Genomic DNA, 71207 nt, shown 5'->3' on the forward strand with positions numbered 1-71207 from the left:
CATTATGAGGCATTTGGGAGCCAAACATTGGCTTCTGGGATAGTGTTCAAATTGTCTCAGTAACATATCTGTCTCTAAACAAAAACATGTGGTGTTCGGACTTCTGGTTTAGCATCGACTATTTTTTTTTTTTCCTCCTCCTTGATTTCCGCACTTAAATTTCTAAATTTTCGAAAACAACCCTTCAATTGCTTACCTTCATATATGGTCCTTGTTCTATTTGATTATTATTTGTTTTATTTAAAATGATTTATAAAATTTATTTATTTATTAATTTCATCTATATTCAATTTTTTTATTAGTTAAATTTGGTTGTCATTTTTTAATTACTATTTGTTTTGAATCATTTTCTTGATTAGATTTATTTTTTAGTTTCATCTATTGATATTTGATTTCATTCTACTTTTATGTGAAATTTGATTTTTATTTTTTTAATTTCTATTTGCTTTATTTTAGAAAATATTTATACAGTGAAATTTTTATTTTTAATTTTATATTTAAATATAAAATTAGTTTGGAATTGAGCTTCTTGGATGAACCTTGATTCAAGATTTCATAAATTATGAATTTAAAAATTTAACTTAAATTTAAAAAATTTGTTCGAGAATAGAAAAGAGAAAAACACGGATCGTAACAGGGTTGATTTATATTGTAAAGAGAGAGGGGTTAATTGGTTTATTCATGAAAATAGTCACGTATCAACCATCCCGTTACCATTTAATTGTTTTCTGGGAAGAGGTTCCCATTTAATTTATTATCTCCTAATTAAGCTATTTTAAAAATTAACAACATCTACTTCGGAAGAAAATAAAAATTATCAGAAAGAAAGGAAACCATATATTTTTTTTAAACAGCATCGTAGTTAAGCCCAATGGCATTCTGACAATGCCTTTAAAAAGAGTCTAGCGATACACAGTGCTCGATATCTAACAACAACCATGATAATTGTTTTTTTTTTTTTTTTTAATTTAACTTTTAATGGCTTCCATGTCTCACTTTCTATTTGGATTATGATTGATAATATGGGAAGCAATTAAATAATTAATTAATTCAAGCCACCAACTGCGGAAAAGGAGGATAAAATAGATGATGATTTGCTTGGTCTAAAATCTGACTTTGCCATAACTAGCACGCGTAAATAGACTATAAATTCAAAGGTGTGTGACGAACATATGCTTGCAAATGGAAGAAACTTGATGTGGATCACTCAACCAGAATTTTGAAAAAAATATGATGATTACAAACCGTGAATCAGTGATTTGATTCCTTGGTCCTACGTTCATGTAACGTTTGACAATCCGCAATACGTTTTGATGTGGATCGCCTCTATAAATATATATTATTAATTTTTTTTTTAGCCAGTCTAGAGCAGATTGATTATTTTCAAGGGACCAGCTAGCTAGGGTTTTCACTAAAAATAGAAAATAGCAGACTGATACAACCTTCCACCAATGCACAATAATATCAATGATTTCACTCGAACTCAGTCTTTTCAGATGCAAATGACTGTTTTTTTCTCTCCCTTCTCTCTTTAAAAGAAAAGAAACAGAGAAAGGCTTAAAATTTCCTTCCTCTTTCACATGCCATGGAATACATTCACTTACAGAGGGTGTCACCCCCTAGCTTCATTATGGTGCTTCAAGTTCAAGGTCTTTTAATTACCCTCGAAGATCCATTATTATCGGGTGTGAGACAGGAACTGCAAGGAAAAGTTGTGTCCCAATTATATATCTGTAAGGAAAACCAGAAAATGGTGTTTTTGTTAGAAATTTGTTTTGAAAATATTAGTAATGATAGAAAGTGATTTATTTTAGGGTTAAATTTTAATTTATTAAAAATTATTCTTCAACAAATTTTTTAGTATGAAACAATAATATAACAAAAATAAATTATGGATGAATGAAAAATTAATCTCAAATGAAATCCAAAATATTTTATTTTAAATTGAAAAAAATACGATCTTTTGTTATACCAGTGAGAAGTTAAAAAATCATAAATAAAATTAAGGAAAGTATATTTGAACTTAAACCACACATGTGTTTGCTCAGCACAAGCACTGGCATGACCCCGGGCCACCGGCTTCAACTTACAATGTTTTTTGTATAAGTAAAATATTTAATTATATATTTAATATGCTTGTTAAAATTATTTTTTTATATTTATTTCTAGTTTTAATATATTTTTAGTATACATGCTATGATTTTATTTTGATGTCTAATACAAAATTACCTTGATTATAATCCAAAACAAAATATATTTGCACTAAGTGAAGTCTCAATTAGACGAGAGAATGAATCATTAGTGGTAGAAGTGGAGCTGGTAGCATTTGACAGGGGAGATAAAAGTTTTATTTATTTAAAATAAAAATACCATATTATTTTATATTTAAATACTAAATAAAAAAATATTAAAATTTTTATAGGAACCGGCACCTGCTTGCCTCCCCTGGTTCCGCCCCATATTAGTGGCACAGTTCATCTACTTCATTTATTAGATTATCTCGTGCTTGGATTTGAAAAGTCAAGTTGTATTGATTTAGTAATGACTAGACATACTTCACAAGGCCCGTTCTTTTTATGCAAAATTACCATAATATTGGCTGTATAGCGAGTCCAGTGGGGAATACCTGCTTCATTCCAATCGTAGAGCATTTTCATGGTGTTTCTCAAATCATTTGCACTTTATTCTTGGTATAAAAACAGGGTTGATTTATCATTTATTTAAAGGTCCTAAATAGAATCCAATGCTTTTGCCTGTCTTAAACATGCAGAAATTTTGATGCTTTCTTGGCAGAAAAAGAAACACTTAAAATAGACTGAAATCTCAATAAATCATGCACTATCTGTAAGCTTTACGAGCTTGAAAAAGCCACGATTTCTAGTCTTAGCATCCCATGATTCTGATTCGTCCGCTTCTCAGAATGGCACCAGAAGAGAACCCAAAAGTATGCACTATAAATTATTAAAGATGTAAAAATAAAGCTAATTCTACCTCCCACTAAGAACAACACATGGATTCAAGGTTTCAAAGACACCCGTAATCTTTTAGTATTCTAGTGTGAGATTTTATTACTCATCCTGTGCATATGATGGCCTATCAACAATAATTGTCACTGGACATTGCTCTTTACCTTCATTATTCGAGGAATCTAACATCCATGATCCCAGAAATGCTTCAATGTCGAGGATTGGCACAAACTTAGGAAGTAGAATTATGCGAGGGACCTATTCGTTTGTTCCCTTCGGTTATTTCAGATTTTCTCTGGCAGATTCAATTATTTTGCGGCACTGTGGAGAAAATTTGAGGAAAAAGAAAACTGACGTCTCCAAAATTTTGCAGAAAATCTCATAACGGTACACGAGTAATGCTTTTTGTCACAACGTATCCATGCCGACTTGCGAAGAAGGCAACGATTCCATTGCGAATATCTGGTAGTCAGCATGTGTTAAAAGGAGTGACTCTTGCCAAGTCAAAAAACCTAGATCTGGATGTTCTTGTTAATAATTTAGAACATTACACATTAAAAATTGCAAGGCAGTTCTGATCACATGACTCTGTGTGTGTGTGTGTGTGTGTAGTATTTTTGCTAATATTCTTTTGATTGCCCCCTTGTGATTTTTCTTTTTTTGGACGGCACAAATGCAGCAACTCTGCAATAAATGCCCTGGTCATCAATGATCCTCGACGTAAATTATTTTTTGAAACTCAAGTGAAAAGTGACAGAAAGTGGAATTATTTTATAGCTACTTTACAAGAACAAATTATATTAGATGGATAAATGAATTTTTTATAAACGATCAGTTTGCTGAAGAAGTTCATCATAAAAAGGGTTAAAGACAGGATGCTAACTCGATAAATATTAGCTTGTTAGAATGCTAAGCGATATAATCTGAGCCTGACTTGCTTCGAGATCAATTATTTTTAAGTTTAGGATATATAAGTACGTGGGAATATAATAAGATATCAGGTTTAATATTATTGAGTTTAACTACATGTTGAGTCTAATTATTTGTAGATTTGTAAGATAGCAGACCCAATATTTTTAGATTTAACTATATATTAAATCTAAGTGCATTTAAGTTTGATAAGATATCAACCATCACCATTAATTTTATAAACTCTGAAAAAGAAAAAAAAAAAAGTAAATGTGTGGTCATCTTTTAGCTGAACGAACACTCAAGATTCTCATTCCTAGCGTAGTAAATTTTGAAACATCAATGTAAAAACATTTTGGAGCACAGTGATTTTAGAAAAGAGGAAAATCATTGTAACTGCTGGAGCAATATAAAAGCATCGATTTCTGAATTCGCTGCGAGTATCAGCTCTATATATTGGTAAAATTATTTCATTAAGACCAATTCATGTGTTCAACTAAATTATCAGCATCGATATTAAAATAAATAAATAAACCAAGAATAGAATCCCCCCTCAACTTCTCGAGTTGCCGACCTATAAGGATGTGAACGATTCTTCAAATATGATTATTATGGGTTGTCAGACTCACCACTACACACTTTCCTCAAGAAACAAAACGATTCCCCGTTAAGATCAAGTAAAAACCTTGTACACCGTAGGATTATTCCCTACTGTATATGCCTATATGGCATGGCATCCAAAATCTCTACGTCAATCGATAAACCAGCCCGGCTTCCACAAGATTAAATGGTAAAATTATGGCGCATATAATTCCGTCAGATATAACATCCAGAACTAAGTGACAAAAAAAGATTCCCCATGGCATTTGTCCTTCACTGCACTTTCTCGATCAAAAACCCAATATAAGAACACTTGCCTTAATCTCTGATTATAGCAATGGCTAGCTCAAATTCGATTACTGAGCCCTCCCCTGAGTTCCAGCTGCCTACTAGACGCTCAATCATGGCGGAAGCAGAGGCTGCAAGTCCTGCCCCAGAATGGTTGTCTACCCGTAGTGCTGCGCTGTCTAACTTCCAGAAGGTGGTCTCAATACATTATTATGGAAAATTTGACAATTTTTTTACCATTATAGCAATGGTTAATTAATTACCTTCTACTAACAAAGGCATTTATTTCCCTCTTTTTTTTTAAAGCAGATTGTTGCGGAGTTGCTGGGTACGTACATTCTTGTATTTGTGGGCTGTGGAGCTGCTCTCACTGACAAAGTTCAAAGACTAAATATGTTAGGAATAGCAATTGGGTGGGAGGCGGCTCTGATGGCAGCTATTTATGCTCTTAAAAAATCAGAAAAATATTTTAGGGAAAACAAACGCCCTCTTAATAATATTTTGCGTAGAATTTTCCTGAACCGCGTGTTATGTCTATGCAGGAACCGATGCACATTTTGGCTCAGGTCCTCGGATCAACACTTGCAAGTCTAACTCTTAGGCTGCTGTTCCATGAGCAAGGAAATATTCAACCCATCGTGAATCAGTACTCAGATCCAACTAGTGATCTTGAAGCAATTGTGTGGGAATTTATAATTACATTTATCTTGATGTTCACCATTTGCGGCGTCGCTACCGATCCTCAAGCAGTATGGTCTGAGTTACACTTGTTGCTTGCTTCAAAAATCTTTCATATTAATGAAGAAAAAATGGGACTAAAAAATAGATGTGATATATTCCTTTTGTTTTTGTTGTGTTTTTATTTTTCTCCTCACCCTTTCACTTTGTTTTACGTTCCAACAGAACAAAGACCTTTCTGGAGTTGCAATAATGTTCAACGCCATGATTGCTGGGTAAACAAACTCTTCCTGGTCTAGCCACTTCTGCAACTCAATTCTGTTCGTTTTCAGGTGATCTGATGCATTCATTTTAATAAATTCTCCAGGCCAATCACTGGAGCTTCGATGAACCCTGCAAGAAGTTTAGGCCCTGCTCTTGTCTCTGGTGTTTACAAGAATCTCTGGGTCTATATTGTATCCCCAATTCTCGGAGCAATGGCTGCAGCCGCAGTGTACTCTGTACTTCGGGTACCCGAGCCTGCTAAACCAGAGGATACAAATAAATCCACATACAATAATCTTAACTTGCATGCTGAACCATAGACAGATATTCCCAATGGGTTCATGCAAGACTGTTGTAACATTATCTAGCCAATCACCTGGTCATGCCTGAAAACGTCAAACTATTCTGAAGGCAAGAATTCAGGAAATGAATAGTGCCCACTGGATTGTAATTGTTCCCAGTGAATTGTAGTTGTTTACGCCAGATGAAAGATAAAGGAATAATGAATTTGAATGATTTGTGACGTTAGTTTCCACCGAAATGCATGATTGAAGACGTGGAACACAAAGGCAGAATTTTATATATATATATATATATATATATATATATATATATATATATATATATATATATATCAAGATACTAACATGTAACCCCTTAAATTTCCTAGTTCAACTTCTTCACTCTATCAAATAATGTAAAACTAGCTTCTACCATCCTCCTTTCCCCCCAGCCAATAGGCAGAAGAGTATAACATCTCACTCTAGCTATGTTTTGACCCTAGCAACGATTTCAACACAAAAAGCTAAGCTGGCCAGCATTTCACAACAGAAAACAATCGAAGCCCAGGAATGAGCATCTTTCAAAGGAAATGGAAAGTAAAGATAACAAGCTTGAATTACAGAAAATCATCTTCCTAGTCAAGTAAGAAAGCACAAACCTGGGTTTATTAGAGAACTACATGCCCCTACCAGCACTCTCATCCTTCGTTTATAAATACTATACAGCATATCTACGTATATGGAACAGCAAAGTACAGAAAAAGGGGATAGCAGATGGGATGCCTGAAACATTTTGGTGTATCATACAGATTGGATGTCCAACTACTAATCATATTAGAATGGTGAGAACATACATGGATAAAGATATACAAGGGACTCTGGTTTATCAACTCATTGACTCATAAGAAATTGAGCATCATTGGGTCTCCACCTCCCCGCTCTCACCATGAATATATGTTTTACCTGTTAACAAGGGAAAGGTTCAGAGTCAAGAACAATCAAAACAACTTATGTCAGCAGATCACCATGAGATCCAGTCATCGCTATATTCACTTGTTAATCCTCGATAGATTTACTATCTACAGATTTTTCAGTAAATCCTCTATGAGATAAGGTGTAAATTTAGTGTGATTGACATTCTCTGGTTAATTTCTTCATGCCATGAATATTAAATCGTTAGGCAAAAGAAGCAGTCACAGTATTTGGGTAATGGTGAACTATCAGCTGTGATAAGATAAAAAAAAACTGGACTTTTTTTGTTCTTTCCAAATACTTAATGAAGTGCTTACCCGGTTTGGGGTAGCCGCCTCCAATTGAGTATCTGGTGAGATTGTGGATGCCTCGGCAAGTAAGAAGAAGTTGCCCCAATCCCATTTTCATCACCAACAAACTGCTCTGAGTAACTAGGAGTTGGAGGGGACCAAACTGGAACTATACCTCCATCCCTCTCTCTCCTACTACTGCTCGAAGATTCTGCTGTTGAGTCTTCAACATTTGCCAGACCTCTCAAAACGTTAAATGGTGGCAAACTGTTGTCATTATGAGCACTTTGCACAAACCCTTGGCTCAAAGTGTCTCTTCTTGGTTGTTGATTTACATTTACATCTCTTGGTACCTCTGCTCTGCCATCTCCTGTGGAATTGCGAACATCTGATGAAGTTTCTTCGTCTTCAATTCTCAGAAAAGAAGATGTCATGCTTGGGACCATCTGATCCTCATAGCGGCGATTTGTAGCAGGAGGGTTGTTTCTCACAGGCTCATGGTTTTCCTCCATAGTTATGTCTTGAGGGAAGGCAATTGGAACTGATTCAGAAGAGTCTCCAAGCCCTTCCTCAGTTCCATTCTCAATTGCAGCTCTTGAAGCAGCTTCTTGCTGCCACATTTCTGAAAGTGCTTCTTCCAACCTGACCTTTGCTGCATCTATCCCTACAATAGGGAGAGGATAATTTGATCCCAGCTCAATACCAGCAGCTTGAAGTACAGATCCAGGTGCATTCCATGGGTGGTGTATCCATTCAGTTGGTAGCCTAGCAAGTTCAGGAAGCCACCGGCGTGCGTATTCTCCATTTGGGTCAAATTTGTAACCCTCAAACTGTGAACAATCAATGAGTAACTAAGACATTTTTCGAACAAGTCCAAATTAAGAAAAGATGAGTAGGAGATATGCATAAATTAAACTGTAATACCATAGTTGCATCAATTAGTTATGCAATACAGAAAGGCAGCTTATAAAAATTACAATGTCTCATCCGCACCTGTGGATTATCTATGCGATCAAACTCCCGGCCATCTGGGAGAGTGCCGGTTATGTATTGCCAACCAAGAGCATCACTCTCTAAATCTGCATCCAATAGGGTATCCCAAAAATACTTCATTCCCCATCTCCACGGAAGTTGTAGAACCTTCACAAAGAAACTAGCAACAACCACTCGTATACGATCATGCAGCCAACCAGTGGCCCACAATTCTCTCATCCCAGCATCAACTAATGGATAACCTGTTCTGCCTTGTCTCCATGCCTTAAAATAGCCTTCGTCCACGACCCAAGGGAAGAACTTAAGGTGCCCAAGAAGAGGCCTTTCATGACTGTAAGGATGGTTGAAACTCAAGTATCTTGAATATTCCCTAAGACCAATTGACTTGAGAAACAAGTTTACACTCTCTTCGCCAGCCTTGTTCCCTTCATTTGCCCACAGAACCTGCTTTATGCGAACAAGATGGAAGACTTTTCTCACACTCACCTCCCCAAAATGCAAGTGCGGAGAGAGAAATGAGGTCGTAGCGCTATCAGCCTTCCTACGATTCTTAGAGTACTCAATTAATGGTCCATTAATGAAAGTTGTCAGAGCCCTATCAGCATTGCTCCATCCAGGTGACCATGCTCTGGCAAGAAGTGCATTGCTTCCTTTCTCCGATTCATCTTCAAATACCAGCATCTCTGAAGGGCATCTAGATGCATCACCTGAAAGAAAGCAATAAATAGGTGAAAGCAGATTGGAGAGGACAAAAATTACCTGCCAGAACATAGGAAAATATAGAATAATCCTGTAGAAGAAGAGCATGCTGCGGATAATATATGCACAGAAGATAGAAAATAGAACATAGAGTTGAAGATGTTGAATAGGACTGCTGTTAATGTTCTGATATCAAATTCTCATTATGATTGCAGAAGGGAAGCATGGTGGCAAGTCCTGTGTAGAAAAGCCTACCTTGTGAGCAGCTAGAAATCCAGTTTTAGAGCGCTCTGGCAGTTAGATAATACATACATAATGTTTCTCATGAGGACTGTATGATTAAATAAGATATAGCACGAGTGCTTGCATTTTCTTGTTTTATTAATGTTTCCGATGTTTGACAAGGCATTCTCTCAAATCACAAACATAAAAATGGGGCACCATCAAAAAGAAAGGTTTGAAAGAAGACATACCCGAAATAATCCTCTTAGGCGGGAGAAGTGGAGCCTCTGGATCAAAAGGCATGCTGAGGCATCTATCCCAGAAAGTAGCAAAGGTTGTGAAGGGACGGCCTTGGGCATCATTAACATCCCATGGTTCATAAAGTAAATCTGCATTAAAAGATCTTACAGCAATACCTTGAGCAGTCAAAACCTCCTTCGCCTGATGATCCCTAACCAGCGACAGGGGATCTGAAAAACAATAATTGAGAGTAAAAGCTGAATTGGCAACAAATGTTGAAATGAAAGACAGTGAATTGCCACTTGATGCACTGGGAATTTCCAACTTCTGTTGGAATGAAAAATAGATAAGGAAATGATGAATTGCCATCGTATGTTGGGATGAAAGGCTCGTAGATTGCAATTAATGCAGTGGATGCACGTGTCACAAACTCAAGAAAGACTCGAATCAACAAAACTAGATTAGCAAAGGCCCTTCCTACTAAATTAATTTGAAGGGAGTTCAAATAGAAACTGACCAATCTAAATATACAAAGGGAACCATATACAAACTGCTGAAAAGAAAATGGGTAGAGTAGAATCACATGGTTATGGGATGCCCCATAGCATTCATGACAATTTATATCACCACAGAAGCAATTACTCAATAATCAATTAGTCAATGAAAACAAATGTATAATCAAAACTTCAATAAATCCGTCGCAAGAGACTATTCCAATCCACACGAACTTCAAGCAATAATCATGGAATTATTTATCGATCACAACACAATAATCCAAATCCCAATAATACCAGAAAATTCTACAACGGGAAAGTGAACAAAAAAGGAACGAAAACATCGAAACCCAAAAAGGATTTGCTAACAGAATATTATATTATGAAGATTCAATCAAACCACACGATCCCCAAACCCCATGGAACAAAAGTAATAATTTAAAACAAAGTCTAACGAAAAGATAGATAGAGACCAACCATATAAGTGGTTGAAGAAGAGCTGAGTAGCCCCAGTAGATTTGATAACCTCAAGAAGAGTAGAAACACTATCAGTTGATCTCTTAGTAACAAGAGAAGTACCAAGACTCCTTAAAGAAGAGTCAAGATGAGCCAAACTTTGTTTAAGCCACCACCTTGAGACCCTACCAGGATAATAATGGCCTTCCTCTTCAGGTGCCCACACAAACACTGCAACAACCGCACCTGCTCTTACACCAGCTGCAAGTGCTGGGTTATCTTCTACCCTTAGATCTCTCCTGAACCAAACTATACTACAGCCACCACCTGACATCTCTCTCTAAGAGGAAGAGAAAAGAGAAAAATAGTCACTTTCTCTTTCTCTTTGCTATATCAGTTACTGTATGCCATATCGACTTTTCCTGTTTTGCTGCCTTCTTTAGAAGCTCACCTACAATTTGCTGTTAATGATATTATCCTTTCTGCTTCTGGGTTATACTTTTTCGATGCTATGAGAGGAGAGAGAAACTATTATCTCTTGTTATCTTTTTATCATTGCTAAATATAGCTCCAAATTTAGTGGGTGATAATAATTTTATGTTATTATTTTCATTTTTCTTTGACTTTTAATAATAATTATGTGCTTATGAAATGAATCTGTCCCTTTTATAACATTATTATTATACATATAAAGTAAATGATATTTTACTGTATAAATGGTACAGTTGAATTTTTTTTTTATTTTTTATTGTAACGGGGTACTGTGTCTATTGTTTGTATCTGTATAGTTTTCAGAAATCTACAGTTTTTCCGTTTCTTTTTTAGAAAACACGTTTTTTTTATTTTTATTTTATTTTATATTTTTATTATATTTATTTTTTTTCATATTTTTTTATTTAAAAAAATATATTATTTTTTATACCATTCTTTTTATTCTTATTTTTATTCTTTTGTAATTTATTATTTTGATTTTTTTATTTACACTTTTCTTAGAAAAATTATTATACAAATTCTAAGAAAATTGTATTTTAATGTAACAATCGTAACATTATTTTATTTTTTTATTACGTTAAAAATAAGTTTGAGATTTTTATATATTTTTATTAACATATATAATTTTCATTATATTCTATTATATATAAGTATTGATTTTTTTTATTTATAGTTATATTTTTTATTCATTGTCAACAAATATATTAATAACACATTTTTAATTTATTTGTATTAAAAAAATAAATTATTTAACCTGCAACTAGAAGAATTGAATAGATCATGTGAAAGTTGCTGCGTTCGTCTAGCTTGATTTTCTAGGGTTAATTTTTAGATAATTGGTCCAACCGATGGAGTCAATCATTTGTGTAATTTTTTAATATCACGAGTTTTTGGTCTTGTTGCTTGCAGGCCGTCGCCCCTTGTAGGGAGAGAGAGGCCGGGGGGGTGGGTGAACAGGATTGGTTGATTGGAGTGGGGACTCTGAACAAATTGACAGGCAATTTGCAACCACAACTTTTGTTTTCTTGATTTTTATTTCCTTCTCTCTATATCCCATTCGAGAAAACAAAGCCCGCCCACATCTCTAGTCCCTTCTCTAACCCTCCCTCTCACTGTCGGGTGGAGAAGTGGTAAAATGAGAGATGGCTCGAGTTTTCATAAATAAATAGTGTGTAGATTAGGAGCTCCCTTGCGGTGAAAAGACATGGACACCGATCATTTTCGAGCCCTGCTATTGGTGTTTTGTTTTCTCTAACATGCTGTATGGGGATTGCACTGGAAGCCTAGATGTTGGAGGGGGACAGCAAGCATGGCGAGAGATGGGTATGCTCTGAGTGCTGACTAGTTGGATTTGGCCTTTTCTCTTGAAGTGGACCTTCGCTCCGTTCTTTATGGTTCTTCATAAGGCTCAGATTCCATGTTCGTCACTGTTAGAACTGATTCATGATATGGCTCTCTCTTGGTCGAATTCTACCACTAATTAGTGCCTTTTGGAAGTGTAGTTACTGTTACTTTTTAAAGTGTTTTTCATTCATAAAAACATGCCAATAATATTTTTTTATTTTTTAAAAATTATTTTTGAAATCAATACATCAAAATGATTTGAAAATATTAAAAACATATTAATTCAAAGCAAAAAAAAATAAAAAAATTTCAAAAATTTTTTAGAAACACTTTTGAAAAAGCACTCCCAAGCATCCTCTTAGAATGACGTGATTTTCAATTTGACGGGATGTACTTACTTCACATCATTTTTATATTTAAAGCCTCGAACTTGATGGCAAAATATTTAGCAATAATTTTTTTTAAGGATAATTAAGTTATTTTTAATGTGATTCGAAAACATGAAAAGTATTGTTTTGACCCAATCAATATCAAAATGATAAATTAACATGGAGAAACACCATTTTTGCTCTCAATGACCAACTCATTATTGTAATTCACCGAAAGTGAAAAGAAAAAAGTAAAATAGGCGATGAATTTGAATTTCATATAAAAAATGTATTTTAATCTTTTATTTTTTTTTATAGGTGATTGATTTTTTTGTTGTTAAAAAAATTAATTTTGATATCAAACTTTATTTTTCTTATTTTTTAGTTTTTTTTAGAAGAGAGAAAATACAATTGGATTCCAGTGTAAAGAAAAAATATCGCATTTGACATTTCTTCTGATCACCAGAATCACTGAAATTGATGTCAATAGATTCCATTCAGTAAAAGAATTCTTATATTGTTTGTTTTGAGCCTCAATATTATCAAGAAAAACAAATTCAAGTCAATAACATGAAAATCTATTTCGTTTGATTTTGCGATTTGAGTTATTTTTTGGTTTATTAGGTTGTTAAATTGGCTTTTACATGCTCTAAGACTAGTTTTAGGGTTTTTTGGTTTTTAATGGATTGAAAAATAGGTTTTTTGGGTTAAAATCTTGATTTTTGAAAAATGGGTTAGAAAAGATTGAAAAATGGGAAATCTACTTGTTTTTTTTTAAAAAAAAATTTTTTTTATTAAACTATATGATAACAAAAATAAATGATCGTGAGATTAAGCACCAATCCAATACCGAGATGTTTTTTTAGATGATAATGACTTTATAGAAAGAAAAATAGAATAAATTATGAAACTCAAATCCCAATCAATTCAATATTAAAACATGAAATTAAAAAAAAAAAAGTTAAACTCATCAAACTCGCAAATAGATCAATGGACTTTATAATGTCTAATAACATGGTTTTTTCCAAAACTAATTTCATTAACTATATGATAAAAAAAACATAGACGATAACATAATTAGGTTTAATTAAAAACAAAAAAAAAACCAAACAAAATTGCCTCGTCAAACTCACAAATTGAGGCAATTCAAGTTACCCTAACAAACTCACAAACAAAGTCATTACTCCATAAAGCTTAATAACTTAGTTTTTTATTTTGAAACTATTTTTTATTTAACTAAATATTAAAAAAAATAAACAATCATAAAAATTGATCATTAACTCGATACTGAGACATTTATTTGACACTGTAATAATCTTATAAAAAAACTAAACAAAATAAAATAAATTATAAAGTTCAAGTCTCAATCAATCCAAAATTAAAAGATAAAATTAAAAGAACAAACCTAAAAAAAATCAATTAAAAAAAATTATAAGTGAATAGAAAAGATTTTAAAAATCAAAGGAATAAAGTGAAAGAAGAAGAAAAAATGACAAATCTAAAAAAAAATAATCCTAGAACTTAATCAACAAGTGATGAAATTAAAAGGAAAAAAAAAACCTTACACATGTAAAACATGCGTCGGGGCATGAGGACGGCTTCCCACATTTAGGCGGTGTGTGAACCTTCCTTCATGGTCAGATTGATGTTTTCTTTGATGTTGTTTGAATAGTCGAGGAATCCATTTTCATACAAGGCAACGCGTTTGGCAGAGCTAGGTTTGGTGTGGCTTTCATAACTCATTTTTCTCCTCTTTTTTTTTTTTTCTCTCACTTTTCTCTCTTTTCTAACCTTGGTTTTCATGACTGGCTTATTCATTTCTCCCCTCCTGGCTCATTGTTTTCCTAGTCTTCCATTCTAGTTCATTGACTCTCAATCTTTAGAAAAACAACAATATCTTCAATTCTGGGTTTTTTTTTTTCAATCACAAAGGACAATCGTTTTTTTTTCCCCCTTCACACGCGCACGTTCATCACCGAGTTAGCTTTCCAAGAACATGCTCAGAAACAAGGTTGCTTTGAGATTTCCAAACCGTCCAACAAGTCACCATACAATCACATGATAAAATTGTCGGATATTGAAAATCACGCCATCGTTTTACCAAAGGTTCAACGAAGGACAGTATTTGTTGGAAGGGTAATGAAAATGTAACATCTAATAATTATCTCATGTCTGCTATTACTGGTCCACAATTAACCACGCAATTCGCCTGCATTATGGTTAGGATCATTTTAGTGTATTTAACATGTTTTTTAATAAAAAAACATTTAACTATAAACTTAAAATATGATGTATATTAAATATATTTTTAATATTAATACGGTTATATATTAAATAATATTTATTTTTAAGTTATATTGGATCAATCTGGGTTAATCTGTCAGATTTGTTACTTAAATTATAAGATAATGATAAACTTATAGAAAGTAAATCAAAATAAATTATTAATGTTAAATCTTGATTATCCAAATAATAAAGAACACAATTAAAAAATATATATTATATTAAAAAAAACAACAAAAAAACTACATGAGTTAACTAAGACTAACATACAAAACCAACGACTTAGATTATAAGATCGAGATAACTTCATAAAACACAAATAATAATAATAATAAATATGAACCCAAATTTCCAACAAATCTATTATTAAAAGATAAAATAAAAAAATAATTAATAAAAGGATTAAAAAACACTTAAGTCAACTTGAATTAACCTGTTAAATCTATGAAATAGACATGAGACCAAAATTATTTTATAAAAAAATAAAAAAAAATTATAAAGCTCTATTTTCCACAAACCTTATGTTAAAAGTTGGTAAAAAAAAAAAAAACTAAATTCATGAAATTAAAATAATTTCATAAAAAAAAAATTGAAAAAATATTATGAAACTTACTTCTTAACCAAACTAACATTGAATGAAATAAAATATATTCAAATAAATGTTATAAAAAACAAATACCGTTTGTGAGCAGTTGTCTCTTCTCTTTTTACATTTTTTTTAGTTGTTAATATTAATATTAATTAATGTTAGTAATAAACCTCTTTTTAATATATCCTGCAGACAAAATCTGGCAGGCATCCTGCGGTTTCTTTTGAAGATAAGATAAATGTCCCCAGCACAATAGTGTTACCGTACGTAATGGCACATCGACACTAGAATTCCCAAATGTTCCGTTTTGATTTAATTGGATTGTGATGATCAATGATTTAAGCATATATTATACCCATACGAAGTGCAGTGCTCGAGCTCCAAGATTGACAAGCTCATGAAATTACCCGAAAACAATATTATGGGTGTTAACAGACCGATCGGTTTCAGATGTCAAGAAGAAAGCGGTTTTGTTTCACTGCACTTCGGAAAATAATTTGGTCGGTGAAAGAAGCTACTGGTGGTCAGCTCAGCGGAGAAGTACGAGTCCACTCGGATCCAATGGTTTTACATGTGGATGAGCAATTCAACAGGCAATTCCTATTTCGTGCATAAAATCTGATACAAGAATTCTTTGGTCAATTCCATTTACAGACGGGGACCCTCTCATGTTCCCTTTTTTTTTTTTGGTCAGAGATTTATAGATCAAAGATTGGTCTCCTTTAATTGATCAAGAAACCAAACTATCAAGGGGGCTTCCCTTGCTTCGAGACGGGCAGCTCAGTTGCTTTTTTCACTTTTAGCGCAAATGAAGGAGGAATGTTGGAGACCTGAAGCCAACGCAGGGGCGTGGAAGACAGTGGAATGGCACTCAAATTCACCAAAACTTTGGAGATGGAGGGTGTCCAGTGATGACTTTTGGCATCTCCTTAAAGAAAAGATTGCAGCTGAAGTTGTATTTTTAGAGGATAAGTATAACATCAGCCAAGTTGGTGCAGCACATGGCACATGGCACGTGGGGTCGTGGTTCGTCGTATTTGTTTGCAGGGCACCTGCCCTTGCCAATGCCATGGTGCTCTATATTCTCTATCGGTCCCCTCTTCCAAGTTCCAACTCGTTCGAAGCCACCACCAATGATCTAGTGTTCAAAAAAAGTGGTAAATTATGTAGTGGCTGAGTCCCCTAATCATCCCATTCCTTTCTCCACCCTTTGCTATAAAAGAGTGCTGGCATTCTGTTGCTAGGCAAGTCAACACATGATATGTGCACGTTCAGGCAACGCACGTTCATGAATCGGTTCCATTAAAAACAACTAAAACCCGCTGGGAAAGCGACGTAGCCCTAGGTTCATTGTATGTTTTGCTCCTCCACCCAACAAATTTACATCAAGTTTTTAAGGGTATTGAGGTTTTCATATAATTCATTTATCATTACTAAGAGTGTGTTTGGTATTGCGGTAGCTGTTGTGGTTGTGGTTTAAAAAAAGTTGTTTTATAAAAAGTACTTTTAGTTGAGGTTGGTTTGAAAAAAAGGTGTTTGGTTAAAAACTGTGGTTGAAATTGAGGTTGAATAAAAAATAGTTTAATATGTTTGGTTAATAGTGCTTTTAAAATTGAGGTTATCAAATAATTTCAAAAATATATATTAATACTGATGGTTTTTAATTTAAATCTTATGGATTTAATTATTGCTATTACTTCATAAAATAAATACTATTTTATATAAAATTAGATAAATATTATTAGGAATAAAATTGATTTGATATTACAGTGCAAGTGAATTTAATTCACTCTAAACTAATTTTTTTTTAAAATATATATATAAAAACAAAACACACTAAAAAAAAAAAAAAAAAAAAAAAGAAAAAAAAAAAAAAACACTGTTCACGTGAACAGTGCAACTCATTTGCACTGTTCGCCGTGAACAGTGCAAATAAATTGCACCGAGGCGTGCACAGTGCAAGTGAATTGCACTGTGCACGTAAATTAATTTTGAGAAGCAGCGAGGAGCTGCTTCTTAAAAATTCGCGTGTATTACGCGAATTTTCATGGGCCCCACCAGTTTTATTGCGTTTTTAACATTACCAAACGTATTGTTTGCTGTGGTTGCTTCAAACGCAGAAGCAACCACGCAAACAAACGGACTCTAAATAGAATGGGACAAATAAGTACTTTTTATATTTTAATTGCATGGTAAAACAACTCATATACCCTTGGAAGAAAGAAAATCAAACTTGACATCAAGGAATATTTTTATATTTTTACAATTGCTTTTTGGCTATTATAATTGAAACCGATGGGAACTTTAGTATTTACATAAATATAAAATAATAAATAGTTAAAATGCACAATAAAACCATGAAAATACCTTTAGAATAAAAAAATTTAAGCATGAGGTCAAGGGGTGTTTTTGGCTTTTCACAATGTTTTTTTTTTTTTTAAATTACAAAATCAGCTCAAGAACAATTTTATATTTGGTTAAATAGAAAAATAAAAGGTGAGCACATGTGTACGACACTCGATAACTCATGGAATGAAGTATTTATAGCCTTTAGAGAATACAAATTGTTTAAAAGTATTAGTGCCTAGATAATAAGAATTATAAACTCTTTACATTAGTGGTTTAAAAGGTATTTATAGTCACTAAACTTTTTCGTTTTATTGAAGTGGAAAGATTGTGTTTTAGGTACTATCAAATGATAAAGTCCATAATTTTAAGAAAGTGGTTGCAGCTCACTAAATCTCTACCTACTTGGACTCTGCTAACAACTACATCCAAGGTATTGGGTCTAGAAATAAGTAAAATTCATGTTATCTAGACCTCATATTCTATCAAGCCTAGAAATATTGGGCATAGATGTAAGTTCCATCTAGCTCTTAATGAATTATCACCTTACTTTTGAACTTTCTAAACAAGGAACTAGACTTGAAACTTATTTTTTAGGATGCCAAAAAATATTTACCCACCAAATGGTCAAGCACTTAGGAAGAAAGAATGACCACGCTTGGTGACTAAGTGTATAAATTTTAAAGACTACTTCACTCTTCTTGATAACCATTTTATTTATTTGGTTATTATTATTATTTTTTTAAAAAGAATCATATCTCAACACATTAAAATCTTATACTCATTCATACACATATCTGGTCAGTAAATTAACTCGATAAACTTATGAATCGAGTAACCTAAACTGGTACATTAAACTTATAGATCGAGTTATGAACTCCAGTACGATTATAATTTTGTTTTCCAAAACTATTTTTTTATTTAGCTACATGAGATGCTATAAAATATTAAGCAACAAATAACGATCAAAATATTTAACATTGAACAAGGGCAATTTATCTTGTTGTGTTTAATAAATTTTTCTATCAAAATAAATTTGTAATAGAAAAAAACATAAAATTTGTAATAGAAACCGACCCACACATAAAATTTATTGAATAAAAACAAAAAAAATACAAGGTTGCACATCAATATTAAAAAAAAAATTATATATAAAATTAAGAGAAAATCACATATGAATCATACCTTACCTCTTTAAAAACTAAATACACTCAATATCATTAAAAAATCATCACAAACTAATTAAAACTTAAACCCAGTATTTATTTGAAAAAAATATCAAATAATGCATTATTTTAAAAAAAACAATTTTATTTTTAAAGCCGAGGTTTTGTTGGGCCTAGCCGAGCACCTGGCCCAATCAAGCAACAACCTGCGCACGAGCCAATATTTTTTTTTAGTTTAATGAGGCGGATGTAAAAAAAAACATGTTTTTGTTTATCCCTAAAATTAGACCACTATAGTGATCGAAAAAAAAAGGTTGTTTGTTTTTTTATTTAAAAACTCATTTCCAATCTATTTTTTGTCCAAAACACATAGAAAACACCTTAAAGACTTTATTAAACCAATCAATGGCCTCGAAAAACATTAAAAAAAACACCATCAAACCTGAAATCCACCCAAAACAAAAAACTTTCCAAGCTCAAACCTAATTTTTCAGGTGTTTTCAAGATAAAAAAAAAACATATAATCTTAACTTTCTTTATCATATGAAACTATTTGACACAAAACAAAATGATGCTTTTGGTTATTGGATTCCTCACAAACAAACACTCTCTCTCTCTAAATCGGAATATGACGACCTCTTCTCTCTCCTCCAATCAAAAAATGATTGAAAATAAGTAAAATGAAGTTTAGTATCAAAATTAAATTTTGTAATTCAAGAGACCAGTCACCTAATAGTTACAAAATATAGAGAACTCAAATAAATTCTTGACGAAGTTTTTAATCCACCACCCATGTTACCTGCTTTCTTTTTAACTTCAATCCCTTTTTTTTTCAATTCCAACACTTCGACCCTTGCAAAAAAAAAAAAAGGCTCTAATCTGATCTCAAAATAACTTAATTGTGCAAACAAAAATATTTCAATGATTAAATTGAGAATTTATAAAAACATGCGCTATTATAATTTATAATAAAATATGAGAGGGTAAACAATATTTTATGAACAATAAAAACACTATAATTTTAACTTTATGTATAATTTTGATTCAACAAAAATTGGACAGTTTTGTTCTGCCCTCAAAGAATTAGTTGCTAGATTCTATGACAAATTAGATGCACAGGGCGAGAGATAAATTACTGCTACACTTGATTGTTAAAAACTAACAAGAAATATATTTTTTTTGTGCGATTACCATGTTTAAAACTATTCTATTTCACTGAGAATGTTTTTAAAAAATTTAATTCATATATAGTTTATTCATAAAATAATGGCTAATATTGTCATATAAAATTATGGCAAAACTAGATAATTTTGTAAATAGCATCTTAATAATTTTATTCGAAGAAGATTATTAAAATAATAATTAAAAGGAAAAAATAAAAGGTGATTGCCCAAAAACCTCTTAAAAAAAGTCAAATGTTATTGGGCCTAGAAGATAGGTTTACGGGTCAGATCTAAAAGCAAGAAATCTAGGTGCGCGTAGGCTTAAAAATCAAGCATGCACATCTGGTTATTTTTTTTTAAATGAAAAAAATATGGTAAGACTACCCATTTTTTTAAATACAATAAATAACATATCATCTACTTGGTTAAACAAAGTGTTGACCACAGATTGTTTTTTAGCCATCAAATGTGGTTGAAATGTCGAAGTTCAAGTTTTTAAACTCTAAAAACACATATTCTAACATGTTTTTACACACAAAAGAAAGTCTCATAAGCATCATAAAAATATCAATAAACTTATTATTTGCTATAAAATATAATGCAATTATTTTTAAAGTAAAAAATCAAACTGAATCCAAACAAACTTCCAAAAGAGTTTGTTATAAAACATCAATCTACTTTTTTCAACATGTTTAAAAGAAAAAAATCACTTCCATTAAATTCTCTTTTCTCTAAAATGAACCAGAATATTTTTTTATGGGTGGAATGTGGTCATCCAAACCCTTTTGCTCCCCTTCTCATTTCTCAAAGATTTTTTCTTTTCTCCCTCAACATTCAAGGATTGAAGAGTGAAAAGAGAGTTTAGGATAAAAATATAAAATCTAATATAATAGGGACCAAATAATATGACAATTAAAAACATCAAAGACCAAAACCAAATTTTTTGTGTATCTTTTTAACTTCGGAATGAAAAAGGCAATTTTTTTTTTGTCATTGTCAACTATAAATTAAAATTTTATTTCATAAAATTAATCTTCAATTTAATATCAAAATACTTTTAGAGACTGGACATGCGATAACATCCAGGAAAAAAAATTAACATATAAAATAATTCCACCATTAATTGTGAGGATGAAATAACAAAGATATAAAGTTTGGTATTTGAAAATGGAACTGTAAAGTAACAATGTTATCTACAATGATTTGCGTGGAAAGAACAATGAAGCATAGTAAAAATCATGTCATGTTTAAATTTAATTATTACGCTTTGTAATTTGGAAAAGGCATAGTCAAGAACAACGATTTGTAATTTGGAACTCAATACTTTTGTAAAGACATTATTGATGTTTATGGATATAATTTTTTCAAGTTTCAGTATTGTATTCAATTCAACTTCTATTTTACATAACTTATAAATTCAATCTATTTTTGTAAAAAAAATTGAATTTAAAGGGGTTTGGATGTATTGAATTGGGTTAAGTTTTTGTTGCTATTATATATATCAACGAGTTAAGCTTGTATTACTAATTTTATGGGTATATATTTAGAGACAAATCTATAATATAGATTACAAGCCCCATAACATCTTAATATTAAATTTAATTTTCAAACCTATTACACTATTATTAAATTTTAGTTACCTTCACTCTTGTAAAAGACAAATTTTTTTTATATTATGTTAAAAGATACAAAACCCACTAATAAAAACTACTTTGACGTCAAGCATTTTTAAATAAAAATAAATAAATATTCAATTCATAAATTATCAAATATAAAAACAAGATAGTTATAAGATATAAAAGTTTAGTAAGGTTGATTGGATTTTAAAAATCTCAACCCGTCACCTGACATGTAATATTTATTTTTTAGGTTTATTAATGGACTATCATCTATAATATTTATATTATTCAATTAATTTTAACAAAAAATGTTAGATGAAATGATATAAATATTACAGATAAGATAAACTGGTTTTTTTTTAACGCTTCTAAAAGGCAGGTGGCAGGTGGCAGGTGGCAGGTTGGATCTGTTTTAACTCCAGAAAAGGAGATGAAAGGTAACTGGATCTCGTCCTGACAGCGAAGAGCCACCGACAACTAACAAAGAGAGACTAACAAACGACACCCTGTCGTTTCGCTGGGCTAGGCCATTCATTATAAACTTGGTCATGACGTAGTGACACTGTTTTAGGCAGTTGGCCCAACAAAAGACCCAATGTCTCACTAATCCAAGATGCAACTTGCTTTCTGGCTCAATTGGCCCTTTGTTTGGAAAGAAACTAGTTCTGTATACGCGCATTACCGCGGTTGATTTACAAAACCTTTTTTTATTTAATTTTATGATAATAAAAATTTATATTTTAAATAATTCCAACGATTTTGGGGAATATTCATTTTACTCGTAATAGATATCCATAAAAACATCTTCTTTTCGTTGACATTTTCATCTATAGTCATCATTTTTATGTCGTTGCCACCAACTACACACACGCACACACACTCAGAGATCATGTGATGCGTTCCTAGTTGGTCATCCATCACAATGTCTGTAGCATCCATAGATTATACTCGAAATTGGCCATGACATAAGAAACTTCGAGGAGTATCCAACAAATGGGGTAGAGTTAGGTGATGAAAATTTACTATAATCCTTCAAATTCGATACAAGGGAGGAGGAGGAGAAACCTAAACCATTTTCTGTTTTATTTTCCCTACATTTTTATAGTATAAACTAAAAAACAAGGTAATAAACCGTGCATCACTTTATAAAATACTATTTATTTTAATTATATTTTTTTCTTTGACTTTTTTCTTCTTCCAAATCTATATTTTTTTCCTTCTAATATTTATGATTTGCTGATAGCTTGATCTTGTAATTTATATTACAAGTTTGATGAGTTAACTCAGTTAATTCGAGTTTTTTTTTTTTGTATTTTTTAGAATAATTTCATTATTTAATATTGGGTTGATTGAAAATTATATTTTATGATTTATTTTGGTTTATTTTTTATGAGATTATTCCAGTCTCATGACTTAATTTGTGGGTTTAATGAACTAATACAATTAACTATAGTTTTTTTTTTTATTAATTTTTTTTAATTGTATCATTCAGCATGGAATTGATTAAAACTTGTATTTCATGATTTATTTTAGTTTGTTTTTTATAAGATTATCTGGGTTTTATAACTCAAATCGTGTATTTTTCAGGTAAACCCGAGTAGAAACAATCATAAATCAAGCTTAAGAACGAGTTATAAAATCCACTGGATCATTGCCATTTGTAAGTGTGGTATGTAAGTGGCTTCATTATAAAGACATGTAATAAAATAATTAATTTATGATAATTGGAGTCAATTCTTGATGGAAAAGAAATCAAGTCTTAACTGCTCAACAAGGAAATTGAGATTTTATTATTACTTTAATCCCTGTATTTCCGGGGACCTTTGCTAATTCAAATCTACCTCACCCATTTCTTCATTGATGTTTTCGTTTGATCTCCATTGAATGTTCTTATATGCACTGACTTTTAATTGACATGAATCGTGGCTTTCATTCCTTTTCCCCTCTTACGAGGAAGATTTTCAACGTCCTTGACAATCTTCCCGAGGTTTTTTTTTTCGGAAGACCTCCCTGCGCGCTACCTGATTATAGACCGTGTGTGTGATAATGTGATAGTAGTTGCTTTTAAAATAATTTTTTGTATCGAAATGCATGCTAATAATATTTTTTTATTTTTTAAAAATCATTTTTGATATCAGCATATTAAAACAATTCAAAAAATACAAATCACACTCAATTTTAACAAAAAAATAAAAAATAAAAAATTAATAGGAACGTGGTTTGCACCGCGTTCCCAAACATGAGAAAGATGCTCATAGACTCATGAGCCCACCTCGTCTACTTGAATAGAAGAATGTTTGGAATTCTAGTTGCAAGCAAGTGGTGTTTAAAGGATTTTTAGTTTAGAATTATATTAAAATAATATTATTTTATATTATTATTTTAAAAAATATTTTTAATATTAACACATTAAAATATCTAAAATTATATAAAAAATTAACTATTTTTTTTAATTTTTAAAAATTACAAGGCAACGTGTTCGGACTTGGAATTGTTAGTAATAATTATGGTGAATCTAATCCAGAATTTACGCTACTTTAAAAAAGAGGCACATATAAATTTCTCCGCTTGCACTGCCACTGGCTACGTGAGAAATCTTAAGCTAGGTTTCACCAACGGAGAACTCTCAATCATATAAATTAATGTGAGAATTTATCTTCTCAATTTCCAGCCAAAAGCAAAAGCAAATGCAATTATTGCAAAACCTCTACATATGATTTCAAACGCAGATCTTAATTTTCTCATTCGAAACGCTCTATTCAACTCCTAGCATTTCTTAATCACTTCTTCGCCCCCGAGTAAAATTAAGAATGGTGTTTTTTTCCCTTTTTTTTTCCTTGATAAGTAACAAGTGCATGCTTGTTTTTGCGGTAAAAATTATATTTTAAAAAATTTTAATTTTTTTATTTGAAATTAATTTTTTTTTTTATATTTGAATCATTTTAATATTAAAATGAATTTTAAAAAAATAAAAAAATATTTTAAAAATTATTCGCTATCACAATACTAAAACATTCTATATGAAAATTTCCTCATGGTTGTATATAAAGAGTGAAGTTGGACATATAGAGCTCAAGTTCCTGATTATCAACTGGTTCTGCTTCTTGTTGGCCTATATGATTTCTTATCTCTGCTCCTGAGGAAACACAAATATCCAAATACTTCATATTTACCAATCTAACCAACCTAATTATTTTAATATTCACTATGGGAAGATACTGCATATATAGAAATAATTAAAATAAAAAAATATTACGAAGTAAATAAACGTCAATATTCAGTCATAAATCAAGGCGGGGAAAATAGATAAAAAAAAGCTCCTTTCTTTTCATTTCTTTTTTAAATTGCTGGCAAATGGAAACACGGGTGGCTCGCAAATTTTCAACTTTCAATTATTGTTTTTTATTATTATTTTTTATGATTTTTTTATTTCATACTTTAATATTTAAAATTTTAAGAATTGACATTCATTGTTTTTTCATATTTGATGCTTTCAATCAAATGATCTAGAATATAAGTTTTATAAGCTAACAAAGATTAATAATAAATTTTTTCATGGACTTATTTTTTTTTCCATCATAATTCAACTATGGTTTTAAAAAATTAGATTTCATATATATATATATATATATTTTTTGTTATTTTATCTTCACCTCACAATTTGATCTATGGATTTGGCGAATTAATTTGGGTGGATGAAAAGCTTTTTTAATATATATATAATTTTATTCCTCAATTGAAAATTTCATTTCAAAACTTTTTCAAATTTGCTATTTCTAATCAAATAACTTGGGTTCACATTTTTTGGGTTAATTTGGGTTCACATTTTTATTTTATTTCATGTTATAAAAGAACATTACAAAAGTCTTTTTGTACATGCACAATTGTACGCATGAGTACATGCAAATGCATGCGTGTTGTGCTACTGGTGCTTCTACATGGTACATGTAAAAGATGGGATGGCTAGAATATCAGAAAAAACATGGTGATACAAATCCAAACATCTCATCAGACAGTATAATTAACTAGGAAATATCATGCATAATAGGACCTTCAAAAAGAAGCTCGGGCCAGGAAGTTACTCCACCATAGCTAGAAGTAATGCTGCTAGCATCACCTGGATTGCTTATGGAAGTCTCGGTTGCAGCTTGAGGAGCAAGCGTAGGAGAAGGAAGCACCCATGAAGAATCAGATGGGTTTCTATCTCCCTGGCTGAGAATTGTAGTTAAAAATGGAGCTTGACCCATCTCAGTATTCAAAGATGGTTGATAACTGAAAGGGACTTGTGGGGCAGACAATTGAGACAATAAACTTGGATGGTGGAGTGGTTGAGAGGTAGCATTTCCAAAGTGATATGAGCCTTGATTCTCAAGTTCTGATGAATTTAGCACTGGGTTTTCTTTTATGGGTGGAATTGAATTCAACAGATTGAGAACTTCCAGGTCTGTAATGCCGTTTTGGTCATAAGAGTTGGCGGAGGGGATTAATGAAGCTGCTGACTGGAGAAGACACTGTAAATACTGAAGCTTAGCTAATTGTAGAGCTTCTGCTTGCAACCCCATGGCATGTTCATCTAATGGATGATGCTCCATTGGTTCTCTCAGGTTAGCGAGGGCCATGAGCTGAGGCAAGCTAGCAAAGAAGTCAGTTATTGGTTGGTGGGTCATTGGATCAAAACCCATTTGAATCAGCTTCTTCTTCAAATGGGTGTTCCAGAAATTCTTAATTTCATTGTCCGTCCGGCCTGGTAGATGGGTAGCAATAGCTGACCATCTGGTATGCAACAACAAATTAGTCATGCTAGTGTTTCTGGTAATTAATCCAAGTAGTTAAAGGAGTTTTAAAAATATAGCTGTTAATTCAAAGCAGCAGAAGGTAATGCGTAGAATTACTTGTTTCCATGAATTGAATGAAGATGTAGAATCGTTTGCTCTTCATCTTGAGAAAATTTGCCTCTCTTTATATCAGGTCTCAAGTAATTTGTCCACCTTAACCTACAGCTCTTGCCACATCTATTAAGACCTGCAAAGAGAAAAACAACTGAACACCTTTTTCTGTATTTTTATTTTGTGACAGAGAGGTATTGTAATTCGGACCTGCAAGCTTTGGGAGAGCTCTCCAACTTCCCTGACCATGTTTTTTGATGTGATCAACAAGCTTTTCGTCTTCTTCAGGAGTCCATGGTCCTTTTTTGAGGCCATTCTCATCGCAACAGGGAGACCTCCCCATCTTCTTATTGAACTTCTCTTTTCTCTACTTTGGTTGCTTCTCTCTACTCTCACCAAAACCAAGGCTTGCTATATATACACAATCTTTGCTCTTGCTTCTTGTCATTAACCATTCAAATAAAAAATGTTCCAGACTTTTTCTTAGGTACTGAGAGTGAGACACATACCACATATGGACACATAATTGAATGCCCCCGTTGAACCAATGGGACACCAGCATTATCCATCGATGGTAAATCCTAATTTGCCTTTTTTTTTTTTTTTAACAATCAGAGCGTTATCGTGTAGAATCCTGGCTTACTTACTATTAAATTCGGACCCTCAATTTTCCTACCAATAAAGACCTCTATGCGTTATAGGAAAAAAAAGAAAAAAAAGAGAGAAACTTTTCCGGTCAATTTTCGTGCATCAAAATTCTTCCCTATATATATATATATAACCGCTTTTGAAATTCAAACCCTCAGTGATAATGGGAAAACCATCCACATCAGAATCATTTCTGAGTAAATACAGAATGGTGTGCAGCACAAGCTTCACGTGATCCATGGAGGAATCTGTTATTAGATTGCAGCAGTAGAAGCAGATCAAAATGTCGCATGCCTCCAAAATGTCTTTCATGCAAGTAGTCAAAACACTTTCTTTTGATAGATCATCCGTTCAATGGCATACGAAACCCCTGATCTGCAGAATTCCTGCACAAAAATATTCTTCAAAGATTTGGTGATCAAATTTCCATTAAGAAATGCAAATAGCAAGACTAGAATCCTCTTCAAGTATTTTAAATATTTTATAATCATGTAACAGTTCTTGGTACTGGCTATTTCTCAACTGGTACAACCAATTATCAACAAAATCATGAAATTCATGCAAAGTCATGTATGTAAGGCAAGGTGAATTCAGCACTTCAGCTCAAACTTTCTTTAAAAAAATGCCGAAAACATTTGATTCTTACTCTTCCATTGTTTACCATACGCTTACGCTTCTTATGTTGGTTCAACTTGCTAACAATGACATCACACAAACAACTCAGGGTTGGTGTGTGTGTCGGATAGAGTGAGAAGCCAGGGAGGGAATTAAGGAAAAAGACTAGTAAATTCGAGGTTAATTAACTTGATTACTTATCTACTTCTAGCAAGCAAAGAATGGCAATGAAGATGACAGAACACATAAAAAACACGAGGTGCTTGGTAAAACATGATCTGGCTGATAGCTAAATGAGATCTCAATTTCGAAATAATATTTTTCTACTGCCACAAAATCAATATCTGCCTTCAATCCTGAACATGGACACTGTTCTTGTTTCTCAAACATTCAAGCCAATTTTAAGAAATTTGACACTAATGTTAGCAAACAAACCGCTCATAATTACATTCCAATTATTGAAAGCCATACGCATATAAACTAAGAATAGCGTTAGCAATCATGATTGCTTAAGCAAAAATTACACCTACATTTGCAGGAAACCTGCTTGGTTGACTATCAATTACAGAGATAGATAATGTGACTGCTGCTTCGACAAATTTTCCCCCAACTTTATTTGAAAAAAGAAAAAAAGTTCAGCCATTTCCCAGAAAATGCACTATGAATTTTTTACCACTTACCTGGGCCCAAAAGATGTGTACCAGGCCACAATATTGACTCCAGATATATTAATATTTGCCATGCAAGGGTGACTTAAATTAACAACAGTTCATACTTCATATAAACAAAAAACAATTAGAAATTTAGAACTGTTAAGTGCTAGTTAATTGCATAGCAATCTACAACAATTGGGATGACATTGGGCCTCACTTACGGTCACCTAACCAAGAGTGGGTTTGGCAGGCTGTGCTGCTTTACAAGTGGAAAGTGGGTGCAAGGATATATCTCTCCTTTTTAATCCAACGGAGCCCAAGTCCAAAAACTTATTTATTTTCTGGTAGTTATTTTTTAAAAAATATTTTTAAAATTTATTTGTTATGCATATAAAAAATAATTTTAAAAAATAATTTTTAGAATTTCCTAAAGCATTAGGAACGAGAAAATACAAGGTAAAAAAGAAAAGTGTCTCAAGCATACATCGAATTTCATTTTATTTCCATATTAAAAAGAAAATACATAGTCAAAGAAAATATCAGTCCGAAAATTAAAAAGAAGAGAAATTGAAAGGAGGGAGTACTGATCGACCACAAGGAAATTGGATAGTTTGGATTAGACTGTCACAACTCACAAGTTTAATTCGGGAAGAGAATTCGAGCAACAGATAGAGAAGGAGAAGAAAATCGATCTGGGGAAATTAAGATGATAGTTAGAGACAGATGTAAAGAATTTAAATGTAATCGAGTAAGGCAAACGTTAAGGTTAAAAGAATTGCTTCTAATTAGCAGTTTTGAGGTACCTAACTGATTCACTTCCAGGTTTCGCCTTCTAAAGAACATTTACTTTCTTGAGATTTGGAGTTTTGAACCTACATTTGCGCTTTGCCGCCTTGTCTATTTCCTTGTTTCAAATGCAAAACAAATCAGTGAAAAGTACCGCTGCTTAATTGTATCAAAACTATATTTTTGGCATTTGGGGAATATGGTTGCTCCGACGTCGTCATGAGCCCCGCTGATCGCCATGCCTGGACCGGGTCCCACTCCAGTCCGCTTCCGAATCCCAACCGGATAAGATCCAGTAATGCAAGATTGAATTAAGCCCATGTTATCATGCTCAAGCTAAGTTCATTTTTTCGTAAAGTGTTTTTTTAGAAAATTTAGGAATTTTTTTATTTTTTTACTTCAATTATTTTTTTAAAAAAATTATTTTGATGTAATGATGTTAAAAATAAATTTTAAAAATTAAAAAATATATATTTTAATATATTTCTAAATAAAAAATACTTTTAAAAACAACATCCATTACAATATTAAACAAGCTCTAAATTTTCCAAACACAATTCGTTTTTATTTTGCAAAATTATTTTTAGAAATTTTATTTTTTTAAAAATAATTTTTTTAATATTTTAATATTTTTTTGATATGTTAATATTAATTATAATTAAATTTTAAAATATAAAATATAAAATTATTTTGATATGTAATTCTAAACCAAAAAAATATTTTAAAACCCAACTGTTACAATAATAACAAACAAACGATATCATAATCAACTGCCCACATTAAATGAATTTCCATTGAAGTTAACGTGGCATTTATAACGCAACAAACTTCTTCAAGTTCTTCCTGAATCTAAATTCGTGGCCATTATTATTACTTTCTCTCTATCTTATTCTCCATGGCTAATGACGCAGCTCTAAGGACCTCATTGGTGTGGTTGGCTGTGGTTATGGTGGTAGTAGGGATATGGACACTTTCTTTCAAGAAAGTGCTTGTAACTTATGTATTGGGTGTGCTCGGGATTGCTGGAGTGCTTCTACCTGATTGGGATTATTTTGATAGAGATTACTCCAGGTGGTTTTCTTTTGTTAGTGAACAAGATAGGCTGGCTCTTGCTCAAAGATCTGGCTTCAGGTTGGTTAGTTAATTTCTTGCTTAATTTCCTAGCTGATTTATTTATTAGTTCTTAATTTTAGCTTCTTCAAGGTCAAATTATTGTTGTGTTTGGATTTTTTAGTTTTGAAAAAAGTTGTTACTAATTAGCGTCCCTGAATGTTGGTAGTAATTAAAAAAGACATTTATGCATGTTTTTATCTTCCTGTCTATGATTCCAAATCTTAGCCACTTGAATATGGTTGAGCAATCCATGTATCATGATGGCTTGGACACTGGCTACAAAGATGACGTTAGGACTTGCATAATACACCGGCTCGGGATAAGGCGTTGTTGCACAGTTTAAAAAATGACAACAAAAAAAAAAAGAGTTTTTGTTGAATGATATTCGTAATGGGATTTGATTTCTGTGCAGGCTTTGGATTTCTCCTCTCAGATTGGTTGTTTACACCGCCGTTTATGGTTATGCTTTGTACAGGTGGTGGTTGTTCATATCAGAGTGAAGGGCTTTGGATAAGCTCACACAATTAGGGGTTTGAGGGCTAGTTTCAAATGAAAATTTGTACAAGCGACAATTTTGTGTTTTGCAGAATCGACATATGATCATGTGTTTTTGGCTGCTGAAGTTCATCATTGATCATATGTAATTCAGGAATTCATTCCTCTATTGAAGATTAATATTTGTCACTATGGAATTTGTTAGTGAGCATATATCGTTGACCAAAGTAATGTAGCTATCTTTACCAAGGCCCTGAAACCCTCGTTGTAACTTCATTCGTAACTGTAATGGAAGTAGAGCTTTGGGGGCTGTAAATGAGCTCATGTAGCAGGCAGATTTCCGTAGAATCCTTTGTAGAATATATGAAGTTTATTCTCGCAAAATGGAATGTGCTACAACAGGACATGAATTCTATTACCAAGGTTGTAGAAACATTTTCGGAATATTGGTAGGGTTTTTATATATTTATTATCATGATCAATCTTTTTTGTTAATTTGATTTATTTATCGTGTTTGTCTGTTTTTTTATTATATGATTAAAAGAAACATATTTATTGTATCTATTTATATCTATAACCTGAATCGTTATTTTTTATTCTTTTACTCCGTGAAAACATGCTAGTAGAGCTTGATTTTATTTTTTTCAGTTAAAAGCCTGCGCCATAACGCACGCACGCACGCCACCAATCTGAGTATAAATTGGGCTTTTAAAGACTAGGTTTATGAGCGCTAATGAGCTCCCTTTGCTTAAGTTTGCTTGGAACCAAAAATCTAGAACATAATTAAGAAAGAGTTTGAAAATGCAGGTTAATTTGTATTTTTAAAATTTTTAAAATTTAATTTTTTTTATTTTTTAGATTGTTTTGGTACGCTGATTTTAAAAATATATATTTTTTTAAATCATTTTAATGTATTTTAAAAAATATATATATTTTTTAAAAAACAACTATGAATACCCTCTCATGTACCCTAAATTAACAGTGATTTGGCAGCAGAGCCTTTTAAACCTCATCTGTAAGAAAACTCTTTGTGGCAAAGCTTGGGCTTTGGTTTTGTTTCGTGATTGATTTTTAGTTTTCACGAGGTCCCTGATTGATGTAGAATTGGTAAAGTAATGTGTGAATTTAAATTTCTCAGCGAGTTCTCTTGAGTTTCTCGGATTGCTAAATGACACGAGTACCAATGGCAGATTGGTACTCATGTTATTCCTCTTCCTTAAACCTATCATTCGGCTGTTACACTCCTCTCATTCTGTCTTTTTTCGTGTTAAATTTGATTCATCGATAGGACCAATGCATTTGATTTCATGCTCAGGCTGTTTGGAATCACCAAGATATTTTATATTTTATATTTTAATTTTTTTTTTCATGTTGATAAGACATTATATGCTTAGGTGATTGGATTTAAATTAACTTTTGTTGGTAAAAATATACTAATAAAGCAAGAACATGTAAAGATGTGGTCCGCATGGTAATTAAGAGGGACAAGAAACCCATCCTGCTCTTTTGAGAGTTATTGATCATCAGTGCTTTGTCTGTAAAGTAAAATGGGCATTAATCAAATATTATATGCAATTTTAAAACACTAAAAATCAAAGAGATATATTGATGAAAATTAGATGCTCCTACCGGTTTTAAAAGAAAACTATTTAGCTAAAAGCTGGCATGATTTTATAATTTTAAGAAGCATCTTCAAATTAACTTTTGTATACCAAAGTAGGTTTTTTTTCCTCTTAAATAGGCCGTCTACAATTTAATTTGTGCATTTACAAAAAACTATTTTTCTTTGAGGATGCCTTCTTTTGACTTTCCATTAGCTCTTAAAAATTTGAAATTTGAAAAGAAAACTATTCAGCAAAAATGCAGGCTAGAGAGGGAGATAGTTACGTGGGATAAGTCAGTTGTGAGACATTGTTTTGATTTTGTTTTGTATTTGAAATTATATTTAAATGTATCTTAAAAATACACTAGATAAAATATCAAATTAATATATTTTTTTTATAATTTTAATATATTAATATTAAAAAAAATGAGAATCTTTTTCCAAGGGCCAATGTGCGATACTTATAGATAATAATTCTTCTTCAATAAATACAAATGTGCAATATTATTGCTTGCTTTGAGGTTTTTTTTTTTTTTAGCATAGTTAAAAGAAATTAGGAAAGTAACATGATGAAGAAAATATTTGGAGATATAACATAATTTCACAAGTTGCAAATGGTATCTTCGACTCACGTGTCGCAGTTTTCATATGCAACTTTTATTTCATAATTGTCATATGCGACATGTAAGCCATAGATGGCTTCTGCGATTTTATTTGAAATTAATACCTAAAGCCCCTTTTCCCCTTCTTTTGTCCTCTTTATATCTTGCCATAGTAACCCACCCCTTCCTTCTGCCTGTCGTTAGGATTTTGAACTAAGGATTAGGTTAAATAGATATAATTTAAGTTGATAGTTGGGTTATTTTGTAAAATAATCAATGATGATTTGGATTGTTGTTTATTGTGAATTAACAAAATTATTTTGTTAAAGTTGGTGTTAATTTAGTTTAAATTATGGATTATACTGAATCACATATAGAATAAGAAAATTAGCTATGAAATACATGAATTTGATTGATAATTTTGTTATGGTGGTGAAATTTGATGAATATAGGTGTTTGCTGATTAATTTGATAAATTTAGGTTTTAGTCAATTATGTTAACCTTATGGTTTTGTTGATAAATTATATACTTTGATTAACCCCTGGATATTAATAAATTAGAATTGTGTTTTGTTGTTTTGTTTGATAAAATGCCTAGTAATTTAGGAATATTATCCTTTCATAGTGGTATCATTATCAATATTAACAATGATATCACTTATAATGGAGGAAGTCATGGGTTCCTAGTTGTTACATTAGATATGTCACTTCACGAGCTATCTAGAATGTTATATGATCGACTTGGCTAAAATATATTTGAAATATAAGTTGAAACTACTTGGAGGATGTTTCAAAGTAGGGTCAATCAAGCTCGTTATGTCGGTGTACCAATTTGTAGTTATGAAAGTGTGAATTCAATTATTATGTTTCCAGGGATTGATAATATTAATATGTCGGAGCTTTACTTGAATTGTAGATCTAAAGAAGAAAAATCTTCTAGTATAGAGTTGACCCGGGTTCAAAGTAACTCTTAGAGAACCACAAAGGCATCACGAGTAACTGATCTATCTATGTTAGGCGATAACGTAAGTGGACAAATATCAAAGCAAGAAATTGTTAATATAGAATCTTAGTTGGGTATGACATCTATTTTATATTGCTATAGAGAATCCAAACCAAGTGATGATGAAGATGATTATCATATTGATAGAGTTGATATTGAAGAGGAAGATAGAGAAGGTAAGGAAGAATATGATGTTGTTAGTTGAGCCTGTTAATCAATACATGACTCCTCTTAAAAAGAATTAATACCATATAAATAATTTATTGCAGTACAAGGTCCATCATTCAATCAAAACTTACATTCAGTTACAATGCGTTCAGGAATTAGTTTATAGATGGTAGTTGCATGAGGGGTATTATCAAAGGTTTAATTTATAGGAAATTTCAAAATTAAAAAAGCTACACACATGTAAAAAAACCCTTTTATTTTGCAATGCTATTGTCAAATTAACTAAGATCTCATTGTTAAGGTGATGTTGACAATTATGAAAAGAGGTATAAGTATGAGTGTTCCAACAATTCAAGGCACTGTAGAGAAGGATCATGAGGATGAAGTCGTTTATTGGAAGGCATGGATGGCTAAACAAAAAATATTAAAGTGGTTAATGGTTACATACAAAAAGTCATTTCAAAACCTATTTAGAATGTTGATGGCCATCAAAGATTTAAATCCAAGAGCAATTGTCACTTGGGATTATAAAATTGTTGATAACATTAAGGTAACATTTGGGAGAGCATTTTAGGCATTTAGTGCTTCAATTGATGGATTTCAACATCGTCATCCTCTAATTAGTATTGGAGGTACTCACCTTTATAATAAGTACAAGGCAAAGTTGTTAGTTGTAATTGCTTATAATGTGAATAATAAAGTTTATCTGTTATGTTTTGTTATTGTCGAAAAAGAGACGAACAATAATTAAAGTTAAATTTTAAATTTGCTTCGTCGATATGTGATAGATGGTCGCACTGTGTTATGTATTATATTAGATAGACATACGACGATTAACATATTATATATGTTTGGAGGTTTTATTTTTATTGGTATCACTGGCAATGCAGTACCATTATTCTTTCTGACACTACTTGAGGATTTTTTGCTCATATATAATTACAGATAGGGGGCTATGCTTGTATATCTATACTAAAAACTATGTAAAGCATGTATAAAAAAATAATAATAATTTTTTGGGTGTTTACTATTTTTTCAAGTATGATTATTTTAAATTATTTGATTGTTAGAATTAATGACATTTTAAATACTGACTTATAATTGTCAATGTTGATTAGTATAGATTTGATAATTATTAGATATAGTTACATGTTATTGTATATTATAAAAAATATGAATAAATGTATAGTTATTTAATTTTAATAAAATGTTATGTTAATCATTAGTCTATTTTTGTTATTTATGATTGAATATGTTATGTGCTATTTATATAAATTGTATTTTTATGCTAGAAAATTGGTTGTTTGAATTATGTAAATTATTATTTTTTTTGGATAAAAAGTTAATTTTTTCTAGAGTGAGTCTCTTAATCAAGTCACGGATAATATTTATGAATCAAGTGTCACAATTAGCATTTTTGACTCGAGTTACATATATAAAAAAAATATGATTATCAAGTCACAAATCTTGTGTTACTAGATAAAGTAAGTCAGTTCTCTAAATATTTTTTTTGTCTGTAATATTTTATCAAAAAAATAATTATTTTGCTAAGTTTTTTTGTTTTTTTTTTTAAAAAAACCGACACTGCTCGACTGCGTGGAGACATAATTACACGTATGCAAACAAAACTTGCATACGGCCCAAAATCAGCTAATAACCAGGCATTTTGATCACCCTAGCTAGTCCTCAACTTAGCGAGGCCGTTTTCGACTTTTGGAAAAGAAAAGGAAGAATCTCTTTCCTTCTTCCAAAAACACAACAGACCCAATTTTCTCCCTCTGCTCTGTTGCTGGCTTGCTGCTACTGTTGAGACTTGAGAGGCAGGGAGATATCAGACATGAGGCTATTTACTCACAACATGCTATCCTCCAATATCAAGGGAGTTGCGAACGGCTTCCCTCTACGAATCGAGGTAGATCAAGTGGTCGAAAAGCAAGTGGACTTCAATCCCGATTTCCTCAGAAACATGTTCCCGAAGCTCGAGTGGAAAGCCCTTGTCGATGCCGCGCGAACCATGGGCTACACCGAGCTTCCTGAGGAGGCCGATTCGTCGATGCTGGAGTCTGAGGAATTTTTAAGGAAGTTGCACCACGCGCTTTTGGAGATTCACCTCGAAGAAGGGGCTTTGGTTTGTCCTGAGACTGGGAGAAAGTTTCCGGTCAATAAAGGGATTCCTAATATGCTTCTTCACGAAGATGAGGTTTGAGATGCCTGTTTGTTTTCTCAGATTAGGGTTTTCGTTTGGGGGATTTGGGGTTTTTCTTATTTGAGTGTTTTGAGTTGGTGAAATGTGTGGAAAGAAAAAAAATAAAATAAAAGGTTTTTGCTTCAAAGATTATTGTCTCTGTATTATCACCAATATGATATAAATTGAATCCGAGAGGTGAATTTCTGTTCGTCACTGTCATGGAACCAAATGTCTTAAAACAAAAAAGAGCCTAAACGTAATGATTTGCATTAAGCAGTATTAAAATGCTATCGTTTATTGTTCACATGACATTCTAGTCTTTTACACTGGAAAGAGTTCAGCGACTGCCTGGATTGCTCAGTTAACAAACATCTATGCATATTACAAGGGGGGAAATTACACCGAACCCGAGAATTTATGAATCAAGAAATATAGTACTCTGTTTAGCAGCACATACGCATATGTGAAACTAATCTGCCCGCTCCTTTTTTCAATAAATTACGTGGTGCAAATAATTGTTCTGCGCTTCTGTGAGGCGAGTTCAATTGTAAAAAAATTTCTATCTAACAAAGACCGAGAGGTCTGTCAGCTTGCTTTCAACCCATCCTTGCGGGGTGATGTGTCACCTGGGGGGCGAGGCACGCCAAATACCCAATCAAGAACATTAAGGTACTTGGACCGGAACACTTCCCTTTCCTGCTCATAGCAATGCATTATTATAGCTGTTGAGATGCTGAAAATCACCACATCAGCTCTCTTCAAATTCATAGACTCTGGCAAATATCCTGCATCTCGCGCGCAGATAAAGAAGCTTTCAACTGCCCTTGCGAAACAGTAAAGAGATATTTCAATCCGCCTGCTTTTCTTTTCAATAGCTAGGGCCAGGCCAGTTGGCAACTGTGCAGGATCACAAGCGAGATTTCAGAACAGAAGAAAACGTCTGTAAATCTCCCTAATTAATTAAATATTTCAAGAAGTCCTGTACCGTCCCTATTGCCACCATCGGAATGTTACACCACCTGAAAATTCTGAAGAGCAGACACGTCCACATCCTGATGACCACAGAAAGAAAAATAGTTACAAAAGCTGGTTTTTCCCGACAAATTTCAGTCAGAAACAGATTACTGGGATAAACGTCATTGAACACCAACAATAGCACCCCGGCAATGTTAATATCAAATCTGGATTCCCCCCCTTCTATTTAGCTGCCAGACTTCATTTTGTTTCTTGCATGATGCACAAACATGTATGATATTTGTTCTCATGTCTCCCCGTGTTGCCAGAATGTGTGCTAAAATAATAGCAGTAACATTCAAATAAAGTTCAGATCACGAAACAAAAGCTTGAACTGTGTCACAAAGACCCCAAAAAGTCAGCTCAAGGCAGCTTGGTTGCATGGTCTAATTTTCAATCATGCATGCTACCTACACCTTATATATATCGCTATACTGCCATCTACACCTCTAAAAGTCCAACCATTGGTACTTTTCATTGGAGGTGTGGCAGCCACCACGCTACCAAACAATCACTAAATGGCTAAGTGCCCAAGTGATTTTAACGCAGCATGACCTGCAAGTTACTTGATAGGCAAATAATAACTGAAGGTGCGCTGTTTTCTTAAAGCTAAAATAGAACGCCATACCAAAAAAATAAAAAAGACAACAAGATCGACAATATACCACAGCAATGTATAATACAATTGAGGAATGAATACTAACCAGGCAGATGAACAATACACAGATAGAAACAAGCTTGATCTTGCAGTACCAAGAAGACCCTTCCCAAATATGTTGCAAGGCCTGCACAAGGACAAAGAGAAACATGTGAAATAACAGTCTAGCCGCGTGAGCCTCTCTAAACGTTGGTGAATTGGCCTATTTGTTGTTGTTGTTGCCGGTGTACGGTGGGTACAAGGAAAACCCCCATGTGGTGAGCTATGCAAAATTAATACACTGTTAAAATTCCACTGTTTATTTCAATAGGAGCTCATACCATGAAAAGATTAGGAAGGTGCACCTGTTGTTTGAAAACAGACCAAATGTGTTTTGACACAGCCAGGCAGGTTCCAGTATGGATTTGCTGGTAATGATGGAACATGCCATCTGTTTGTGCAGAGTTGTGGGAGGTCAAATGGGGACTTGCAAATGAATGGCCAATGGGGTACCGTGATCTCATGTTAGAGCCTAAAGGTGGACTCAAAGTCATTGATTGACTTGATCAAGAAGGAAAGGAATGAGGTACATATCAACAGCAATCTCATCCATCAAATTCGAGCACTAACTAACAAAGAGCAATCGTGCTGATAGGCTTGTCAATCATGGTAATGTGAACACTCAAAGGGTTAGTCCAGTTTCACAATCCTCCTAGTGACCTTTGCAGCTTTCTTCCTGCAGTTGTGTGTCTTAGCTACAAGCAGGTTTTTATGTCTTGGTCTTTGTTTTGAGCTGTTAGGCACCTTTTGCAATCCAAGAGAGAGAGAAGGGAGACAGGGAGACAGAGAGAGAGATTGACAAGAAAAGGATGACTAAGAAAGAAATCAAAATGCTAGGTGGTCACATCGACCATATAGATATTCAAGGCTAAGGAATCATAGCTGAAGAGGTGACTCAAGGCAGAAAAAGTAAATGGTAAGAAATATATTATTGCTCAAATTCTCTTGTTTTGATGTTTCCAAGCCGGCTGGATACAAATCACAGTTAATATTTGTTGTTGAACTGGCAATCATTTAAGAGCACTGTAAGAATCTATACATAACAATTCCACTTACCTGTTTATGAAACCAGCCTAGGAGTTTTAGTGCCCACTGTGTGGACTAAATTAAACAGTAAAATTCAGACATCCATTAGCAGAACATGTGGTGACAGTCCAAGAGTAACTTAAATGCCACATCCAGTTCTCTAACTAGAAACTTTGAATAGTAACCACCATAATAAATAAAATTAACTACTACTGGTATTAATTAATTCAGCCACGCAATAATGAGTCATAACACATCTTCATGTCAGTACCCTCTCTTACATAAAAATAGGACCCACCATCAAAATTATTCATAGATCCCACCTTTATGTAAGAGGAAGGAGCACACCTCCCGTTATACTGAACAATTCCTTTCGTGACCAACATGTAATACTTGACTACTCATTACCTTTTCAGGAGGCCCTGACGATGAACTATAAGTGCAGGGATCAAATATACAGGAAGATAAACCGGTAAAGCTCTTTTATATGCTTGAAGAAAAAAAGAAACAACATGCGCACTGCACGACTGATTTCCATGTATAATCTGCACAAATTTCAAAGATCAAGCACAGTCCACCAAAAGTACATAATAATGTAGTGTGCAAAATATTAATGACGTGAATCGAAAATGATAGGGTCATCTACAAAAAGCAACTACATAGCAAACCGTGATTTTTTTAGCATCAAATTTCTTTGCAAATACCACCAATGATGATAACATACCGTGCAGGGGATTTTCATTTCTGGATCTAGCTTAATATCAACACCTGTGGAGTTGTAATATTTCTCTATAGCCTCCAAATTTGTGAAAGGCAAGCCGCTTGCAATATCTTTCACACCTTGCAAGATAGAAAGATCCTTTCCACCGTGTTTATTGAGAAAGGACTTGTATGATGGAGGCAAACTATCTTGCTTCAATATATAAGCAGACCTGGAAAACGGATAATTTTACTTAAGCTATCTTCACACCTTGCAAAATAAAAAAGTTGTTGAAGCATAATTGCACAAGTAAAAGTTTGGCTATCATACTAATGCATATTAATATTAACCATCTGGTGATGACTTCGCCAAAAACAGTGATAGCTATAGAAAAAAATTATTCATTCTCGAAGTGTTAATCTTTCATAATGCATTATCGAGGTTGGATGCAAGAAACTAGAATTCCACAATGCAAACAATTTGTATAGAACAAAAGCAACAAGTTATGAATAATTCCAAAACCATGAGCTGCAATATTCAAACTAGTAACTAGCTTCAGAAGAGAGGGATAACATACAAAACTTGAGAAGACGAGAGACACATGAGGAAAACGTCTCCATGCTTCCAAGTAAGAGGTTTGCAAATTTTCCCAAATCGTTTGCTCTTAATCCCACACCGTGACGCTAACACTGCAGCACGCATAAGTATGTATATGGCCAAGCTTGTGTGCTGTGTTTTTGGCCCTGTAAGAAGCATAGATGGCCCAGCGATTAACCCTGCTAATAAAGACCTCCATTTCGCCGTCCTAAGATTACAATCATACTTTTACCAATCAACTTCCAAATTCACAACGTTCAATAATCACCAGTTTATTGAAAGAAACTTTCAAACTTCTAAATTGGAGAAAGTAGAACGTACCTCCGGTGGCCTCCTAAATATGCAATAATTTCATCAACAGACACAAATGTACCAGCAAAAGTACCAAGGAAAAGCCCGTATCTTAGCGTTTCCTTAATAGCTAAATCAATAGCTTTCCTGTTGGAAAACACCTCGACTTTCCTAAACAAATCCAAAAGCAAAAACAAAAACAAAAAACAAAAACAAATCTTAGATCAGAATCTAACAATATAAAATAAATAATAAAGGGCATGGCTAACTAAGCATGGAAATTAATTCACCTCGTGGAGGATAATCTGGTGCGCCGCAACCTTGCGATAATTGAAAACAAGGCGAGTCCTCCTTTAATACCAGCTCCAATTGAGAAACCTTTTGCTGACGCAGTAACAACTCGCGCTAGTTTCTCCGAGTCCTGAAACGGATTTAAGGCAATTCCTGGTAAATAAGAAGAAGAGCAGAAAGGAGGCTCCGATTTCAAGCAATGTGTTTTTATATAGCCGCCATGGAAGCCACCATTTTCGTCGGAGCAGATTTGAACTTCGGTGGCTCCGTCGCCTGATGGCGACATGGATAATTTTAGGGTTTGATACAAGGAAAGATCTTTTATTGATGGAAGCGAGGAAGCTTGGGGGGAATCGTTTTTGAAAGAGAGAATAAAAGCTGCACAAAGTTCTTCGGAATTATCGATGGGCTAGAGCATCGGTTACATTCCACGTGTGGGGTGGTATTGGTTGAGTCCTGTACTTTTCTTTTCTTTGCCGAACGGAATGTATACATCATGCGGCTGCTACCCGTCCAACTTATTCAGATATATTTTGGACATGAGTAATTATTTACTTATTTATATAATATTTTGATTGCGGTGGATTATATTTTATTATTGTTATATGAAATCAATGTAAAATGGCTTTAAAGTGGCCATGTAAAACATGTTATTACCTTAATTCTTTAGACACCTGGCATGAATATGCTTTTGTAACTAAAACCATATTAATGAGCATTCAGAGTTATAAATTAGTATTTAGAATATCATTAATTATGCTAATTAAACCATTTAAAATACATATACATGAAGAAATAGAAAATACCTTGCAATTTATCTTCTTTTTTTAGACATGCTTTGCATAGTTGATGACATGGTTATATAAGCATGGCTCCTCAGTTGTAATTCAAAACCATCAAAAATCATCTAGTATCATTAAAAAGTACAGCAAAATTGCATTGCCAGCGATGCTTAAGAAAATAAGTCTTTCAAATATGTGTAATATATATACCCGAGCATACAAGATCAATTGATTTGTTGTCGCATCTACTAGGGATATTAAAAGCAACGTTCATCCATTTCAACTTGATATGAGCGCCCCTACAAGCTTTGGCTGGAGGCACATGTCCTAATAGATAATCACATAACAAATCTCTATCAATTAAATTTTTATTATCGATCACAGCTCACGAGTGACCCGTCTATCAAATGACTAGTCAACATCACTCATAATAGAGGTCTAACCTACAAATAAGGTCTTTTTTTATTTTTCCTAATATCAAAGGATAGACGCCTGTTTTTCTATAGTAAAAAAAGAACACAAACAAGTCGTCATCTATGTCCCTATATTTCGACGATTCGACTCACTAGAAAATTGGGGCAATGATATTTTATGATATAAATTTTTTCTTTCAACCCTTGTTTTTTATTCAAAACACCTAGAAAAACATTATATATACCTTGATAAGCTCTTTATTGTCTTAAATAACCCAATATACGATTAAAAAAAATCAAAATCAACCCAAATTTTTTTTAAAAATTATAGGTCAAATCTACTAACCTCGGGCCATACAAAGGTAAAAGAATATCCTAAATGATCTTCTCTTGTCGAATGCAACCCATTGATACTAAAACTGGCCTTTTCATAGCCGAAATCGGTATCAATCAACATTTTATCTTCCTGCCACTAGAATCCAATGAATCTCTCTCTCCTCTCTTAAAATAATGACTAAAAAAAATAAAGAAAATGAAATTATGGACCCATATATAATTTTCTAAAATAAAGGGATTGAAAATCTACATTATCAAAAGTACATGGATTAAAGTGATCTTGTTGTGCTAATTTTGAAACAACCACCTATTTTCAATAGCTTTTTTAATTTAGTCATTGGTTAACAAATCGGAAGCAATCAATTGTTAATTCAAATTCAAGAGAACTCAATTAAAAAAAAAAAGTTTAAGGATCAAAATGATTTTTTTTCATTGATCCAATCTACCATGAAATGTGAGAGTCCATAATATTTGGTCTCAATAGAAAATTCATTGCAATTACATTACAATAAAACTAAAGAAAACTACTTTCCATGAAAACTATAATTTTTAGAAAGCAAACAGGACTGATTTTAGGTATTATTATGAAAAATAAATTGGAAAACACTTTCTAATATTTAGCTATGTCATGAGAAATGAGCTGGAAAATAACTTATTAATTTTAAATTTTTTTTCAAAGTTTATTAAAAGAACAAGGATCAAATTTAATAGACAAAAAAGTTAAAGAATGATGAAATTAAAAAAATATATATTTATAAATTATCTTAAATAAAACTGATAGAATAAAAAAAAGAAGAAGATTAAATCTGACTAATAAGAAAATTGAAAAAGAAAGAAATTAAAAAAAATAATAAATTTTATAAATTATTTCAAATAAAATAAATAGAAATTAAAATAATAAGGACTAAATCCGATAGAAAAAAATTTTCAATTAAGAAAAGGATAAGAGAAAAACAAATATCAATAAAAAAAAAAATCCAAAGTTGATATAAAAATCAAACTAAATCAAATCCTAGAGGATAACATTGAAAAAAAAATATTCAAAACAAAATATATAGCAATCAAAATATTAATGATAAAATTTAATTTAATCAACAAATAACAATATATTTTTTAATTTTTCTCAACTCCTGTAAAGTATTTTTTCGCACAAAATAAAAGAAAAATATTTTATTGAAAACTAAACTATTTTTTTTTTTACTGAAAAGTATTTTCATTAACTAATTTTTATAATGATAAACAAACACATGAAAGTTGAAAAGTAATTTCCAAGATGTGTCACTTTTAAGTAAGCAAATTGTAGGTGTCTCCTTAAGAATTTATTTGGGAGTGTGGTAAATGATGTTTTTTAAAATGATTTTTGTTTGAAAATATATTAAAATAATATATTTTTTTTTATATCATCACATCAAAATAATAAAAAACATTAAAAAAATATTAATTTAATTCTTAAAAAAAATTAAAATTTTTAAAAAGCACATCTAAAATGCAATTCCAAACCATACTTCTCCACTGGCTGGCAAAACGCAACACCTTTCCAAAAAAAATCTCATCTGTTTTGAGTAATGGATCCTGATTAATGTATCATTAACTATTTTAGGTTGGGCTGTGATAAATGATTACATTGAAATCAAGAACTCCACGGGAAAAAAAAAAATGAAAGCAAAAGACGAGTTGGTTGACGGGCCGAGCTTTTCAATGCCAAAAAACCCGTAGTCGCAGTCCAATAATGCGAGAGTGGTTGGCAAGTCCAGGCATTCAATGGAAAGGTGGTTGACAAGCGAAGTTATTATTTATGCACATTGATTTACTCGAATATATCTATTCAGAAAAAAATAATTTATACACATTTTTCATATTAAAATTTTATAAACCCACGTGTATGTATGTGTGTGAGAAAGTTAATGTTGTGATCTACATAAGCAAGATCATCTAGAAAGAATGGGTGCGAGGAGAGAAATACATGTGTGGAAGAGTGAACAGTGCTAGTAACATGTAAGTGAATAGAATATCAGATAAGCCATCAAAGTCCATACAAATAGAGCTTTTGGAGTTGTGCCGGCCGGGAGACAGTAAGAAGACCTGGACAAATGATTTTTATTGGAAAAATATCAAATTTCCCTTCACGATGATACGAGGTTGGTATTTATAATAAAAAGATGATCTAATTGGAACCGCACATTATCTATGTTTAGATAGTCATGTTCGAAACATATAAATTTTAACTTATTAATAAATTAAATTAAAAATATATCTAAAAATACTAAAAAATCATTAATTTTTAAAAATATTTTTTAAATATAAAAATAAACTGAATTTTAATCTTTGTTTTCATTCAAAAGAGAAGGTATGAAAAGCAGCCATGTCATCATATTTTTTTTTCGGCTTAAATCCTGTGTTGGATGGAACTCGTTGCCAATTTATTAAGTGTTTATTTGTGAATATAGTTATTGTTATTTTTTAAAATTTTTTTATTTAAAAATATATTAAAATAATATATTTTTTAAAAAAATATATTTGATATTAATGCGTTAAAATAATCTAAAAATACTATTTTTTTTAATTTTAAGTAAAAAAAATAAAATTTTTAAAAATATATATTAGATCGCATTTCCAAACCATCTCTGAAATGTAAGTTTAAATAACATAGATTCGTGCATAAAAAAATTAACTAAATCACCTAACTATTTTAATTCTAAGGATAAATTGAGAATGTATAATAACAAGTTATCCACATATGAATGGTAAAACATGCATTTGCCTAAAGTAAATACCATTTATCATGTTTATACGATGACTTTGCACTAAAGGTTCATTAATTTGCCTTTCTCTATTGAAGGATTAGCATTCTTTATTTTTTCTAAGTCTTCTTTTCCGAACAAATAAATAAAGTCTAGGTGATAACATATAATCTCTAGGCTCGATCATAGGTTGAGTCTATGTATATATATATAGACGTGGTGAACTGTTAAATTCATCAACAATTTTATTAAAAATAAATAGATTAAATTGTTAAAATTAAAAATTAATAATCTTATTTTAAACATGGGTTGACCTTCAAACCTGCAGAATAAAATCAGCATTCATCATTTCTATTTCAATAAAAAAACAGGCAAGAGAGATTATGAGATACTCTGGAAATTATATACTCAATTGCATGTAAAAAACCCTATTAAGTTAATAAATTAAAACCTCTCTTTTATTACATGTGAGTTTTAAATAATTGTCATTATGAATGATGGGTTATACTTTTTATTTTAATGAAATATTAAAACACATGGAATACCTAATGAACTCTTCAATGATAACTCATATTAAAATAATTTATAGCCAATAAAAATAATATAGAAAGTGTAAATTAAAATCTTATAATATATGATTTAAAAAGCATTTTATTTTTTAAATAATTTTTTTTAAAAATCTGTCTAATAATCTACGAATCTTATTCTTTCATACAAGGTCTCACCAATAAACATCTTAGCTTGATTTAAATAAAACAATCAATTACATGAGTAATTATAATTTAGTAATTTTATAAAATGAATAGTTTAAATTTTTAAAAAAATGTAGTTTATATGGTTGTTATATAATGTAAAAGGACCACCTCTCATTATACTCAACCAATACAAAAAAATTGAAAGAAAGAAAAAATTAAAGTTTTGCCATTGACACTTTATCTATTAATTCGTTTCATGTAATTCAGAAGGTAGGTTCCAACTAATTCAGGGTCTTCTCACGTTCTCAAGAAGACCCTTCTTAACCGTCTAAACTCCGACGTCACATTGACGCACCAAAGCCAGGCCTATAAATACCCCGATATTTGGCGCCCAAAACATTCCGAGTCGTCTAACTGAAAACTCCAAAACTTAAGAGACCGAGCGAGAGAGATTGAGAGATTCAATAACAATTTCTAGGGCTTACCCGTACATGCAATCGGTTATCGATTTCAAGATGCAGAAATTAGGGTTTCCAAGCATGAAGACTCTGGATCAGTTCAAATCGCTATCAGGATCCGCAAAGAACTTCTCATTCAATTCGCGGCCATCAACGGACTCGACTGCATCGGGAAGTTTCGCTAATTTGAAGATCACTGCAGGTTCTGATTGAAGGTTTTTGTTGATTTTTAGTTCTCTTAGAGAAATAACCTTAACATTTGCGATGATTTCTGTTTTGGATTTGTTTGTTTGCAGAGAAATTGGTCAAAGAACAGGCTTCTGTCAAAACAGATCTCGGGATGGCGGTACCCGGATCTCTCTCTTTATGTGTTAATTATATGTACAAGTAGATGCACTTACGTACATTGATGTGTACTGGCTTGAACACACATGCTTCATTGTTGATATATGCATGTTTTCTATGATATACACGCATCTCTCTGCGATAATTGCTTATACGAGGAAACGTTTTAATATCTTCAACATAACCTTCTAATTTAATATAAATTACCGTTGTTTTATCAAAATTAGGTATAGTTATTCTGTCCACTCGATGACAATTAAGGTTAGCGCATATTAAATACAACTTTATTTTTTGTGGAAAGCGTACTGAAATAAATTAATTACACTGAACTGGATGCGGATTTTGATGGAGAATTCTCATTATATAGAACACCAAGCTGAAGAAATCAATGGAGCATATCCATGTGTTGGAGGATAAGTTGCAAAACGCGTTTAATGAGAATGCAAAGCTTAAAGTAAAGCAGAAAGAGGATGAGAAGCTGTGGAAAGGATTGGAATCAAAATTTTCTTCAACAAAGACTCTGTGTGATCAATTGACAGAGACCTTACAACACTTAGCCGGTCAGGTTCAGGATGGTAGGTATTTCTATAAGTAAGAGGTCTTCAAATTCTGTATAGTTTTTGTCGTTAATGGTGACAGTTGCCTTTAACCTGCTTCCACAGCTGAAAAGGATAAGGAGTTTTTTGAAGGCAAACTGTCTGCAAGCTCAAATGGCATTGACTATTTGAACCAACAACTGAATGATTTATCTGTGAAATTAGGCTCTGCGGAGGAAACTATTAGAACTCGTGAGTGGTTTACAATTTTATCATTTTCCACAAACAGCTTTCCAGTTTCCAAGATGAGGATTGTTTCAGTGCGTGTGTATGGTGTGTTTGCTGCCACTATTAGCAAACAGGACCTTACTGTTGATTTTCTGATAAAGCATCGCAAGGCTGGGTTTGCTTGGCACTACAATTCGTGATTCATAATGTTCTTGAATCTTGTATGTAGGTGAAAGGGAACTGCAGGAACTTGAAATCAAAAAGGAGGAAAGAAATAAGATCTACATAGAAGAACTACGCCAAAATACCAGTCTGATAGAAGAAAAAGGTACATGATGTTAAAACAGGCTGATCATTTTCTGGACTTGCTATTTACACCCTTCAACAATTAACTCTTCAAGCACATGAATTTACAAACAACATTGATTGTGGAACAATTTTTTCTCTGATATGTTTATTTCCCAAAGAGGAAAAGAAAAGTGGAAGGTCATGCTTCAAACACCTTTTAATCACATACAATGTGGTTCAGCCACACCTTAATGAGTAGGAAGGTGCTTATCGGGCACACATCTCATTTTCCATTTGTCTATCGAATTAGGAAATTGCTACTAGTCACATAGAAGATAATGTTGCGTTCGCATTATGTTATCTTCATTTTCATTATCTTCCATGGTGTATTTTTTTTTTTTAAAATTTGGACATGCTTACTTACTTGGATTGCCTTAAGACCATTGTTATCATTGTTCCTGATTAGTCACTTAGGTGGGAAAAGAAAACATGAAATTACTGTTAGTGATCTCGGGGTTGAGTTCCTTTTCAACAATGTGGATTTTCTTTTAGTGGTTAGAACTCGCTTTCAGTTTTGGTATAATTGTTGATGTATGGATCTTTGAACTCACTCTAATCAACATCGTGGGGTTCTTTTCTGAATTTAATTTGTTTCTTTTAGGGCTGAAATTAGAGCAGTGAAATGTTTATTGTTTCATTTGTTTCTTGGCATAAACTGTTTCATGAATTCCATTGTATATAAATTCTTTTCTCGTACCTTTAGAAGCTTCTCAGTTTGGTATTGGCAACTATACCCCATATCTTCTTGAGTGATCTTATATTACATTATCTGATGCGTTTGCTTGCCCTGGAGTTGCAATGCTAGTAGTGATATGAGCCTCTATAGCATTTTGGGTATTCCTAGTGATGCAAACTCCGCCCACATTGGGATTTTCAGAATTTCTGCTACTTCTAGTGAGCATGTATCTCTTTATATAGTTCATAAAATATCTTAAAATGACAACAAAAAATAAGAGGAGAAATACCTAGCTCATAAAGTATTATGTATTGAGACCACGTTGCCTATGATCCATAATGTAATGGCTCATATCAAATTCTGCAGATGTTGAAAAGTGCATCTCATACATGTATGCTGATTGACTTTTAGTTTTAGGAGCTGTGTCCTACCTCAGTCTCAGATTCTGTGCATTGCTTGTAAAGGCGTTCTTCTTCCTTTTCTTTTGTTTTGCATGCAGATGCCATGCTAAAGAAGTTTGAAACAACTGTAGCAGCTAATAGATTGGCCACGGAGGACCTAAACTCAAAATTGGAAGAGATGAACCATGAATTGAGACTGAAAGGAGACAAAATTAATAGTTTAATGACCACTCAAGAGAACTTGGCAAAAGAAAAGAGTGACCACGAATCGAGAAGCAATGATTTTGCTAACAGATTGGCCATATCACTCCAAGAGATTAAAAACCTAGAAGGTTTTCTTCATGTACTGGCTGCACAATTGGTTGAGTTGGATAAACAAAGTTTGACTTTTACCACCAACTTTGATCAGCTAAACTCTCTCTATGATAGTTGCTTTAAGTTGGCTCAACAGGAGAGAGAACTTGCTGTGAAGCATGTCCAAAGGCAGTATGATCAGCTCCATGACCAGTCTTTGTCTGTAAAGTCAGAAAAAGACGCCATGAAATTGGTAAACAAGGAGTTAAATGATAAGATCATTGAACTTCAGAAATCCCAAGAGTCTATTATGGCACAGCTTTCAGAAGAAAGTCAGTCAGCAAAAGAAAGAATTCAAAGTTTGGAGTCTGAAGCTGAAATGCTGATGTCAAAGAAGAAGGAAACGGAGATGTTGGTTTCAAAATTAGAGGAGAAAATTGACACCTTGTCAGAAGGATCGAGGTCATCTGAGAATAAAATGGTTTGTGACTTTTTCTATTGCGTCCTCTCTTTTAGGTCATGTCTGAGCATGCACTTTTAATACTCCATCCTTTTCTTCTATCTTGCAGCAAGATTTGTTGTTGAAAATTTCAGCATTAGAAATTGAAAACAAAGACAATGCAGAGAGGTTACAGGATGAAATACAGAGAAAAGAAGAAGAAATAGACTCTTTGCGAAAGGAAAGTGAGAAACATGAGCAACATCTAGATTCATTGGAGAAACAGGTTTGCCAGCTCCATAGTGTCTTAGAGGAGAAGGAACAGCTTATTGTTCAAAATAAGGAAAGAGAAAAGAAGTTGGGAGATCAAATCACTGAGGTCTGAACGAAGTTAAAACCTTTTGGATTCTGGCAACTTTCAAATGTTTCTGAGGTTTTGTATATTGTGGCAGAATCAGGCATTGATGACTGCTGCTGAAAGCAAACTTACGAAAGCAAAGAAGCAGCATGATATGATGCTGGAGAGCAAACAATTGGAGCTATCAAGACATTTGAAAGAAATATCTCAGAGAAATGATGAGGTGCTATCATTTATCACTACCTTTTATGAATCCTCAATGAGTTGTGCAGTACTTTCCCATTGAAGCTGATTTCTACAGGCTATTAATAACATTCGGAAGAAGTATGAAATGGAAAAGCTAGAGATTGTTAACATGGAAAAAGAAAAGGTTTGCCCATCCTATAATTCCCCTACATGCTAGGCCATTAAACGTGGGATTCACGGGTTTGGTCTTTCAGGCAGACAAAATCGTATTAGAAATGGAAAGAAAATGCGACCAAAAGCTTGTCCAATGCAAAGAAGAATCAAGGAGGCAGATGATGTGCGTTCAGGGGGAACATGCGGCTCTGGTATGCACCAGAAAGTATTGCAAACTTAAAATTGAATTTAATCATTCTACTGAATTTGAGGCATACAAGGACCTAATTATTATTTTTTTTTTTAAATTGGATCATGTTTACAATTGCATTAATTCTTATTATTTGCACACTTATTACAAAAATACACAAAAAAATCTTTCTGGAGTGTGACTGATCCTTATTTCTTTTTTAATTACCTGGAACCTGTAGACTAAGAGATAAAGTGAAGTTCTGCAGTCTGCAAATTGACCATTTTATCCGTTATGTGTATTATAAAAATTTTGTGCATCGCTATTAATCTCGAGGACTGTTAGCTGTATTATAACTCACATATGCTGGCAAATGGCAATTTCCTAGAAGATATAAAATTAACTATATAACTATAAAAGAGAGGAATTTAGAAAAGCAGTTTTGTCATGCTACCAAATTGCCATTGAATAATTTATTTATGGAACTGATTTCTGAGTAACATTTTTGTAAGTTTCTAACAGTATTTGCTACATTAACTGATCTTTACTTGACAATTAGAGCCTTTATTTTTCTATGTTTTGTTACAGTTGCTGATCAATTTACATTCTGCTCATTGTATAGGTCTTAGGCATTCAGCAGGAGCGTGATAGAAAGGAGATCAGTCTTAAAGCTACTCACAGTGAAGAACTAAAGTGTGCCCAACTTCAAGCTGAAAATGAACTGAGAGAGGTATTTGTAGCTAGCAATTATTCTGTTAAACGTGCAGAAATGAGTGCGCTGGTTTCTGATAGTTTATTCACTTGCCCAGAAAATAATAGAAGTTGGGAATGAACATGAAGTTCAAATGAAAGCTTTGAGGTGCCAGCATGAAGATGAGTGCGGGAAGCTTCAGGAGGAGCTGGATCTCCAAAAGTCAAAGGTGTGCATCTCTAAAGTTCTATATCATATTACATTATCTGAGCTGCAAATGTAGCTTGATTATAGTACATTGCAGGAAGACAGGCAGAGGGCTTTGTTGCATTTGCAGTGGAAAGTGATGAGTGACAAGCCACAAGAAGACCCAGAAGTGAATTCAAAAAAGGTTGGCTTTCTCCCCTTGCACATGTAGGGCGGGAATACCTGGATGTTAAGATGCTAATATTTTTAGTTATGAAGGAATTCCCATTGATGGTCTCTTTTCCAATGAAAATGTGTCACATCATTCGCAATATATTGCAATGCTACTCATGATCTCACTATGAAATAAATCCTTGCTGATTTTTATATCTGACTTCTGACTGTCAGTGCATAAGTTCAGAAGTTAAGGTTTTTTTTTACTTCTAGTCCCGACATAGTTCATTGAAGTATTCTTCTAAAGTCATGTCCTAGCCCCATTCCAGACTGGTGAAATTTCAGCTGTATAATATTTTATCTTTGTATGCGTACAGAATTTCTTATTTCATGACTTCACACTGGCAAATAAAATGTCTTTCATGTCTTCAAGTATCATCTAGATTGAATCCTAAAGCAGTTTTTTTGCTGCATTACCTAAATATATTACTCATTCTCTTACATGAAGTAAATATTATGTGCTTCATGGCAATGTATATTATATCATTTTCCTTTCATTCTGCATATGGAATTTGCATCTTTTATCCATAGACAACTAGTGAATGTGCAAGATCACTAAACATGACCAAATTGATGACATTATTATGTAGAAGGAATATTCTGTTTCATCTGTTAAGATGAGAGGTCCTGGTGGTGCTAAAAGAAGCCACAATTCTCTGGGAAGTTTACAGAATGAAAAGAAGGTACCAGAGAGCAAAGGATCGTTTTTCTTCCATTCAGAGAAATCTCTGCTGTAAAATTTTTCACTCTATTTGTTTTCCTGTAATATTTATAGGATTCACTTTGCCTGAAAGCTACACAAACTCCAGTGACAAAGTTATTGAAGAAAGTAGAGACTCCGAACTCAGGAAGTGTGATGGTTATTCCTAAGCATCATAAGAAGGTGAGATACTTCTATACATGGTTATTTTGTTGTACAAAAAAATGGGATGACCTCAGACTGAAGCTGCAATTTTTTTGTTATCGTGTCTCGTCTATATTTTAGAAAGTGGTTTTCCATCATCCTTCCCCTTCCTTTTTGGACTTTATTGCATGGCAGGTAACTCGCCATGAATATGAAGTTGAAACCAACAATGGACGAACAATCACTAAACGCAGAAAGACAAAAAGTACAGTCATGTTTGAGGTATGCACAAAGTCTTTGTGTGCCCTCTTACACCCGCTGTGTATGCACAAACGAAGTTAAAAAGGACATCGGCTGCTTGCTAGTATTGAAGGGCCTCCATGTTTACTGTGCTTAATGCTGGTTTTCCTTGTGTTGTTGCATCAGGACCCAAGAAAACATGAGAGGACAAGGACAAATACTCCAAAGGCCAGAACTCCAAGAAGTGTTGCCAAGGTAACCTAAAGACATATTTCCAAAATCTTGATTTTTCAACTTTCTTTTCCTTTTTGCCAACTTCTCCTTTTAAGCATAACTACATAGAAATATCACTTTTTAGTTTGGTACTGCAAAGGTTTACCACAAATCGGATGAACCATTAGTTGATTAATCAGTGACATTGTTCACCTCTCCATCTTATAAGGAGGCCGAATGAGCAACCCCATGTGGGCAGCCATATTGGAGTTAAGTTTTCTTTTTTGTTCATTTGCTTCATCCTATTTGCTTTTTTAGAGCATGGGTAAGTTTTATTGCCTGATTTGGAATGGTGTTTCGACTTCCATTCAGCTCCACAATGGTTCCTGCTGTAAACCTCCATATGCTAAGAAAGTCCTACCACCAATTATACCGAGTATCAATTCGTTTTGTATGTGTTGTATTTTCCTCGTATGCCAATACCACGCTATTGATATCGGAATGATAAAAACTAGAAGGTTAAAAAGAAAGGAACCCTGGAAGCATGAACAATGTAGGCGAAGTTTTGGCAAACTACAATTTTATGGCAGTCGGCAATGCACAAGGACATGTTTGGTTGTTTAAACTAAGTTTTAGTACTGATTCCTTGGTGCTTATTTTTAATTGTTAAAAAACATTTTTAACTGTTTAAAAACATTTTTAACGCAGGGACTTAAGGGAGGGGATCGGTCACATCCATCAACCATTGGCGATTTGTTTATGGAAGGGTCTCTGAATCCTTATGCAGATGATCCATATGCATTTGGTTAGAGGTAGTTTTCTGATTCTGAACATCTAATTTTCAGTTGGCATAATCCCATTAATAAGTCTTTTCCCTTCCCGTGTCAATGTGTCTTGGCAAATTGGAAACTCACCATGTTGAGAATGCTAATTTCCCGATGAAATCTTTGCATCCGAATTAGATGGTGTTTGCAAGTGGCACAGTTTCCTGTAAAACTAGGCAGACAGAGAACAGGGAGCTTTTTTTGGGGTAAGAATGACAAAAATGAAAATGGAAGTGAAAGTTTAATGACCAGACAAACGATTGGCTGCAACTTGCAAGGCAGTCGTAAGAAAAGAAGATTGCCAAATAACTTGGGGGCAAACCTTTTCCTCTGTAATATGCCTCACTAGGCAGGTCAAGATATATGTTTCACGTGCTTTTGTCTCAATTTGGAAGCAATCCTTGCTGCAGATGTTTTGAAGGTTAAGGGACTGGACAAAAGTTCACAGAACAACATACACAGGTATGGAGCCTGAAAGCATTCTTCGATTCTCCGTCAGAGAACACTTTTTGAGAACAACTTTGCTGATAACAAAATAGCCTGATAACGTGAGAGGAAGTATCCGAGCTTCTACGGGTTCTGTTGTCTAATTTTCAATGCTGGGCCAATATGCTTAAAACTGTTCTAATTGAACGCAGCTAGTTGTGAAGGACAGTAAAACTTCTGTTTAGAACATGGGATACACTCATGACAGTAAATTGGTATCACTCCTACGTAAGTGTTGCGTACATAATTACATTGGTGCAGTGTGATAAGACGTTGAATTTTTGAACTTGGATCATTTCATTTCTTTAAATCCGTGCGCTCAGTTGCTTGAGCTCACAAGTACGATATATGAATGAGTGGACTGGATTGTTTGAGGCCTTTGCCTTGTAACTGTTGGGTGGAACCAGCCGGAACCAGGTTCGAAACTCAGTATTTAGAGATTTAAAAGTACCCTACCGTGTTTGAAAAAAAAAAGTTTTAAAAAATTATTTTTAATTAGTTTATTAAAAAAAAAAATGTTTAATTAAAACTTTCAACAAAATTATTATTGATTAAAAAACAGTTCATATGTATTTAGTTAAAATGTTTTTACAAGTGTTTTTGCTAATAAAATTATCAAAAAAAGGCATGTTAACAATTTTATATTTGTAAATGATATTAGGGTGCATTGTAATTTTTATATATTATTAAAGAAATATGATATTATTGTATAGTGGTAAGTTGCATAATTGAATCGTTTTACTCCTTTGTTGTTCTTGATGTTGAAAATTTTGTAAGTAATATCTTTATATGAATCTAAATATCCTTGTTTATTTGGATACTCAACATCAATTTATGTATAACATGGACCTAAATGTACATACCAGCTTTTCACTTAAAAAAAAGCTTTTTATTTAATTTTGTATTTTAAAAATATATTTTTTAAAAAAATTAATTTTTTTATTTTTTTTTTTAAAATAATATTTTTTTTATTTTCAGATTATTTTAATATATTGATATCAAAAATAATTTTTTAAAATAAAAAATATTATTTTAATATATTTCTAAATAATACTACTACATTTTTCAATACACCTCACACCTTTCCATTTCCATGGAACCCACTTGTAATCTGTGCGTCAATTTGTAACCAAACAATGAAAAATTATGGTTGATAAAAACGCAGCAATCACCGCTTCAAACATATTTTAATATGTATATTTGATTTAGAGTAGCTTTTGCAATTACAGTTTTAATAAAAATAGTTTTTTTTTTTAAAATATTTTTAATTATAGTTTTTTAAAAATATATTTAATTAAAATTAGTGTAAAATTAATTTTGCAAGCAAAATAAATAAAAAGAAGATATCCATGAGTAAAAATATGTTATTTTAATTTTTACAAAATTAAAATTTGAAAAACAATTATATATTATAAAAAACAAAAAGTTTATTTGAGCAATCGAAAAGTTTCTCTGTGATTAAGCAAAAATTACACAACGGTACCTAAAAAGCCTTGATTTCTGATCTTCAGGTTGAACTTGGATTGAACAAATCCACCTTCGCATAACACCCCATCTCCCCTCATCAGTATCCAAGTAACAGCTTTCAATGCTTCGTTTGCTATTATATTCGTGTGCTGTATGTGTTGTCCTCTCCGCTCTCTTGGTTCCAAAGTGACTATTTTCTATTTTCTTGCATCTGCTGCGTCGACTATAAGCTATGGTAGCTAAAATCCGTCCTTTCTTCAAAAACAGAGACTATTGGATTCAAAGCATCAGGATATTGTAGTTAGAGACGAGAGTGGGCATCTATTTTAACAAACGCTTAAAGCATTTAGTAAATTCAGTGGTTTTACATGCGCATCATATGTGCAGTTTGGATATGAATTTAGCACTTCGGTTGCTAGGTACGATTACATTGGTTTGTCCATCTCAACAAGCAAATTGTAGCCATAAATATAAGCTCACCATTTTCAGAGAGGCAATCATTTCATACATGGCATTGTTGAAACTGGTCCAAAAGGAAGCAATTGCAATTAACCAATTAAACTCACAACCGTTGGCGTAGTGACTAGAAAGTTAAATCAAAGAAGCGACCCGAATCTCTACTACTATAAGCGAAATAAGATGCCGCCATTAAATTCAACCTTGCACGAGCACAATCACTAAAAGGAAAGTTGAAATAGAAAGCACAGCCATGACCTGAAGAATCACTTCCATCAAGCCACAGAGTTTGATCCTCTTACTCTTCAATCGCTCCCTCGCCAATTCCATCTTCAGATCGCCGATCTCTCTCATCATCATCTCCTTCTCCTGTAACGAGTTCCAATAAAAACAAACACATAGGATTTCGAAGAAAGATTAAAAATAACAGAATGACTTGATTGAGATAGACAGGGAGAGTGTGTTTTGAACCTCTCTCTGGTCTTCGATTGAGGTTGTCAGGTGGCGATTTGGGAACGATTTGAGCAAGGAGAGAAGAATGGCAGCTTTGGCACATCGAATGACGACTTGTGATTTTAGAGGTTTGTCTTTGCTCTCCATCTTCTCTGCTCCTTCCATCCTGACTCTGATCTCTCGCTTTCGCTCCTTTCTTGCTTTTGAAAACAAGAGGTGATTCTCTCTTTTGAAAATTTGGAGGAGGAAATGGATCGAGTGTACTTTGATATACAAAGGCGCTACCTCCTCCAGATTTTGAATCTTGATTTTCGAGAATAGCCGCGCAGCAAGCATGCCGCCTGTTAAGTAATCAACAAATTGGGCCTGTCCCTGATTCAGCCCATATTATTATGGAAAAGGCCCAGTGACTTGCTGCAAGAGTTTGCGCAATTGTTTTTTAATCAACGTATCCATCATTTAAAGAAAGATTTAATATTAATGTACAAAAATTTGTTTGAACATGGGCGAAAAAACAACAACAACAAACTTCATATATATATATATATATTGGTTTGCACTGCTGTTGAGGCATAAAAAAGTGGTCATTTTTGGCACTGTTGTTTGTTTCTTGTTTTTATTTATTTATTATATTTTCTTAAAATTGTTTCAAATATTAGGTCATGCTAGTTCCTTTTATTTTCTTGACGTTCCCAGTTATTAATTCTTCAATCATCATCTTTTTTTTTCCTTAAGTTATTTTTAGAATTCTAAAATAATAAAAACAGAAAAGAAAAAGAAAAAGAAAAGAAAAGAAAGGCAATGGTAGCAAAAAATAGCCAAACACATTTCTTGAAAAAACTTGCTTCCGCGTAGGCTAAAAAACAACATCTAGCCATTAGAGTAAGGGATTATGATTGTACATGCGTTTGTGGAGTCCTCGTGTTTTCATTTTTAGAAATGGAGTGGATTTGACATCCTCTGACTCAAGAATTTCTATATATACTCGAATTTATATGTAAATAATTATTATATTTATAATTCTTTAATATATATTTTCAAATAATATATTTTTTTATAAATTTATCTTGATTAATGAAAAATGATCATTAAAAAATTATATAAATATTTAAAAATGGTATTTCTTCGATAAAAATTAGTATAAATAATTAGAAATTATAAAACTGAAAATACTCAATGAAAAATAAATGGATAAAAAGTACCTTTTCTATTTTTCATGGGCCTTAATTGCCATTCTTAATTGGAGGATAGGCCCGCTCACTCTCCATGAATTATTATTCTTGAAAAGACCCGGCACTAGAATGGTCAACCATCGGCAATATACAAAGACACACTAATAACAATCTCATAGGTCCCTCTCTTCCAACCTATAGGTTAATTCTAGGATTTGCCTTCGCATGTAATGAGCTCTTGGACATTTCTCTCTTGAAGGGGGCTCCTCGTCCCCTTCTTGGTCACGTTTTATTCCACTAGCTTTTTCCATCATGATTTGTTAGGGCATACATCATCAAATAAATTTCTTTCCACAAGATTGCAGCACACAACTTGTAATAAATCTGAGATCAATAGGCTTTGATATCAACTAATGCAAATGAAAGCTAAAAATTAACAATAATTATATAAAAAACACATAATGTTTTAAGGGTAAAAAGAGCTACACAGCTCTAAATTCACAAGTTTATTATCTCTAAATAATAATAATGAAGTCTGTCTCCTTTTAATATTTACAAAACTTTAAATAGACCAAAAACCTTACTTCGATTAGGAAACAAAACAAAAACCTAATATTACAAAGGAAAGAAGCACGAGATCCAAAAATAATAAGGAAAATCACAAAAACTACAAAATCGAGAGCCTTGACGAGATTTTTGATGTCTCAATATCCGATGGTCCGCATAGCAACAAAAAAACTACTAAAAGAAAAATAATTTTCAAAAACTCCTATAAACATTTAAGCGCGATCTAACAGTCAAATCAAAAGTTATGATTCTTTTGAGTTGTTGTTTGGTCTGACATGACAAAATCTCCTTTTGAGAATAATGTTGTCCCACTGATCCATAAATATATTTATTATGCCATTCATGTAATCTATCTAAGATAGATTCTCATTTAGTTGTGGGAAACATATACTCATAATCCGTTTGAAATAAATTCTCATATAATTGTAGGAAACACATACCAAATTGTTCAGAATCACCCGTTATTACATGTCGAATTACATCAAGTTATTTGGCTAATCAAAAGGCAGTAGAAGTCTGATTAACCGTTTTGGGCTGGTACTATTCTACAGCGGTTTCAGTACGTAATTCTCTCATGATCGTAGAATAGATCCTTTGTCGTCTTTTGTTGTCGATCCGGACAAGGGAACCGATATTGTAGTAGTCTCTTCTGCTAGTCACAACAGGAATATGGGATTTATGGTGCAGTGATGCTGAAATTTACTTATGCAATCGAGCCTTTTCTCAGTCGATCGAATGTGTTTTGAATAGCATGTCTAGGACTCAACATCACTAATTTAGGGCTTGTGTAAATTCGCAGTTGTGCTATTGATTTGCGTTATATAGAAATGAGAGTTTTAGTCGGTTATTAATTTTAAGTTCCTACAACCAAGCAATTCTGTGCTAGTTTACTAAACATGTGTCGTGCATCAGAGTTATGTTCCAATTGTCTGAGTAGGTACTTGAAAGATGAACGCATCAGAATTTCTCAGCCTCTCCCGATGGATAAAATGCGTTGCTGTACAATTTATACGAATTCTTCTAATTTCGGACAATTGCTTTTGTGCCAGTTTCCTCTAGGCGAAGCAGCACTAGCTACGTTGATTATATAATCGTTGAAATGATCATAATGTTGGATCGGAAGTGTAGGGGTTACGGTCCTTACGGAGACGAGATGCTTAAGCAAATCCTACGTGTTGCCTATCATGGTTTAAGATGCACTGATTCCAGATGCAAAGAAAGACGCACGTGTGCACGTGCACGCACCTACACGATATGAATCACTTAATGGTAGACTAGTGGTGACCCAACCACACAACATGAATCACTGAAGTCAAGTTGAATGGTAGAATAGTTATGACCTTACCGAAAAGGAAAAGGAAAACATTATAAAATAGTTGTTACTAAATAGGTTGCCTACACTACTATGCCAACCGGATTACATTTTTTTCAATATAAAAAAATATATTTAAATGATGATAACATGAAGTGATTTGGGATAATTTGATTAATACATTATTTGAGATATAATTAAGATTGAGATAACTCTTAAAAAAAAAAAAAATCACAAAATTCAAGGATAAATAATTTAAAGCTAAAGGATGAGAGTGGAAATTTTTTTTTTAAAAATAAAATAAATAATTTTTTTAAAAAGAAATAAAAATAATTGAACTTAAATCAAGCTAGATTCTGAAAACATTAATCTGTGTCATGAGACCATGATTAACTTGTAGAAGATAGGCACGAAAAACAACGAAGCAAAATTCTCAATCATAAAAAATTTTAAAAAAATAGCAATCAAAACAATAAGGATTAAATTTAGTACAAAAACTAAATGACAAAAAAAATAATTAGAGATTAAATTGGAAAAAAATAAATTAAAAAAATGATAAAAAATTAACAACTAAAAGAATGAATATCAAAATTAAATAAAAAAAATTAAAAAAAAAGCCAATCATCATTGAACCATCACTAATTGAACCACACGAACCACCTCATTGGCTGCACCTCCACAGGATTTTTCAGGTGACACCATAGTTGGTTATTTTTGGTCGTTGGATGTTGTTGTACGTGTCATCTGAAGAACATATGCAATGACCACTAGCTGGCGCATGTATAACATACGCCAATAATTTTTTTTTATAAATTTTATTTTTTATTAAAAGATTAATTTGCAAAAAAACATGATGAAAAAACCCATAATAGAATGTTAAGTATTTTTTTTCCTTAAAGAGTATTTGAGTCTTTCAACTATTTTTTTTTTAAAAAAACAGACCATAAAATCATTGTGAGCGAGACCATTTTTTTTTGTAAGAGCAAATTAATAATTACATTATATAACAGAATTGTAAAAGATTAATTTATTCCATTCAATTTTGAAATATCAATTGAACCTTATGAAGATTATTTTGCTTCTCAATCTGCTTTTCTTTAGCGGTCACTCGTAAAGAACAAAAAAGTCATTACATTGCAGCAATTCAGGTGAAATATATATGCCTTCACTGTGGATCACTTATGGTAACCCTTAGGTTTTTTTTTTTTTTTTTTTTTTTTTTTATATATATAATGGGATTCTAAATTAATCACAAGGCTACTCCATTGAATTTAATCTGACTCATAAACCAAGAAATGGCGTTTTGCTGATACAGAAGGACAGTCCAAAGAATCCCGCGCGCAAAGCATTAGACGGTAGCAGATCAAGTGAATTGGAGTTTCTTATAGAAGGATTCAACATATCTAATCTAGCACCATGCATCATATAAATATCCGATCCCTCAAAGTTAATTTGTACATTAATTAGAACACATTTGTATATTCGCATACTAATAATACTCTCTATCACACATACACAGAGCAGTCATTTTTATTTCAATAGAGACCGAAGAGCTAGAAGTTATTATTTAGCGACACTACCTCTAGCTAGATGTACGATCCTAGCCCTTAATTCCATGTTGATGAAGGGAATTAAGGAACTCCATCAAGTGTTTAGCATCCTAAAACTTCAAACCTGGCTTTGATTTTTTTTCTCCCTGAAAATTAGCAAAAGAGGCTAAGCCTTTGCTTGAATAGTTTAGGAGGGCTTTGCTCTAGTGGATGCAGGAATTTGCAGTTAGGGCAGGTAGGAGAGGACCTGCAAAGCATCACCAACATGTGGCACTTTGTGCAAACTGTCGCTAGCATTTCTTGCTGATCCTTTTCAAATGCTAACCACGATGGACGCCGTGTTGGTCCTCCTGAACTCCCATTATCTCTGCTAGATTCCTTGAACAAATCACCAAAATCCCGGATGTAGCCACCACGATTCTGCTTTGTAATATGGTCGTGTCTATAGCTTTTCCTTTGTGATTGATCGTATGGTAGGTTTAGCTCAAGTTCTAAGCTCATATCATGATCAGGACTTGGTGGCTCGGGGCTTCCCCTTGGATCTCTTGATGTTCTCTTATGGGTCCTTGTGTTGTAGAAATGTATCTGCCCTGACTGCATGCAAAAACAGATGAAAAGGTCAAGAGTCTAACTAAAATTTAGTGCTAGAGAGTTTTACTTTTAGTACACACATGTATCATGATCCAACAAATCATGCTATACAATACCTGAATATCGAGGCATCTTTGCCACTCAAGAGGTAATGGAGTCTCAAGGTGCTGCTCGATTTCAAAGAAGGATTTTCTTCTTTCTGGATTCGATCTTTTCTCGAGGATCCCTTCAGTTTGCGGCTCTTCCCACTTTCTCTTCTTTGATGACTCATTAAGCTCTGGGATTAACCTTTTCCCGTTTGGAGATGGGAGTGCTTGAAAGGAGACCATGACTTCTATTCAAAGGAACTCAACTTTCTCTCTCACTTCTGAAGTGAAGTGATCAACATGTGAAAGGTTTGGGTAGTTATACAGGCTGAGTTTGCGCTGTTTGGTCAGTCACATTACTGCAAGGGAGAATCTAATAGGGCAACTTTGAAGGCAAAGGGCCTACCTATGCATGACGTGCTATCCAAGTTGTCTCTTTGGATTACCTAACAACTCCTTAATAAAGGCCAGGATGTGAAAGGATTTGGAAACCTAACCAGCGCTTCTTGCCCATTTATGCACACCCTTAGCTTTGGTGTGCCATCACAGTAGTGCACATACATTTTTCGATGGACCGTGATACAGCTACGTACGTCACACTGAGTCATGCTTTGGTCATGGGTTGAAATTTTTTATGTTTGGGCATACAAACTCCTGGCTGTTCGAAGGACAGCGATTTACTGCAGTGACACACAATTTAATTACATATGGAAAAATAACCATATGAAGAAGCTATATATATATATATATATATAATATATATATATATATATTTGTTGTTGGAGCCAGAACTAGCTATGATCTTGATAGTAATTAGGAAGCCAAGCCGAAAGCAAAAGCCCAAATATTAAGACGAGCAAAGGGTGATTTCTTGGTACTAATCCTTAATTAGAGATGCGGTGAGGACGTACTGAAGGAGTGGGGGAGGTGTGGAAAGGATGTATTGAATGCGGGGAGTCCGTGTACAGTTGAAGAAGGTCTTTAATGCTTATAGATATCTTTAATAGATCATAACTCCAACTTCCGCCATAGGGTCGCTCAGAACAGCTAAAACTTTTAAAGCCCTCAACACCCTCCTCAGCTATATATTTAAACTTCCCATGAACAAGCGCTTTTAAAGCTCTTAACAGTCTCAACCATAGAAAACCTGCGTCTGAAGTGAAGATATATCGAGCTAGAAATTCATTAATAGCATCTCTCGCCCCCTCTCTGTGCCACCAGTTGCGTGCCTTTTTTTCTTTCTTTTTTTTCAAAATCCTTTCAAACAATATCAAATCCTATTTGGTTTTTTATATATATATATATATATATATATATATATATATATATATATAGCAATAATGCATATAACTAACAGTAGTTCTCAATGAAAATTTATTAATGGCTTAGACGTGGTTATATACACATGGTTGTGCGCGCTCACGAGCTGATTTTTCTTTTTTGTGGGTTTAATCGAACCATGAGATATACCTTTTTGGTGGGATTTATACAAGGATATTCTGATAATTAAGTCAATAAAGTATAGTGAGGAGTTATAATAAATGTGCATTGAATTCTAAGAGCAAGAATATTTATTTTTAATTCATTGATGATAAATGTTGGGAATAGATTGTAAGAGGGTAAAGATGGTAAACCTACCTAAATTGTTTAAAGAGTATTTATAACTTTTATACCTTGAACTTTCTTCCTTTTATTTAAGGAGTCATAAGTATTTTTCTTATTTTTATCCAAGTTGAGAGGGAGACCCTTACATCAACAGTAATGTAAATGTAAATGCTCCTTACATGACATTAATGTTGATGTGAGAGTCATGTGCCTATAGAAGACGGCCTTATATCATTCTATATAATATTAATGTCTATGAACGACTCTTAGAGGACCTTTTGCCTAGCTAAGGTATAGAGAGATAATGATTTTAGATTTTCATGTTGGGTGCTTGGATCTAAATAAACTTTAGGCCCAAGGGCTTAACATCTTGTTAGACCCCTAAGAACTTGGGTGTCTAACACAAAGCCAAGAACAAGGGAGCTAGATTTGATATCTTGCTAGACTTGCAAGCGCTTGAGCTTGAGAAGTAGTCAAACTCAAGGGAGTTGGGTTTGGCATCTTACTAAATTCGCAAGCATTTGGGCTTGGTGCGTAACCCGGCCTAAAAAAGCTAGGTTTAACACCTTACTAGACCCACATGCATTTAGACCTAGTGTGTAGCTGAGTTAAAAGGAGTTGGGTCTGACATCTTGCCAAACTCGCAGGTGTTTGGGCCTGATGAGTAGTCAAGCTTAAAAAAGTTGGGTCTAATATCTTGCTAGACTCGCAGACACTTGTGCCTAGTGGGTGGCTCAACCTAAAGGAGGTGGGTCTAATATCTTGCTAGACTCGCAGACACTTGTGCTTGGTGGGTAGCTCATCCTAAAAGAGCTAGGTCTAACATCTTGTCAAACCTATAAGCACTCGGGCATAATGTGTAGCTAAGTTCAGGGGAGTTAAGTTTAGTATCTTCCCAAACTCATAGGCGCTTGAGTCTGGCATTTCTCTAAACCGTCTTCTCACATGTTTTAATTTATATCAAGCTTTTATAATGAGTTTTTTTTCCCTTGACCTCTTCAGCCATGAACCTCATGAGAAAATGGATTTTAGTTTGAAATACACTGATACATCACCTAACTATTAAAGACATTGATAGAGAAAAGAGAACAAACTATTAAAAGACATTGATAGAGAAAAGAGGGGTTCAACTAAGTCTACCTGCCTTATTAACTAATCTTGAATTCACTTTAAATGCAGAATTCAAGGATGACCATTGATCATTGAAACACCAACACCTCGCTTTCTTCATCACGTTCCTTCTGATAAATGCTCTCAATCCACCTCCTCTTCCCTTCATTTATGTTTTTGTTTATGTCTATCTCTCGATCTCTCGTACTCCCCCTCTCTAAGTTCTTCAAAGATCTATTTTACTTCATCAGCGATAATGAGAACTGTCAGAATCTATTCTTATCACCATTAAATTATCCGTGTCAAATACTTCCAGAAAAAAAGATAAAATGGAGTTACGATGTCACTTACACTTGGTTAATATGTACGTACTAAATTTATTAACAGAAAAGTTAAATTTAAAGTGCAGATGGGCTGGTTTTTCTAAATTCCAATGTACCGAATTTAGTTTCACGGTCCAAATAATGAGAAATCATCACATGTTTTTGGCACACTTATATATTTGATTTTAAGTTTAGGTTCCATTCTAAAGATTTAATTTGTGATGGGTGTTTCATGTTCAACTTTATATATTCTATATTGTTTAAAATTTGTGATTTTAACGTATCAAAATTAATGGGATCCATCATGAGGGTTAATGACATGTTTTGCTACAGTATTTTTTTTTTTTTATGTATAGAATTTGCCATTATACAGAATTTTCTTATGAATTCTGCCATTTTATTATATATTTTGTTAAGGTTTCTTACCTTTTGTTCAATTCAATTCTGTTAAATCATGTGATCCGTGTAAAAAATATGTACATTAAACAGTTAGGATCACTAATTGAAAAACAAAATTACATATATAAAAGTAAAAAAAAATCTAAACCAGTAGAAATTTATCATAATTTTTTTAAAGTGAGAATTTAGTTACAAAGAGTCTTCTTTATTAAGTATTTAATATAATTTTAGGAAATACCATTATATAAAATTTAGAATCTAATGAAAATTTTGTTATAAAAAAATATGAATGATAAATTTAACCTTAATTTTATGATTAGTGTTATTTGAGAATAATTTGACTTTACTAATTTGAGATTATTTTTACTCGTGGGTTGATGTCTTACTCTGAACTCTCAAGCTAGCTCTTTGTTCTTTCTGCAGAATCCACCTAGAATCTTCAGATCATCTTCTGGTCTGATGTATTTACACTTGGAAAATTTGATCTTGTTTTCTATCTTGGTGGGGTACTGTCAAATGGATTAAAAGAAAAGAAAAAAAATAAATAAAAGTACACCAAAGAAGAGTAATGCTGAGGGTATTTTACTTTGGACTAACAATGGAAATTAAGTGGAGGGCCTCGTTTCTTCTGATTCATTAATTTCTTGGTACTTGACTGTCGAGGTGGCAACTCTTTGGGTTATTGTTGCTTCTGTTTATGGATCATTTATGGTCTGAGTTTGTGGGGATTCCATGTTTTATATGCTGCTTCTTAAGGTTTTGTTGATGTAATTTTCGTGTTTGTTTTAGGAGTAAGTGAAGCTTTTACTCTTCTTTGTTGTACTTTTATTTTTTCTTTTCTTTTAATTTGTACTTTTTGTGTGGTTAATTTCTTAATGACCGTTTAATCAAATCCTTGATTATTACCCCCCCAAAAAAAAATTGGCTTTACTAAAAAATAAAAACAAATAAGATTTTGTATTTTTAATACATATAGGTTTCTTATTAGTTTCACTATTTTTTCGTTTCTCGTTTTTTTTTAAATCATATTCTATCCTTTTAATTTCTCTTCTTTCATGCATAATATTTGTAATTAAGTTCTTACCTAGAAAAAATCCATTGATTGGGGTTCTTACCCGTCCTTTTGAATTGGCAATTTATTAAGCATAATATATATAAAACTTAATTTGCTACGCACACATCAATACATCATTGAGTTTTCTTCTACAATTTTGCCGGTAATTGGTATTGTCCATATTTGCATTTAGGGAAAAACATCCAAATGAGATTGTATTTTTTTATTTTTATTAATGTTAGTATTCAGACCAATTTATATGTAGCTCAATTAATTTCACAGATCGTGAAGTAAATGATTATATAAATTTTTAGTGATTATGAAATTTAAAAAATTCAAATTAATAACTTCTAAAAATTAAATTTAAAATCCTACTAATTAAATTATATCTTAATTAAATGAGATTGCACTTTGAATACACTCTACTGAGCCAAGATGTAGCAGTACTAGCTAAATGCAATGATACATATGAAAGCAGCTTCTCTAAAAAAGAACTTGGTGAAGCTTAAAGACGTAGCGGTACTAGCCCTATGCAAATGTTCTTCAACAATATTTAAAAATACTTTTAAAAATATCAAAAATTTTACTTTGCAATATATGTGTTCTTGCAAAACACAAATTATATAATTAAAAACATGATGTTTTAATGCTTTGAAAAATAAATCAAGTTCAAGAAAAGAATCAAATGATTATTTTATTGTTTTTAAGAATATTTTAAAATTATAACTAGTCATATATTTTAATAAAATCAAGTATTTATATATACATGCTTGTTTAATTTTATATGCTAAAAATTATGTATACAACTTAATTAATTAACAAGGCATTTCATCATATGGAGAAATTACCCCAGAAACTAAATAAAATAAATATTCCAAGCTAATTGATTTTTTTTCTATACTTTATTCCCATTAAGAAGATATTATTCAGCAAAATAAATCTCTAGCCAAATATTTAGGATAGAAGAAAAGGTAAGATGACTCAAATCTCTCAGCAGCTGGCTCTTTGTGAGTTGGTCAGCTTTGGATAACACCAGAACTAGTGAAAAAAAGGAGTTCCAAGAAATATTGTTCAAAAACCTTGCCACCATCGGCAATGCAATCCCTTAATTCCCATTCTGAAATTACTATTAATGATAGAAACAAAACAGATAAAGCAAAAAATATTCTTAGAGAGTAAAAAATTAAATGAAGAAAATTTACCACTTAATGACTTTCGCAAAGGTGAGCTTGATCATGAGATAAAGAATCAATAATTATTACGATCTTCACTAGTTCTGGTATAATAATAATAATAATTATTATTATTATTCTTATTATTATTATTATTATTATCATAATTACCATTATAAATGTTATCATCATAACTATTATTATTATTATCACTATCTCAATTATAAACATCATGATAAATTTTCATATCATACTATCATCAATAAATAATAAAATCAATTAATACCCTAATTGTCATTAATTACACATTAATTTAGTTTTTTCTAAATTTTCAACAAAACCCACAAAATACTAAAATTAGTTGAGATCTAATTAATTATTCATCATTTTTTTAATTCAAACTTATTTAACCTAAATTAATACCTTTTAATTATTATCAATTTCACACAAAATTAATTTTCTCTAAATTTTCAACTTAACCATAAAATTAATAAAAAAATAATTAGTGCCCACTAAATTAGCTATAATTTTTTTAATTCTAAAACATCCAAATTACAAAATCACACTCAGTTTCATTCATCAAGTGACAAATTAAATTTATTTTCTTCAAATCCCAAACAAATCTTGAAGTATAAATTGTATATTAATACAATAAGATTATTATTATAAAACAAGTAAAAAAATCAATATAAATGCAAACTATAAAGTCTATAAATAATTTTTAATAAATTAACTTTAAATATAAATGGATGTTGCAATAAAAATAAGAATTTTCTTACTAGTAAAACTTGAAAAAAATAAAAAAACAAAGAAAGGGCGGTTACATCAGCGCCAGCGGAATGGGGTGGCTGGATTATAGAGGGGGGGACTATAAAAAATTAGAATAAATTGAGTTAAGGGTTTAAATTGAAATCAAGGAATCGAAGAAGATAAAATAGGGGGAGGATTGTCAGGTTTTAATTCCTTTTAAATCGACAGAAAATTATATCGGTAATTTGATTTTCCTTCTTGTTCATCAATCGGGAATCTTTCCTCTCTCAAATGGCGCACGGACTCTGAGCCAATCGAACAAAGCTTGAAGAGATCTCCGGGTAGGGTCAGCTAGGATCGGAATTCTACTTGACCTTACTGCTTTCACAGGGGAGGTGTGGCGGCTTGCTTCCAGAAAGTAATTCATGGTGAAGGTGGTTCGAAGCAAGAGAAGACGAGCAAGAGGGTCATACAATCTTGGGGCTAAAGAGGAAGTCAGTCAGTACTTCGGGCGTTCGCGCTGAACAACGGGAAGCGGGAGAGAGAAATTCACTACTATGTTCCATCGGTTTATCCTTAAGAGAAATCAAGTTATAAATGTCGATGGATTTTTCTTTTATTTCGTTGCCGTTTCCATTGAAAATTATGTATGAAAATTTTCCATTGCAATTTTTAATCGGTGAACAACGACGGAATATTTTCCATCGACGTTTCCATTGTTTTTTTTTTCTAATTTTCCGAAGTGTTTCAAATTGCATATGTTAAATAAGCATGTGATTGTCGTTTATATATATATATATAAAACAATTGCGCAAATGTTTATTTTTAATTCTTCCATTTGTCAAAGTGCTTGATTACAATACGTATGTGTTGCTGAACCTTCCAGTAAAGAGGCAGGCTACAGTTGCAATTTTGTTTTTGTGGTGGAAAACAACCCAGCATGGATAATGAAAGGTACAGGTTGCTGGATGGCTTGGCCATTACGCCCAGATTTAATGTTTTTAGGTGCTGGTTTACATCTGAGGTATTTGATGCGTGGGTGTTGATTTGAGCTTGGCATTGGTTTTTTTTAATTACGCCTCCATCCTTATTGTTTTAAGCTGTTTTTGCACTTTTCGCTGGTGTTTTCCCTGCCTAGGTTCCCTATTTCTCTAGGGATTCCCATCTGAACTTAATGTCGCCAAGTGCTGGTTGCGACGATGTTATGTTGTGGATTGTTAGTGACCTGTTTTCAATGTGATTTATGCTTTGCCTTGATGAAAATTTTTTGCTGCCTTCCTCTCATTTCTTTCTGCATATGTCAACTAAACCAGAGGGTAGCTAATTAAATTTATATGTTTGCTGTGTTGTTTTCTCAGCAACTTCTGCTAACCTTTTCCTGTTTGTCTGTACATTCTTTTTCCTCTCCCAATTTTTCTTACACTTGCTGTTATTTTGCTTCAGTCTTTCTCCATACGCTAAGATATACATGCTATGTCCTGCCATGTGCACCTCTAGCAGCTCAATTTTTTGCTTTTCATTTTCACTTTGATCAGCAATACTCATAATATCAATGCAGGACCAGTAGCTGTCCAGCTATGCCTTGGTGCTTTTGAAAGGTCTGCAGCGACTATCTGTTCGTTTGCCCTTCTTCCATTTCTTCAGCAGCTTTATTCCCCCCCTCCAAATTACTCTTTATTTTTGCATAACGTTGAATTATCTATTTTGATAAAGCGTAGGTTATGTTTGTTGTCTGCCACTATTGTTGTTGATCTTCACGTTTTCTTGACAATTTGTCTTTCAATTAGCGTTGCATTTTTTATATTATCACTTACCAAGTTTTTCCACCCCTCAAAATCTTATGGTGCTCCGGAGTAATCTCTCCTCCCTACAACCTTGTTCGATCATGGTTACTACGTTAAAGCATGCGACTCTTTGTTTTGCTCTCACGCGTCTCTTCTTAGAGGCAAAAAAAAAGGTTGCACACAAAGGAATTAACAATTTCTTGTCTCTCAGCTGTGATCCAGAGTGTTACTCGGTTTTTTGCATTTTTTTTTTTCCTACACCATCGTTTGAAACTGATTCAGTGCACGATTCGGATCGTTGCTTCAGCTTATTGGCCAACCACTACCAGAAAATCAATAAATACAAACGAAAATACCGAGGGAATATTTCCGTCGGTAAATTTTCGAGGGATTTTACCGACGGAAATATTTCCGAGGGATTTTACTGACGGAAAGATTCCCACGGTATATACCGAGGGAATTGCCGTGGGAAAAAAAAAATAAAGCAAAGCAAAAAAAAAATGACATGTCATTTTTTACCAACAGAATTACCGACGGAATTTTTCCGTCGGGAAATCCGTTGGTAAACTGTGAACACTGTTCACCATGTCAATTACAAAGGGAATTACCGACGGAATTTTTCCGTCGGTATTTTACAGAGAGCTCTAGAACTGTTTATCTTCCAATTGCACTGTTAATTGTTTTACTTTACGGACAAAATCACCGACGGATTGAAAATTCATCGGCGTGTTTTGGCGGTTTTCTGAAAAAATTCAATTGATTTAAAATTTTCATTTAAATATTACAGACGGAATCACCGATGGATTGAAAAATCATCGGTAATTTTTGGCGGTTTTTGAAAACTTTTTACGAAATTGAAAATTTAAATTAAATATTACCGACGGAATAATTAAAAAATATTAATATTCAATTATCCGTCGGTAACACGCCTCAATAAAAAACCTGAATCCACTTATTTCAC

The 71207-nt window shown here is 32.8% G+C and overlaps 7 protein-coding genes and 1 pseudogene across 10 annotated transcripts; 4 read left to right on the plus strand and 4 right to left on the minus strand.

Annotated features, from left to right (window-relative positions):
- The first annotated feature begins 4711 nt into the window (after window positions 1–4711).
- On the plus strand, window positions 4712–6065 carry LOC140956136 (nodulin-26-like; annotated as a pseudogene).
- Window positions 6066–6577: 512 nt separating this feature from the next.
- LOC118031628 (cryptochrome-1) lies at window positions 6578–10891 on the minus strand. 2 transcript variants are annotated; one of them, XM_035036112.2, is made up of 5 exons: window positions 10374–10890; window positions 9414–9632; window positions 8242–8948; window positions 7276–8078; window positions 6578–6949 (listed from the first exon to the last, which is right to left on the minus strand). In XM_035036112.2, exons 1-5 carry the CDS (start codon window positions 10684–10686, stop codon window positions 6946–6948), a joined length of 2046 nt encoding a protein of 681 aa, XP_034892003.1. In that variant the 5' UTR covers window positions 10687–10890; the 3' UTR covers window positions 6578–6945. The 2 variants fall into 2 exon arrangements, with proteins under 2 accessions (XP_034892003.1, XP_073268662.1); XM_073412561.1 differs by lacking the exon at window positions 6578–6949 and having other exon boundaries at window positions 7272–8078; window positions 10374–10891.
- Window positions 10892–25529: 14638 nt separating this feature from the next.
- On the minus strand, window positions 25530–27067 carry LOC118031630 (transcription factor MYB93). The gene is made up of 3 exons (XM_035036113.2): window positions 26819–27067; window positions 26615–26744; window positions 25530–26495 (listed from the first exon to the last, which is right to left on the minus strand). The coding sequence occupies exons 1-3, from the start codon at window positions 26949–26951 to the stop codon at window positions 25748–25750; spliced, it is 1011 nt and encodes a 336-aa protein (XP_034892004.1). The 5' UTR covers window positions 26952–27067; the 3' UTR covers window positions 25530–25747.
- A 3078-nt stretch (window positions 27068–30145) lies between these two features.
- On the plus strand, window positions 30146–31422 carry LOC118031631 (signal peptidase complex-like protein DTM1). The gene is made up of 2 exons (XM_035036114.2): window positions 30146–30441; window positions 30836–31422. Exons 1-2 carry the CDS (start codon window positions 30206–30208, stop codon window positions 30921–30923), a joined length of 324 nt encoding a protein of 107 aa, XP_034892005.1. The 5' UTR covers window positions 30146–30205; the 3' UTR covers window positions 30924–31422.
- A 4523-nt stretch (window positions 31423–35945) lies between these two features.
- Window positions 35946–36632, plus strand: LOC118031633 (multifunctional methyltransferase subunit TRM112 homolog A). The gene has a single exon (XM_035036117.2). It carries the CDS (start codon window positions 36132–36134, stop codon window positions 36498–36500), a length of 369 nt encoding a protein of 122 aa, XP_034892008.1. The 5' UTR covers window positions 35946–36131; the 3' UTR covers window positions 36501–36632.
- Window positions 36633–36715: 83 nt separating this feature from the next.
- LOC118031632 (uncharacterized) lies at window positions 36716–41592 on the minus strand. Its single transcript, XM_035036116.2, has 8 exons — window positions 41098–41592; window positions 40838–40978; window positions 40497–40724; window positions 39944–40151; window positions 39628–39764; window positions 38201–38281; window positions 37468–37534; window positions 36716–37379 (listed from the first exon to the last, which is right to left on the minus strand). The coding sequence occupies exons 1-8, from the start codon at window positions 41382–41384 to the stop codon at window positions 37068–37070; spliced, it is 1461 nt and encodes a 486-aa protein (XP_034892007.1). The 5' UTR covers window positions 41385–41592; the 3' UTR covers window positions 36716–37067.
- Window positions 41593–46368: 4776 nt separating this feature from the next.
- On the plus strand, window positions 46369–54742 carry LOC118031635 (synaptonemal complex protein 1). 3 transcript variants are annotated; one of them, XM_035036119.2, is made up of 19 exons: window positions 46369–46725; window positions 46820–46869; window positions 47236–47443; window positions 47531–47656; window positions 47862–47960; window positions 49156–49832; window positions 49921–50169; window positions 50243–50371; window positions 50450–50518; window positions 50589–50699; window positions 51300–51407; window positions 51487–51597; window positions 51673–51759; window positions 52379–52471; window positions 52564–52671; window positions 52828–52914; window positions 53059–53127; window positions 53794–53897; window positions 54048–54742. In XM_035036119.2, the coding sequence occupies exons 1-18, from the start codon at window positions 46557–46559 to the stop codon at window positions 53893–53895; spliced, it is 2652 nt and encodes an 883-aa protein (XP_034892010.1). In that variant the 5' UTR covers window positions 46369–46556; the 3' UTR covers window positions 53896–53897; window positions 54048–54742. The 3 variants fall into 3 exon arrangements, with proteins under 3 accessions (XP_034892010.1, XP_034892009.1, XP_073268531.1); XM_035036118.2 differs by having other exon boundaries at window positions 54320–54742; XM_073412430.1 differs by having other exon boundaries at window positions 53794–54742.
- A 6082-nt stretch (window positions 54743–60824) lies between these two features.
- On the minus strand, window positions 60825–62449 carry LOC118031390 (uncharacterized). The gene is made up of 2 exons (XM_035035782.2): window positions 62080–62449; window positions 60825–61966 (listed from the first exon to the last, which is right to left on the minus strand). Exons 1-2 carry the CDS (start codon window positions 62290–62292, stop codon window positions 61526–61528), a joined length of 654 nt encoding a protein of 217 aa, XP_034891673.1. The 5' UTR covers window positions 62293–62449; the 3' UTR covers window positions 60825–61525.
- Window positions 62450–71207: the final 8758 nt, after the last annotated feature.

This window comes from Populus alba, chromosome 11 (assembly GCF_005239225.2).
Source record: "Populus alba chromosome 11, ASM523922v2, whole genome shotgun sequence".
In the NCBI taxonomy this organism is placed as follows: Eukaryota; Viridiplantae; Streptophyta; class Magnoliopsida; order Malpighiales; family Salicaceae; genus Populus; species Populus alba.

Bases quoted from the DNA above. Each gene is read 5' to 3' on its own strand.
- LOC118031631 (XM_035036114.2), top strand. From the start codon at position 30,206: ATGGCTAATGACGCAGCTCTAAGGACCTCATTGGTGTGGTTGGCTGTG. The intron at 30,442-30,835 runs GTTGGTTAGTTA...ATTTCTGTGCAG, and splicing joins GCTCAAAGATCTGGCTTCAG to GCTTTGGATTTCTCCTCTCA.
- LOC118031630 (XM_035036113.2), bottom strand. From the start codon at position 26,951: ATGGGGAGGTCTCCCTGTTGCGATGAGAATGGCCTCAAAAAAGGACCA. The intron at 26,745-26,818 runs GTCCGAATTACA...TTCTCTTTGCAG, and splicing joins AGCTCTCCCAAAGCTTGCAG to GTCTTAATAGATGTGGCAAG. The intron at 26,496-26,614 runs GTAATTCTACGC...GTTGCATACCAG, and splicing joins CATTCAATTCATGGAAACAA to ATGGTCAGCTATTGCTACCC.
- LOC118031632 (XM_035036116.2), bottom strand. From the start codon at position 41,384: ATGTCGCCATCAGGCGACGGAGCCACCGAAGTTCAAATCTGCTCCGAC. The intron at 40,725-40,837 runs GTACGTTCTACT...TTGTAATCTTAG, and splicing joins TATTTAGGAGGCCACCGGAG to GACGGCGAAATGGAGGTCTT. The intron at 40,152-40,496 runs GTATGTTATCCC...TCCGTTTTCCAG, and splicing joins CTCTCGTCTTCTCAAGTTTT to GTCTGCTTATATATTGAAGC.
- LOC118031628 (XM_035036112.2), bottom strand. From the start codon at position 10,686: ATGTCAGGTGGTGGCTGTAGTATAGTTTGGTTCAGGAGAGATCTAAGG. The intron at 8,949-9,413 runs GTATGTCTTCTT...GCTTTCTTTCAG, and splicing joins GCCTAAGAGGATTATTTCGG to GTGATGCATCTAGATGCCCT. The intron at 8,079-8,241 runs GTGCGGATGAGA...GATTGTTCACAG, and splicing joins ATCGCATAGATAATCCACAG to TTTGAGGGTTACAAATTTGA.
- LOC118031390 (XM_035035782.2), bottom strand. From the start codon at position 62,292: ATGGTCTCCTTTCAAGCACTCCCATCTCCAAACGGGAAAAGGTTAATC. The intron at 61,967-62,079 runs GTATTGTATAGC...TTTTGCATGCAG, and splicing joins AAAGATGCCTCGATATTCAG to TCAGGGCAGATACATTTCTA.
- LOC118031635 (XM_073412430.1), top strand. From the start codon at position 46,557: ATGCAATCGGTTATCGATTTCAAGATGCAGAAATTAGGGTTTCCAAGC. The intron at 46,726-46,819 runs GTTCTGATTGAA...GTTTGTTTGCAG, and splicing joins TAATTTGAAGATCACTGCAG to AGAAATTGGTCAAAGAACAG. The intron at 52,472-52,563 runs GTACCAGAGAGC...TAATATTTATAG, and splicing joins GTTTACAGAATGAAAAGAAG to GATTCACTTTGCCTGAAAGC.
- LOC118031633 (XM_035036117.2), top strand. From the start codon at position 36,132: ATGAGGCTATTTACTCACAACATGCTATCCTCCAATATCAAGGGAGTT.